Source organism: Triticum aestivum, chromosome 3D, assembly GCF_018294505.1.
Source record: "Triticum aestivum cultivar Chinese Spring chromosome 3D, IWGSC CS RefSeq v2.1, whole genome shotgun sequence".
Lineage (NCBI taxonomy): Eukaryota > Viridiplantae > Streptophyta > Magnoliopsida > Poales > Poaceae > Triticum > Triticum aestivum.
In genome coordinates, this window is record NC_057802.1 from 166,097,973 (window position 1) to 166,170,061 (window position 72,089).

The 72,089-nt window shown below is 47.8% G+C and overlaps 1 pseudogene; it reads right to left on the reverse strand.

The window, feature by feature from the left end:
• Positions 1–34,005: 34,005 nt before the first annotated feature.
• Positions 34,006–39,389, reverse strand: LOC123076228 (cell division cycle-associated protein 7-like; annotated as a pseudogene).
• Positions 39,390–72,089: the final 32,700 nt, after the last annotated feature.

Consider the following 72,089-nt stretch of genomic DNA (forward strand, 5'->3'; position numbering starts at 1 on the left):
TCATGTCTTCTCAAAATAACATGGCCAAAGAAAGTTATCCCTACAAATCATATAGTCTGGCTATGCTCCATCTTCATCACACAAAGTATTTCATCATGCACAACCCCGATGACAAGCCAAGCAATTGTTTCATACTTTTAATGTTCTCAAGCCTTTCAACTCTCACGCAATACATGAGCGTGAGCCATGGATATAGCACTATAGGTGGAATAGAATATGATGGTGGAGGTTCTGTGGAGAAGACAAAATGGAAGAAAGTCTCACATCGACGCGGCTAATCAATGGGCTATGGAGATGCCCATCAATTGATGTCAATGCGAGGAGTAGGGATTGCCATGCAACGAATGCACTAGAGTTACAAGTGTATGAAAGCTCAAACTGAAAAGTAAGTGGGTGTGCATCCAACTTGCTTGCTCATGAAGACCTCGGGCATTTCAGGAAGCCCATCATCGGAATATACAAGCCAAGTTCTATAATGAAAATTCCCACTAGTATATGAAAGTGATAACTCAAGAGACTCTCTATATGAAGAACATGGTGATACTCTGAAGCACAAGTGTGGTAAAAGGATAGTAGCATTGCCCCTTCTCTCTTTTTCTCTTTTTTTTTGTTTTTTGGGCCCTCTCTTTTTTTGGCCTCTTTTTTGTCTGGAGTATCATCCCGACTTGTGGGGGAATCATAGTCTCCATCATCCTTTCCTCACTGAGACAATGCTCTAATAATGATGATCAGCACACTTTTATTTACTTACAACTCAATATTACAACTCGATATCTAGAACAATATGACTCTATATGAATGCCTCTGGCAGTGTACCAGGATGTGCAATGATCTAGCATAGCAAAGATATCAAAAAATGGACAAGCCTTGAAAATATGATGCTAGCTATCTTACGATCATGCAAAGAAATATGACAATGAATGTTCAAGTCATGTATATGATGATGATGGAAGTTGCATGGCAATATATCTCGGAATGGCTATGGAAATGCCATGATAGGAAGGTATGGTGGCTGTTTTGAGGAAGATATAAGGAGGCTTATGTGTGACAGAGCGTATCATATCACGGGGTTTGGATGCACCGGCGAAGTTTGCACCGACTCTCGAGGTGAGAAAGGGCAATGCACAGTACCGAAGAGGCTAGCAGTGATGGAAGGGTCAGAATGCGTATACTCCATGGACTCAACATTAGTCATAAAGAACTCACATACTTATTGCAAAAATTTATTAGCTATCGAAACAAAGTACTACACGCATGCTCCTAGGGGGATAGATTGGTAGGAAAAGACCATCACTCATCCCCGGCCGCCACTCATAAGGAAGACAATATCAAGAAATAAATCATGCTCCGACTTCATCACATAACGATTCACCATACGTGCATGCTACGGGAATCACAAACTTCAACACAAGTATTTCTACCAGCCCACAATTACTCACAAGCATGACTCTAATATCACCATCTTTATATCGCAAAACTATTGCAAGGAATCAAACATATCATATTCAGTGATCTACAGGTTTAATGTAGGATTTTATGACTAACCATGTGAATGACCAATTCCCGTTGACTCTCTAAATAGATATAAGTGAAGCAAGAGAGTTTAATTCTTTCTAAAAAAGATATGCCCACACTCTAACAAATATAAGTGAAGCAAAAGAGCATTCTACAAATGGAGGTTTTCTATGTGTAGAGAAACATGCAATCCAAACTTCAAATGATATAAGTGAAGCACATGAAGCATTCTATAAAGCCAAACTTAAAAGATATAAGTGAAGTGCATGAAGCATTCTATAAATCAACCAAGGACTATCTTATACCAGCATGGTGCATTATTAAAATAAAAATAAAAGGCACACGACACTCCAAGATTTACGCAAATCATGTGACGAATAAAAATATAGCTCCAAGTAAAGTTACCGATGATCGTTAGAAGAAAGAGGGGATGCCTTCCGGGGCATCCCCAAGCTTAGTTGCTTGGGAGTCCTTGAATATTACCTTGGGGTGCCTCGGGCATCCCCAAGCTTAGGCTCTTGCCAATCCTTATTCCTTCATCCATCATGATCTCACCCAAAACTTGAAACATCAATCACACAAAACTTAACAAAACCCTCATGAGATCCTTTAGTATAATAAAACAAATCACCACATTAAGTACTGTTGCAAACCCATTCATTTATTTTTCATTTTAGCTACTGTAATATAACTTTTCCATTGCTTATACCATTGATTGATAACCCACAAGTATAGGGGATCAATTGTAGCCTCTTTTGATAAGTAAGAGTGTCGAACCCAATGAGGAGCTAAAGGTAGAGCAAATATTCCCTCAACTTCTATCGACCACCGATACAACTCTACGCACGCTTAACGTTCGCTTTACCTAGAACAAGTATGAAACTAGAAGTACTTTGTAGGTGTTTTTGGATAGGCTTGCAAGATAGTAAAGAGCACGTAAATAAAAAGTAGGGGCTGTTTAGATAAAGACACAACTAAATTAGTTTTAGTAAAGAGCTTTTTGTCACGAGAAAGTTATTTGTCCTTAGGCAATCGATAACTAGACTGGTAATCATTATTGCAATTTTATTTGAGGGAGAGGCATAAGCTAACATACTTTCTCTACTTGGATCATATGCACTTATGATTGGAACTCTAGCGAGCATCCGCAACTACTAAAGATCATTAAGGTAAAACCCAACCATAGCATTAAAGTATCAAGTCCTCTTTATCCCATACGCAAACAACCTACTTACTCGGGTCTATGCTTCTGTCCCTCACGCCACCCACCATAAGCAAATCATGAACATATTGCAAACCCTACAGCAGGAATCCCTCACGCTTGCGCAACATGGAGAACACCATAGGACAGCACCAATAGTAAAACATGCAACTCAAACCAATCTTGATCATCAAATAACCAATAGGACAAAACGGATCTACTCAAACATCATAGGATAGCCATACATCATTGGGAAATATTATATAGCGTTGAGCACCATGTTTAAGTAGAGATTACAGTGGGTAAGAGAGAGGTTACACCGCTGCATAGAGGGGGGGAAGAGTTGGTGATGATGGCGGTGAAGTTGTTGGTGAAGATTGCGGTGATGATGATGGCCACGGCGGCGTTCCAGCGCCACCAGAAGAGAAGGGGAGAGGGGGCCCCTTCGTCTTCTTCTTCCTTGACCTCCTCCCTAGATGGGAGAAGGGTTTCCCCTCTGGTCCTTGGCCTACATGGCGTGGGAGGGGCGAGAGCCCCTCCGAGATTGGATCTGTCTCTCTGTCTCTCTCTGTTTCTGCGTTCTCCTCTGCTGCCCTTTCACCGTTTCGTATATATATGGAGATCCGTAACTCCGATTGGGCTGAAACCTTCGCCGTGATTTTTTTTTTACCAAAAATTAGCTTTCTTGCGGCCGAAGAAGGGCATCAACCGCCTTACGGGTGGCCCACGAGGGTCAGGGGCACGCCCAGGGGGGCAGGCGCGCCCCCCTGCCTCGTGTTCACCTCGGGCACCGTTTCGCGTTGATCTTCCTCCCAGATTTTCCAAATATTCGAAAAATAAGCTCTGTCCGTTTTTATCCCGTTTGGATTCCGTTTGATATGGATATTCTGCGAAACATAAAACATGCAACAAACAGGAACTGGCACTGGGCACTGGATCAATATGTTAGTCCCAAAAATAGTATAAAAAGTTGCCAAAAAGTATATGAAAGTTGAATAATATTGGCATGGAACAATCAAAAAATTTAGATACGACGGAGACATATCAGCATCCCCATGCTTAATTCCTGCTCGTCCTCGAGTAGGTAAATGATAAAAAAGATAATTTTTGATGTGGACTGCTACCTAGCATAATCTTGATCATATGTCTAATCATGGCATGAATATTAAGACACGAGTGATTCAAAGCAATAGTCTATCCTTTGACATAAAAACAATAATACTTCAAGCATACCAACCAAGCAATTATGTCTTATTGAAATAACATAGCCAAAGAAAGCTCATCCCTACAAAATCATATAGTCTGGCTATGCTCCATCTTCACCACACAAAATATTCACATCATGCACAACCCCGATGACAAGCCAAGCAATTGTTTCATACTTTTGACGTTTCTCAAACCTTTTCAACTTTCACGCAATACATGAGCGTGAGCCATGGACATAGCACTATAGGTGGAATAGAATATGATGATGGGGGTTATGTGGAGAAGACAAAAAAGGAGAAAGTCTCACATCGACGCGGCTATCAACGGGCTATGGAGATGCCCATCAATTGATGTCAATGTGAGGAGTAGGGATTGCCATGCAACGGATGCACTAGAGCTATAAGTGTATGAAAGCTCAAACTGAAACTAAGTGGGTGTGCATCCAACTTGCTTGCTCATGAAGACCTAGGGCATTTGAGGAAGCCCATCGTTGGAATATACAAGCCAAGTTCTATAATGAAAATTCCCACTAGTATATGAAAGTGATAACTCAAGAGACTCTCTATATGAAGAACATGGTGCTACTTTGAAGCACAAGTGTGGTAAAAGGATAGTAACATTGCCCCTTCTCTCTTTTTCTCTCATTTTTTTCTTTTTTTGGCCTTCTCTTTTTTTGGCCTTTCTCTCTTTTTTTATTTTTTTTCATCCGGAGTCTCATCCCGACTTGTGGGGTAATCATAGTCTCCATCATCCTTTCCTCACTGGGGCAATGCTCTAATTATGATGATCATCACACTTTTATTTACTTACAACTCAATATTACAACTCGATATCTAGAACAAAGATATGACTCTATATGAATGCCTCCGACGGTGTACCGGGATGTGCAATGATCTAGCGTAGCAATGACATCAAAAAAGGACAAGCCATGAAAACATCATGCTAGCTATCTTACGATCATGCAAAGCAATATGACAATAAATGCTCAAGTCATGTATATGATGATGATGGAAGTTGCATGGCAATATATCTCGGAATGGCTATGGAAATGCCATAATAGGTAGGTATGGTGGCTGTTTTGAGGAAGATATAAGGAGGTTTATGTGTGATAGAGCGTATCATATCACGGGGTTTGGATGCACCGGTGAAGTTTGCACCAACTCTCGAGGTGAGAAAGGGCAATGCACGGTACCGAAGAGGCTAGTAATGATGGAAGGGTGAGAGTGCGTATAATCCATGGACTCAACATTAGTCATAAAGAACTCACGTACTTATTGCAAAAGTCTATTAGCTATCGAAACAAAGTACTACGCGCCTACTCCTAGGGGGATAGATTGGTAGGAAAGGACCATCGCTTGTCCCCGACCGCCACTCATAAGGAAGACAATCAATAAACACCTCATGCTCCAACTTCGTTACATAACGGTTCACCATACGTGCATGCCACGTGACTTGCAAACCTCAATACAAGTATTTCTCAATTTCGCAATTACTCAACTAGAACGACTCTAATATCACCACCTTTATATCGCAAAACTATTGCAAGGAATCAAACATATCATATTCACTGATCTACCAGTTTTATGTAGGGTTTTATGACTAACCATGTGAATGGCCAGTTCCTGTCATGTGTGTAAATAGATATAAGTGAAGCATGAGAGTTTAATTCTTTCTACAAAAGATATGCCCACGCTCTAACAAATATAAGTGAAGCAAAAGAGCATTCTACAAATGGCGGTTGTCTAAGTGAAGAGAAACAGGCAATCCAAACTTCAAATGATATAAGTGAAGCACATGAAGCATTCTATAAAGCCATACTCAAAAGATATAAGTGAAGTGCAAAGAGCATTCTATAAATCAACCAAGGACTATCTCATACCAGCATGGTGCATAAAAGAAAAATGAAAACTAAATTGTCGGTGTACAAAAAGAGGGCGCGTTTTTGTACCCCTATACCTATGCACGGGCAGTCGGAGCCGCGCCTACGGTCACGCTAAGCAGAACAGGGGAGGTGAGCCAAGGTAAGACCGAAGCCCAAGATGATCAGAGCAATGCCAAGACCAAGACCACAAAGAGCAGAGGGACGAAGCAGGTTCCCTTGGCAAGACCCTTGCCGGGAGCAGCCTCAGCAGCCCTGGCAAGATCCTTGCCGGGGCAGCTCGCCCCACACCAATAAAGCGAGCCACCCCTGAGCCCACGGTCCCCAACGCCATCCTCCACGTGGGGCCAGGGCTCGGGAAGGCACCTCTGTGGTGGAATGCAGATCTTTGTGCAGACATATTCAAGATCAGATAAGGATTAGAAGACGATGATCCTCGGCAGGATCCTTGCCGAGGAAGGCCACCAGACCCCCGGCAAGGCCCTTGCCGGGGACGACAGCGCGCCACGGCAAGACCCTTGCCGGGCCACCCGGCAAGGCCCTCACCAAGGATGCCAGCAGGGCCACCGCCAGGCCCACGTCAACCAAGCTTCCACCGCTGTTCACATGCAGCTGCCAGCCCAACCAGCTGGGCGGGCACCTGCGTGGCAACATGCAGCTCCCAGGCCAACTCATCAAGCGCCTGCGTGGCGGCATGCAAATCTTCATGTAGGCTCCACCGCGCCACCTCAGCTGCCTGCCTGCCTACATGGCACCGCACGCATCACTGGCCGAGGCGCGTGTCGAAGCGAGGAGGAGCGGCGATGGACGGGACGGGCCTCGCCCCTGTCCCCGATAAAGCAAGAGGACACCTAAGCTACGCATTAAATGCGTCTTGTCCTATAAACGAGTGATAAGCTTAAGGTACTGTACGCCTTTCCACCTCCTGTGTGCCACTGTGGCTGCCCCTTCCGACTATAAAAGGAGGGCCATGGCATACTGGAGAAGGATTCGGCTCTTTCAAACCACGCACTGACCACAACTTGTTCGAGAGCTCAAGAACTCTCTGAAATACACCCAACAAAGCAGGACTAGGGTTTTACGCATCCTCGCGGCCCGAACCTGGGTAAACGATCCTTGTGCTGGCTACTGATCCTGCTCTTCTTGCAACCCTGCACCCCGGCAACCGTAGTAGGGATTCTTGTGATCCCATAGGTGTCATTCCACACCGACATCTTTGGCGCACCAGGTAGGGGGCGCAATTGTGAGAATCTGGTCTAGTAGTTAGCTTGGCAGTTCTTCGTCGCCATGGCTCCTAAGAAGAATACGGCCACGGCGATCGGCTCGTTGGGAGCCGAACGGCCCGTGCCGGTGCGGACAAGCAGTGGACCGGTCGCGGATAGGACCCGGGCCGCGGTCCGTGAGCACCAGCATCGCCCAGGCAGTCAGAGCCTGGCGAGCGGCGTTGTTTGCGCGCCAGACGACCGGCCGCACGCCGCCAGATCCAAAGACGGAGCCGCCCCCCCCGCAGGCGGCGCGAGGCCCTCCAGGGGTGTCGTTGTGCCACCTCCGGACGGCGCAGCGACCTCCAAGACGCTCACACCGGCGACCACCGCGTGCTCTTCCCATGGTGTGCGCGCCGAGCAGTGTCACCACGTTGGTGACCCTGGGCACCGCCGTGGGAAGAGCCCTGTGCGTCGTCCGCAAGATGAAGGGGTTCAGCACGCTCGCCGAAGCGCTGGCGAAAATGGCACGCAGCCGCTGGGTCGTAACGGAGCTCCTTCTAACGTAGTTAGAAGTCGAAGCGCGCCGCGATCCACGCAGCTGTCGCCACCGCCCACGCCAGCGGAAGCTTTGGCGCGCGCGCAGCTGCTCCTCGACTTCCCTCCTGCTGCGGAGAAGCTCGACGAGTGGAGGGCCACCATCTGGAGCCTCGTCGCCATCGCAAACAAAGACGATCCGTGACCGGCGGGGCCCTCGGGTCGGCGCTCCACCGAGCCACCACATGCTGGCGCTAGGAGGACCGGGGGAGCTGCGGCCACGGTGCACTCCCCTCCTCCTCGCCAGGCGCCGCGGGCGTCGGCCCGTCGCGACGACGCCTGTGATAACATCTCCATAGCATCGTCCGACCCGCGGACTCTCCGCGACCAGCGCCAGGTCCTCCGGGAGCGAGCTCACGAAGACGCTCGAACCACCGTCGAGCGCTGGCGCGAAACGCGCCGCCAGTCGGACAAGCAGGCGGGACCCGCTATGGACCACCTGGCACCGAGGTGCTCCGGCGGCCTACCTTACGAGGTGGGCTGCCCGGCCTTTACCAGTGAGCTGCGGCAGTTCCAGTGGCCATCCCACCGCACGTTCAAGCCCGACGTCAGCGAGAAGTACACTGGCAAGACCCATCCGTCCGAGTTCCTCAGCATCTACACCATCGCGATGTAGGCTGCTGGAGCTCGCAACGACAAGGTGCTCGCCAACTATTTCCCGCTGGCGCTCAAGCCCAATGTGATGTCTTGGTTGATGCACTTGCCGGTGGATTCCATTTCTTCTTGGTCGGATCTGTGCCATGAGTTCGTTGGCGCCTTCACAGGAGGCTACCAAGCTCATGGCCAGGCCAGTGATCTGCATATCATACCCCAGAAGGAAGGGGAGACCCTGCGCAAGTACATCCAGAGATTCAGCCGGGTGCAATACAACATCCCCGACGTTCATCCCGCCGTTGTGATTAGCGCGTTCCACCAGAACGTGCGCAATCGCAAGATGCGCGAGGAGCTGGCGATGACCAAGGTTAAGGATGTGGACGAGCTCTACGTTCTGGCCGATAGGTGCGCCCGGGCTGAAGAGGGAAGGAAGTACCCCGGTGAAGACGCCGGCGCGGAAACCGACTCTACCGATGAAGATGCCGCCACCCCGACGAAGAAGGGCCGGCGCCGCAACAGGAAACGCAAAGGCAAGGCCATGCTTGCCGTTGAGGGATCTGACGATACCAGTGCCACCAAGAAGGTCAGGGCAGACGCCCCCGGCAAGCAGATTGCTGGGTGCGCCGCCTGACGGGCCTTGGTGGCTACCGACAAGCCAGGAAGCTCCGGCAAGCAATACTGTAGGATCCACCGCACCAAGGGCCACGACCTCCAAAACTGCCGACAAGTCGAGCTACTTGCTGAGAAGCAAAAAGCTGAGTACGAGAGGCGGGACAAGGAGAAGGACCAGGACGGTGCTGAGGGATCCAGCAAGAAGCGTGGCGGCCAAGGAGGCCGCCCCGGCAAGGACAACCAGCAAGAGAGGCCCGCCCGGGGCCGCGACAAGAAACAAGAAGACGATGATCACGACGAGGATGATGAGTCTGGTGGGCAAGGGTTCCAGAAGGCTACGGAGGCCATGTGCGTCGATGGCGGTGCCTCGTTGCATACCTCTCACCGCCAGCTCAAGCAATGGGCGCGTGAGATTACAGCAGCAGAGCCGTCGTTCGACGCTCAGAAGCCGCTGAAGTGGTCCAGCACGCCCCTCATCTTTGACGCCGAGGACCACCCTGACCGCACTACCGTGGTCGGGTGTTTGCCATTGTTGGTCTCACCAATGATACGCAACCTCAGGGTGAACAAGATGTTGGTTGACGGCGGGGCCGGCCTGAACCTGATCTCGCCTGTCGTGATCAAAAGGTTGCAAATCCCTGATGGAGACCGCGAGGAAACGGGCACGTTCCAAGGGGTCAATCCGGGGAGGAGCCAGCCGAAGGGAAAGCTTACACTGCCCGTGACATTTGGAGAAGAGTTCAACTACAGGACGGAGAGGATCGTCTTCGACGTGGCCGAGATCCCCTTGCCCCGCAACAGGATCCTCGGCCGCCCGGCACTAGCCAAGTTCATGGCGGCGTCACACTACGCCTACAAGATGCTAAAGATGCCCGAGCCGTTGACCATCATCTCCGTCCCCTCCGACAAGAAGGACGGGCTGATCTGCGCCGACCAACTCTACCAGGAAGCAGTTGCAGCAGCTACCGTCAAGGCACCTGCTCCTGCCGCTGAAGGCCCAGGAGGGAAGAAGAAGCCTGGCAAGACCTCTCGCACCCACTCCGGCAAGCGCACCTCCTCGGAGTGTTGTGCTACCGTCGAGGACGTGCCAGAGAGCTCTACCGACAAGAGCAAGAGATCCAGAGCCGAGCCGCCGCAGACCAAGAAGGTGCCCGTCAGGGTGGATGGCACGGGAGGGGCCTTCACCATAGGCTCCACCCTCGACAGCAAATAGGAAGGCGCGCTCGTCACCTTCCTGCGGGCGAATGTCGACGTGTTTGCATGGCAAGCATCCGAAATCCCCGCTGTTCCCAAGGAGGTGATTGAGCACCACCTAGCTGTCTGCCCCCACGCGCGGCCCGTCAAATAGAAGGTCAGAAACAGGCTCTGGAGAGGCAGGAGTTCATCACAGAGGAGATCAGGAAATTAGAAGTGGCAGGTTTGGTGAGAGGAGTGCTCCACCCGACGTGGTTGGCCAATCCGGTAGTGGTGCGCAAGGCGAATGGGAAGTGGAGGCTGTGTATTGATTACACAGATATTAATAAGGCTTATTCTAAGGACCCCTTCCCGTTGCCGCGCATCGACCAGATTGTTGACTCCACAGCCGGGTGTGATCTGTTATCATTCCTCGACGCCTACTGAGGCGACCACCAGATCTTCATGACAAGAGAGGATGAAGAGAAGACAACATTCATCACTCCATGTGGTACGTATTGCTTTTTACGGATGCCTTTCGGGTTGAAGAGTGCCGGCTCAACGTTCGCAAGAGCAGTCCAAATTGGTTTTGAACCTCAGCTCCATAGAAATATGGAGGCATACATGGATGACATAGTGGTCAAAACCAAGGACGGGCCAACTCTTGTGCAAGATCTGGAAGAGACATTTGCCAACCTGCGCAAGATCAACCTCAAGCTGAACCCTGAGAAGTGTGTCCTCGGCGTTCCATCCGGCAAGCTTCTGGGTTCTTTGTGTCACAGCGCGGGATCGAGGCAAAACCAGACAAGATCAAGGGTATTGAGCAGATTAAGGTGCCCAAGCGGATCAAAGATGTGTGTCGGTTCACAGGTTGCGTCGCCGCCATGAGCCGGTTCATCTCCAAGTCCGCTGAGCGCGCCCTTCCTTTCTTCAAAGTCTTGAAGAAGGTGGGCCCAATGGAGTGGACCCTAGAAGCCGAGGCAACATTGCATGAGCTGAAGAAATACCTTTCCTCCACACCAATACTGGTTGCGCCTAAACCAAAAGAGCCGTTGCTGCTATATCTGGCGACGACGAATCAAGTGGTCAGCGCCGCACTGGTGGCACAGAGGGAGGTCGACGAGGAGGCAGTGACGGCGGCAGAACCAGCGGATGGCAAGCCAAAGATTCCCCCGGCAGGGCCTGGTGCCGTCAAGGCGCGACCCCCAGCAGAGTCTGATGCCACCAAGGCAGTGCCCGTGCAGTCGAGTGAAGTGGTGCAGAACAAGAAAATGATGCAGCACCCGGTTTACTTTGTCAGCTCCCTCTTGCAGGGGGCTAGGTCGAGGTATTCCGGTGTGCAAAAAATGCTCTTCGGCCTCCTCATGGCCTCGAGGAAGCTGCGTCATTACTTCCAAGCCCACGAAATCACTGTCGTCACCCGCCTCCCGTTGCAACGGATACTGCATAACCCAGATGCAACCGAAAGGATTGTGGAATGGGCCTTGGAGTTGTCAAGCTTTGGTTTAAGATTTGAAAGTACCTCGACAATTTAGAGCAGAGTCTTGGCGGAGTTCATTGCAGAATGGACCTCGACGCCTGACGAAGAAATCCAGGAGACCACTCTCCCCGGCAAGGAAGCAGACCGCGACTGGATCATGTACTTTGATGGGGCTTTCTCGCTGCAAGGCGCCGGCGTCGGTGTGCTAATCGTTGCGCCCACCGGAGAGCACCTCAAGTACGTGATCCAGATGCACTTCCCCAGGGAGATGTCCACCAACAACACTGCTGAGTACGAGGGATTGCTTGCCGGCCTCAGGATCGCGGCAGACCTTGGGGTTAAGAAGCTCATCGTCAGGGGTGACTCGCAGCTTGTTGTTAGGCAGGTCAACAAGGATTACCAGAGCCCATTGATGGAGGCCTACGTAGATGAGGTGAGGAAGCTGGAGGAGCGCTTTGACGGTATTCAAGCGGAGCACGTCCCCCAAATGGAGAACGACATCGCCGATTACCTGGCAAAGCGTGCTGCATTCAAGCTACCTGTGGAACCAGGTACCTTTTTGCTCCGGTTAACTCAACCATCCGTCGAGCCATCAGCAGGGCAGAGCAAGCGGAGGAAGTCAGATCCCGGCAAGTACTTTCCCACCGAGCCCCCTGGGGCCGCCGGCAAGGGTGCTGCCATGTACGCTGAACCTGCCCAAGAGCAACTGGCTCCGGCAAGGTGTCAAGCCCTAGCCGTAGAGACAGCCGCTCCCATGGCGGAAGAAATACCTTTGGTCCTTGCCATCGAGCCCCAGGCTCCGGCATGGGCGCAGCATACCGTCCATTTCCTCCAAACATGGGAGCTTCCCGAGGAGGAGGAAGAAGCGGAAAAAGTAGCCCGTTGGTCTGCCATGTACCAGTTCGTCGATGATGTCCTGTACAGGGGAAGGCCAAACGGCGTGAAATTGAAGTGCATCCCCCGGGAGGAAGGACTGGAGCTGTTGGCGGAGATACACGGAGGCATATGTGGCTCCCACATAGGGTCGAGGGCCCTTGCCGGGAAGGCATTCCGGCAAGGTTTCTTCTAGCCCACCACTCTCCAGGATGCAACGGCACTAGTAACCAAGTGTGAAGCGTGTCAGTTCCATTCAAAGAAGCTTGATCAACCAGCTCAAGCCCTTCAAACAATCCCTCTCTCCTGGCCATTCTCGGTCTGGGGGCTCGATATACTGGGCCCTTCCCCCCCGCTGTCGGGGGCTTTGAGTACTTGTACGTTGCAATCGACAAGTTCACAAAGTGGCCGGAGGTGGAAGCAGTGAGAAAGGTGACTGCTCAGTCAGCTGTCAAGTTTTTCAAGGGACTGGTCTGCCGTTTTGGTGTGCCAAATAGAGTCATCACCGACAACGGCATGCAGTTCACGAGCCACACCTTCATGCAATACATTCAAGACCTCGGTAGCAAGGTCTGTTTTGCTTCCGTGGCACACCCACGGAGCAACGGCCAAGCGGAGAGGGCGAATGCTGAAGTGTTGCGAGGCCTAAGGACAAAGACTTTTGACAAGCTGCGCAAGAGCGAAAGGCGCTGGATTGATGAATTGCCGGCGGTTCTTTGGTCGATCAGGACAACGCCAAATCGAGCCACCAGCCAGACACCTTTTGCCCTGGTCTACGGGGCAGAAGCAGTTCTCCCCACGGAACTCATATACGGGTCACCTCGACTGCTCTCTTATGATGAGCTTGAGCAAGAGCAGTTGCGCCAAGATGACGCGACGCTCCTTGAGGAAGATCGTCTTCGGGCGGCTGTGAGAGCAGCGTGCTACCAGCAAGCCTTGCGCCGCTACCATAGCCGCAAGGTTCATGCCCAAAGCTTTGAGGAAGGCGACCTTGTTCTTCGGCGCGTGCAGTCGGCCAAGAATACCAACAAGTTGACGCCGAAGTGGGAAGGCCCTTATCGGGTAATACGAGTCACTAGGCCCGGCGCAGTCCGCCTGGAGACCGAAGATGCTATCCCAGTGAGCAACTCCTGGAACATCGAGCATCTTCGCAAGTTTTACCCATAAGGCGCGGCTTGCCGGGCCTCCCAGCAAGCCACCTTTTGTACAAGCTTTGCCGGCAAGGCATGTGACCCTTTGTACAAAGCCAGGCGTAGACCCTGAGCATAAATAAATGAAGCGCTGGCGCCCTAAGTTATAGCATGCATGCTAGGTCGAGTCTCTTCCTTGGTTAGGGTTGATAGTGCTTAGCGGTGACTAACCCCTAGCCTAGAGGTCGAGTGCGCGTCTATCTGTTCCTTTTCTGTCCTCCTTTGGTTCGCAGGGCACATGAGCACTTCTGCTGAGCTACTTGGAAAGAAGGAAACGGACCGGCGCCCCGACCCCGGCAAACCAGAGTTGCCGGGGGCTGCAAGCATAAGGATCCAACCGCAGCAAGATGAGATTGCCGGGGGCTGCGGATCCAGATAAGTCTTTTATCGTCTGTCATGCATTTTGGAACCGAACTGGGGTATGTGAAACCTCGTTTTTATCTCTAGGCTGCCATGCTCCCCTTTTTCCTATACCTAAGGATTATTTTCTGGGTCCAGATTTGGTTGTAGCCGCGGCGGCAAGGAGGTAGAATGAGGAGCCTAAAGCCCACTTCATCCCTGCCTCCGCCAAGAGCGCGAGAACAGTCGAGTCGAGTGGGGGGACGGCAAGGCCTGTTGCCGGGCGAAAAACGTTTATCTTAAACAATAACAAGGATTCGCTCCTTGTCGCGGGATTTACCCACGAACGATAAACCCGGCAAGCATCCCTTTTTTCATTGAAAACATCCCATACAGGTACAGTTCATACGGAATGAAAAACATGAGCAAAGGGGATTACAAGTTTTAAATTTAACGAAGGCCCGTAAGCTTACAAACTAAAAAAGAGATAAGATGCCCGTAATCCCTTTCTTGTCCCTCTCCTCAGGAGGCAGGTCAAGGAGGCGAAAGGGCAAAAGGGGCGCCTAGGCGAGCTACGAGCAGCAGAAAGCACCAAGAGAACATCTCGGTGGCCGCCCACGGGTAGGCCGGTGATGACGGTGCCGGGAAAGGAGCTGGAAGATGAGGCGGCAGGACCGGCAATACGCGATGAAGGCGTCGGTGCCCGCGTACTCCGAGTTGACGGCCTTGCCGCCCACCCTCTTCCTCTTTCGCAGCCTCCCGATGCCAGCCGCCCAAGGAGACGGCCCCGAGAAGTTCAAGGAGCTGGCCCCACCCCCGGCAAACCACTGCCGGAGGAGCGGCCAGGTGCAGATGTTGCTGCTGCCGCACCGGCCCAGGCGCGGGGCGTCCGACGCCTAGACGGACTCATCCCCGTCATCTGCCCCGCTGTCCTCCTCATCACTTTCGCTCGAGGAAGGGCTTCCATTGTCAGAATCCCCATCGGAGGAGCTCTCTACGCATCACTTCAGGCGAGTTCCGAACTCTCCGAAGACCTTGACGGAGAGCAGGCTGTCTTCCATTAATTTGAAGTAGAGGACGAGCCCTGCCGTCAGGCTGTGGATGCGAGCGAACGTCTTCCACCCACGACGGAGGTACATGACCCGAGGAGCCAGGAAGTCGACGTCGACCCACGTGCCCCCATTCCCACAACCCCTCATGTGCAATATGAGGGATTGGGGCCGGTCACGCTCCATCTCCCGAGCGAACGGGGCAGGAAGACGGAGACGACGACGCGGAGGCCGGCGCAGCCTGATGAAGAACTCGCGGGGCTGGTCTCCGACATGGCCTTCGATCGGGAAAGGCACCATTGGCGGGGGCGAAGCCGGCGCCCCGCCCCGTCCTCCTCTTCCCCGAGCACTGCGACCTCTGCCCCGGCCTCGCCCCCTCCCCCTTCCCCTCGTGGCCGGTTCCACCACCACGGGCTCAGGGGAAGGAGGGACGCATTGTCGAGTGGCAACCCTCGCCGCCACCGTCGAGGGACCGGGGTTCCCCTTCTCCATGACGAGTGAGAGGAAGAAGCAGAAGCAGGAGGAGATAGAAGATAAAAGAATGCGGGATGCCATCCCCCTTTCCCTCTCTTTATAAAGGAGCAGGGTCGGGGCTCGGCCGCCCCGCTCGGCCAATCCAGCGACCGGAGGCATAGGGAATCAGAACCGACCCGCTGCCCCAACCAGCGATGGCCCGGTTTCCCGCCTCCACCACTTGCCACCCCAGACGCATGAAGGACGCGTGGCGAACATGTAGAACCGAGGGGACGGGTGAAGCGACCTCTCCTCACCCCGTGATTAGGGGGGTGGACGCCTTGAAGACCGTGGCCCGGCCCCATTCAGTAAATGAGCCGCGCCTCCACGCCTCCCTCTTTTTACGGGGAAGGCGCGAGCTGCCCATTTACTGCGACGTGACGCATGCGTGCAGGAACCGCCTGTTGGAAATATGCCCTAGAGGCAATAATAAATGGTTATTATTATATTTCTTTGTTCATGATAATTGTCTATTGTTCATGCTATAATTGTATTATCCGGAAATCGTAATACATGTGTGAATACATAGACCACAACGTGTCCCTAGTAAGCCTCTAGTTGACTAGCTCGTTGATCAACAGATAGTCACGGTTTCCTGACTATGGACATTGGATGTCATTGATAACGGGATCACATCATTAGGAGAATGATGTGATGGACAAGACCCAATCCTAAGCATAGCATAAAAGATCGTGTAGTTTCATTTGCTAGAGCTTTTCCAATGTCAGGTATCTATTCCTTAGACCATGAGATCATGCAACTCCCGGATACCGTAGGAGTGCTTTGGGTGTGCCAAACGTCACAATGTAACTGGGTGACTATAAAGGTACACTGCGGGTATCTCCGAAAGTGTCTGTTGGGTTGGCACGGATCGAGACTGGGATTTGTCACTCCGTGTGACGGAGAGGTATCTCTGGGCCCACTCGGTAATGCATCATCATAATGAGCTCAATGTGACTAAGGCGTTAGTCACGGGATCATGCATTGCGGTACGAGTAAAGAGACTTGCCGGTAACGAGATTGAACAAGGTATTGGGATACCGACGATCGAATCTCGGGCAAGTAACATACCGATTGACAAAGGGAATTGTATACGGGATTGATTGAATCCTCGACATCGTGGTTCATCCGATGAGATCATCGTGGAACATGTGGGAGCCAACATGGGTATCCAGATCCCGCTGTTGGTTATTGACCGGAGAGGCGTCTCGGTCATGTCTGCATGTCTCCCGAACCCGTAGGGTCTACACACTTAAGGTTCGGTGATGCTAGGGTTGTAGAGATATGAGTATGCGGAAACCCGAAAGTTTTTCGGAGTCCCGGATGAGATCCCGGACGTCACGAGGAGTTCCGGAATGGTCCGGAGGTGAAGAATTATATATAGGAAGTCAAGTTTCGGCCACCGGGAAAGTTTCGGGGGTCACCGGTATTGTACCGGGACCACCGGAAGGGTCCCGGGGGTCCACCGGGTGGGGCCACCTATCCCGGAGGGCCCCATGGGCTGAAGTGGGAAGGCAACCAGCCCTTAGTGGGCTGGGGCGCCTCCCATGGGCCTCCCCCCTGCACCTAGGGTTGGAAACCCTAGGGTGGGGGGCGCCCCACTTGCCTTGGGGGGCAAGTCTCCCCCCTGGCCGCCGCCCCCCCTCCAGATGGGTTCTAGGCCAGCCCCCCCTCCCAGGGGGCCTATATAAAGGGGGGGGGGGGGAGGGAGGGCAGCAACATTACAGCCTTGGGCGCCTCCCTCCTCCCCTGCTACACCTCTCTCTCTCGCAGAAGCTCGGCGAAGCCCTGCCGACATCCCGCTACATCCACCACCACGCCGTCGTGCTGCTGGATCTCCATCATCCTCTCCTTCCCCCTTGCTGGATCAAGAAGGAGGAGACGTCGCTGCACCGTACGTGTGTTGAACGCGGAGGTGCCGTCCGTTCGGCACTCGGTCATCGGTGATTTGGATCACGGCGAGTACGACTCCATCAACCACGTTCATTGGAACGCTTCCGCTCGCGATCTACAAGGGTATGTAGATGCACTCCTTTCCCCTCGTTGCTAGTATACTCCATAGATGGATCTTGGTGAGCGTAGGAAAATTTTAAATTATGCTACGATCCCCAACAGTGGTATCACAGCCAGGCCTATGCGTAGTTACTATGCACGAGTAGAACACAAAGCAGTTGTGGGCGTTGATGTTGCCAATTCTTCTTGCCGCTACTAGTCGTATCTTGTTTCGGCGGTATTGTGGGATGAAGCGGCCCGGACCGACCTTACACGTACGCTTACGTGAGACAGGTTCCACCGACTGACATGCACTAGTTGCATAAGGTGGCTAGCGGGTGTCTGTCTCTCCTACTTTAGTCGGAACGGATTCGATGAAAAGGGTCCTTATGAAGGGTAAATAGAAATTGGCAAATCACGTTGTGGTTTTACGTAGATAAGAAACGTTCTTGCTAGAAACCTATACAAGCCACGTAAAAAAACTTGCAACATCAATTATAGGACGTCTAACTTGTTTTTGCAGCAAGTGCTATGTGATGTGATATGGCCAGAAGATGTGATGAATGATATATGTGATGTACGAGATTGATCATATTCTTGTAATAGGAATCACGACTTGCATGTCGATGAGTATGACAACTGGCAGGAGCCATAGGAGTTGTCTTTATTATTTTGTATGACCTGCGTGTCATTGAATAACGCCATGTAAATTACTTTACTTTGTTGCTAAACGTGTTAGCCATAGAAGTAGAAGTAATCGTTGGCGTGACGACTTCATGAAGACACAATGATGGAGATCATGATGATGGAGATCATGGTGTCATGCCGGTGACGAAGATGATCATGGTGCCCCGAAGATGGAGATCAAAGGAGCAAAATGATATTGGACATATCATGTCACTATTTGATTGCATGTGATGTTTATCATGTTTTTGCATCTTATTTGCTTAGAACGACGGTAGTAAGTAAGATGATCCCTTATGATAATTTCAAGAAAGTGTTCCCCCTAACTGTGCACCGTTGCGAAGGTTCGTTGTTTCGAAGCACCACGTGATGATCGGGTGTGATAGATTCTAACGTTCGCATACAACGGTTGTTGACGAGCCTAGTACAGACATGGCCTCGGAACACACGCAATACACTTAGGTTGACTTGACGAGCCTAGCCATGTACAGACATGGCCTTAGAACACGGAGGACCGAAAGGTCGAGCATGAGTCGTATAGAAGATACGATCAACATGGAGATGTTCACCGATCTTGACTAGTCCGTCTCACGTGATGATCGGACACGGCCTAGTTAACTCGGATCATGTTTCACTTAGATGACTAGAGGGATGTCTATCTGAGTGGGAGTTCATTGAGTAATTTGATTAGATGAACTTAATTATCTTGAACTTAGTCTAAAATCTTTACACTATGTCTTGTAGATCAAATGGCCCACGTTGTCCTCAATTTCAACGCGTTCCTAGAGAAAACCAAGCTGAAAGATGATGGCAGCAACTATACGGACTGGGTCCGGAACCTGAGGATCATCCTCATAGCAGCCAAGAAAGATTATGTCTTAGAAGCACCGCTAGGTGAAGCACCAATCCCAGAGAACCAAGACGTTATGAACGCTTGGCAGCAGCGTGCTGATGATTACTCCCTCGTTCAGTGCGGCATGCTTTACAGCTTAGAACCGGGTCTCCAAAAGCATTTTGAGAAACATGGAGCATATGAGATGTTCGAGGAGCTGAAAATGGTTTTCCAAGCTCATGCCCGGGTCGAGAGTTATGAAGTCTCCGACAAGTTCTTCAGTTGTAAAATGGAGGAGAATAGTTCTGTTAGTGAGCACATACTCAGAATGTCTGGGTTACACAACCGCTTATCCCAGCTGGGAGTTAATCTCCCGGATGACGCGGTCATTGACAGAATCCTCCAGTCGCTTCCACCAAGCTACAAGAGCTTTGTGATGAACTTCAATATGCAGGGGATGGAAAAGACCATTCCTGAGGTATATTCAATGCTGAAATCAGCGGAGGTGGAGATCAGAAAAGAACATCAAGTGTTGATGGTGAATAAAACCACTAAGTTCAAGAAGGGCAATGGTAAGAAGAACTTCAAGAAGGACGGCAAAGGAGTTGCCGCGCCCGGTAAGCCAGTTACTGGGAAGAAGTCGGAGAATGGACCCAAGCCTGAGACTGAGTGCTTTTATTGCAAGGGAAGTGGTCACTGGAAGCGGAACTGCCCCAAATACTTAGCAGGCCGGCAACACCAAAGGTATATGTGATATACATGTAATTGATGTGTACCTTACCAGTACTCGTAGTAGCTCCTGGGTATTTGATACCGGTGTGGTTGCTCATATTTGTAACTCAAAACAGGAACTACGGAATAAACGGAGACTGGCGAAGGACGAGGTGACGATGCGCGTCGGGAATGGTTCCAAGGTCGATGTGATCGCCGTCGGCACGCTACCTCTGCATCTACCTACGGGATTAGTTTTAAAGCTCAATAATTTTTATTTAGTGCCAGCTTTGAGCATGAACATTGTATCTGGATCTCGTTTAATTCGAGATGGCTACTCATTTAAATCCGAGAATAATGGTTGTTCTATTTATATGAGAGATATGTTTTATGGTCATGCCCCGCTGGTTAATGGTTTATTCTTGATGAATCTCGAACATGATGTTACACATATTCATAGTGTGAATACCAAAAGATGTAAAGTTGATAATGATAGTCCCACATACTTGTGGCACTGCCGCCTTGGTCACATTGGTGTCAAGCGCATGAAGAAGCTCCATGCAGATGGACTTTTGGAGTCTCTTGATTACGAATCATTTGACACGTGCGAACCATGCCTCATGGGTAGATGACCAAGACTCCGTTCTCCGGAACAATGGAGCGAGCAACCAACTTGTTGGAAATCATACATACCGATGTGTGCGGTCCAATGAGTGTTGAGGCTCACGGAGGATATCGTTATGTTCTCACTCTCACTGATGATTTAAGTAGATATGGGTATGTCTACCTAATGAAACACAAGTCTGAAACCTTTGAAAAGTTCAAGGAATTTCAGAGTGAGGTTGAGAATCAACGTGACAGGAAAATAAAATTCTTACAATCAGATCGTGGTGGAGAATATTTAAGTCACGAATTTGGTACACACTTAAGGAAATGTGGAATAGTTTCACAACTCACGCCGCCTGGAACACCTCAGAGAAATGGTGTGTCCGAACGTCGTAATCGCACTCTATTGGATATGGTGCGATCTATGATGTCTCTTACCGATTTACCGCTCTCATTTTGGGGCTATGCTTTAGAGACTGCCGCATTCACTTTAAATAGGGCTCCGTCGAAATCCGTTGAGACGACACCGTATGAATTATGGTTTGGGAAGAAACCTAAGCTGTCGTTTTTGAAAGTTTGGGGATGCGATGCTTATGTCAAGAAACTTCAACCTGAAAAGCTCGAACCCAAGTCGGAAAAATGTGTTTTCATAGGATACCCTAAGGAAACCATTGGGTATACCTTCTACCTCAGATCCGAAGGCAAGATCTTCGTTGCCAAGAACGGGTCCTTTCTGGAGAAGGAGTTTCTCTCGAAAGAATTGAGTGGGAGGAAAGTGGAACTTGATGAGGTGATAGTCACCCCTTCCAAACCGGAAAGTAGCGCAGCGCGGGAAAATGTTCCTGTGGTGCCTACACCGACTGGGGAGGAAGTTAATGATGATGATCATGAAGCTTCGGATCAAGTTACTACTGAACTTCGTAGGTCCACAAGGACACGTTCCGCACCAGAGTGGTACGGCAACCCTGTCCTGGAAATCATGTTGTTAGACAACGGTGAACCTTCGAACTATGAAGAAGCGATGGCGGGCCCGGATTCCGACAAATGGCTAGAAGCCATGAAATCCGAGATAGGATCCATGTATGAAAACGAAGTGTGGACTTTGACTGACTTGCCCGATGATCGGCGAGCCATAGAAAACAAATGGATCTTTAAGAAGAAGACGGACGCAGATGGTAATGTGACCATCTACAAAGCTCGACTTGTCGCTAAGGGTTATCGACAAGTTCAAGGGGTTGACTACGATGAGACTTTCTCACCCGTAGCGAATCTGAAGTCCGTCCGAATCATGTTAGCAACTGCCGCATACTATGATTATGAGATATGGCAGATGGACGTCAAAACAGCATTCCTTAACGGCTTCCTTAAGGAAGAGTTGTATATGATGCAGCCGGAAGGTTTTGTCGATCCTAAGAATGCTAACAAAGTATGCAAGCTCCAGCGCTCAATCTATGGGCTGGTGCAAGCATCTCGGAGTTGGAACATTCGCTTTGATGAGATGATCAAAGCGTTTGGGTTTACACAGACTTATGGAGAAGCCTGTGTTTACAAGAAAGTGGGTGGGAGCTCTGTAGCATTTCTCATATTATATGTGGATGACATACTATTGATGGGAAATGATATAGAATTCTTGGAAAGTATAAAGGCCTATTTGAATAAGTGTTTTTCAATGAAGGACCTTGGAGAAGCTGCTTATATATTAGGCATCAAGATCTATAGAGATAGATCAAGACGCCTCATTGGTCTTTCACAGAGTACATACCTTGACAAGATATTGAAGAAGTTCAATATGGATCAGTCCAAGAAGGGGTTCTTGCCTGTATTGCAAGGTGTGCAGTTGAGCACGGCTCAATGCCCGACCACGGCAGAAGATAGAGAAAAGATGAGTGTCATCCCCTATGCCTCGGCCATAGGGTCTATTATGTATGCCATGCTGTGTACCTGACCTGATGTAAACCTTGCCGTAAGTTTGGTAGGAAGGTACCAAAGTAATCCCGGCATGGAACACTGGACAGCGGTCAAGAATATCCTGAAGTACCTGAAGAGGACTAAGGATATGTTTCTCGTTTATGGAGGTGACGAAGAGCTCGTCGTAAAGGGTTACGTCGACGCTAGCTTCGACACAGATCTGGATGACTCGAAGTCACAAACCGGATACGTGTATATTTTGAATGGAGGAGCAGTAAGCTGGTGCAGTTGCAAGCAAAGCGTCGTGGCGGGATCTACATGTGAAGAGGAGTACATGGCAGCCTCGGAGGCAGCACAGGAAGCTGGATGAAGGAGTTCATTACCGACCTAGGGGTGATTCCCAGTGCGTCGGGCCCGATGACTCTCTTCTGTGACAACACTGGAGCTATTGCCCTTGCGAAGGAGCCCAGGTTTCACAGGAAGACCAGGCATATCAAGCGTCGCTTCAACTCCATTCGTGAAAGTGTTCAAAATGGAGACATAGATATTTGTAAAGTACATACGGACCTGAATGTAGCAGATCCGTTGACTAAACCTCTCCCTAGAGCAAAACATGATCAACACCAGGACGCAATGGGTGTTCGATTCATCACAATGTAACTAGATTATTGACTCTAGTGCAAGTGGGAGACTGTTGGAAATATGCCCTAGAGGCAATAATAAATGGTTATTATTATATTTCTTTGTTCATGATAATTGTCTATTGTTCATGCTATAATTGTATTATCCGGAAATCGTAATACATGTGTGAATACATAGACCACAACGTGTCCCTAGTAAGCCTCTAATTGACTAGCTCGTTGATCAACAGATAGTCACGGTTTCCTGACTATGGACATTGGATGTCATTGATAACGGGATCACATCATTAGGAGAATGATGTGATGGACAAGACCCAATCCTAAGCATAGCATAAAAGATCGTGTAGTTTCGTTTGCTAGAGCTTTTCCAATGTCAGGTATCTATTCCTTAGACCATGAGATCATGCAACTCCCGGATACCGTAGGAGTGCTTTGGGTGTGCCAAACGTCACAATGTAACTGGGTGACTATAAAGGTACACTGCGGGTATCTCCGAAAGTGTCTGTTGGGTTGGCACGGATCGAGACTGGGATTTGTCACTCCGTGTGACGGAGAGGTATCTCTGGGCCCACTCGGTAATGCATCATCATAATGAGCTCAATGTGACTAAGGCGTTAGTCACGGGATCATGCATTGCGGTACGAGTAAAGAGACTTGCCGGTAACGAGATTGAACAAGGTATTGGGATACCGACGATCGAATCTCGGGCAAGTAACATACCGATTGACAAAGGGAATTGTATACGGGATTGATTGAATCCTCGACATCGTGGTTCATCCGATGAGATCATCGTGGAACATGTGGGAGCCAACATGGGTATCCAGATCCCGCTGTTGGTTATTGACCGGAGAGGCGTCTCGGTCATGTCTGCATGTCTCCCGAACCCGTAGGGTCTACACACTTAAGGTTCGGTGATGCTAGGGTTGTAGAGATATGAGTATGCGGAAACCCGAAAGTTTTTAGGAGTCCCGGATGAGATCCCGGACGTCACGAGGAGTTCCGGAATGGTCCGGAGGTGAAGAATTATATATAGGAAGTCAAGTTTCGGCCACCGGGAAAGTTTCGGGGGTCACCGGTATTGTACCGGGACCACCGGAAGGGTCCCGGGGGTCCACCGGGTGGGGCCACCTATCCCGGAGGGCCCCATGGGCTGAAGTGGGAAGGCAACCAGCCCTTAGTGGGCTGGGGCGCCCCCCATGGGCCTCCCCCCTGCACCTAGGGTTGGAAACCCTAGGGTGGGGGGCGCCCCACTTGCCTTGGGGGGCAAGTCTCCCCCCTGGCCGCCGCCCCCCCTCCAGATGGGTTCTAGGCCGGCCCCCCCTCCCAGGGGGCCTATATAAAGGGGGGGAGGGAGGGCAGCAACATTACAGCCTTGGGCGCCTCCCTCCTCCCCTGCTACACCTCTCTCTCTCGCAGAAGCTCGGCGAAGCCCTGCCGACATCCCGCTACATCCACCACCACGCCGTCGTGCTGCTGGATCTCCATCATCCTCTCCTTCCCCCTTGCTGGATCAAGAAGGAGGAGACGTCGCTGCACCGTACGTGTGTTGAACGCGGAGGTGCCGTCCGTTCGGCACTCGGTCATCGGTGATTTGGATCACGGCGAGTACGACTCCATCAACCACGTTCATTGGAACGCTTCCGCTCGCGATCTACAAGGGTATGTAGATGCACTCCTTTCCCCTCGTTGCTAGTATACTCCATAGATGGATCTTGGTGAGCGTAGGAAAATTTTAAATTATGCTACGATCCCCAACACCGCCCCACGCATGCCGCCCACGTCACGCACACCCCTCCACGCCGCGCCACGCGCGCGGGTCGTGGGAAGCGAAGCGCGCGAAGAATCTTACCGCGGTAAGAACCGCCCCGCCTGCCCGCGCACCGTTTTGGGCCTGACCCAACAACATGTCGCGCTTATGTGTGGCCCAGGCCCGGGGGCTCCTGTCGGTGTACAAAAAGAGGGGTGCGTTTTTGTACCCCTCTACCTGTGCACGGGCAATCGGAGCTGCGCCTACGGTCACGCTAAGCAGAACAGGGGAGGTGAGCCAAGGTAAGACCGAAGCCCAAGATGATCAGAGCAATGCCAAGACCAAGACCACAAAGAGCAAAGGGACGAAGCAGGTTCCCCCGGCAAGACCCTTGCCGGGGGCAGCCTCAGCAGCCCCGGCAAGATCCTTGCCGGGGCAGCTCGCCCCACACCAACAGAGCGAGCCACCCTTGAGCCCACGGTCCCCAACGCCATCCTCCACGTGGGGCCAGGACTCGGGAAGGCACCTCTGTGGTGGCATGCAAATCTTTGTGAAGACATATTCAAGATCAGATAAGGATTAGAAGACGACGATCCTCGGCAGGATCCTTGCCGAGGAAGGCCACCAGACCCCCGGCAAGGCCCTTGCCGGGGACGACAGCGCGCCACGGCAAGACCCTTGTCGGGCCACCCGGCAAGGCCCTCACCAAGGACGCCAGCAGGGCCACCGCCAGGCCCATGTCAACCAAGCTTCCACCGCCATTCACATGCAGCTGCCAGCCCAACCAGCTGGGCGGGCACCTGCGTGGCAACATGCAGCTCCCAGGCCAACTCATCAAGTGCTTGCGTGGCGGCATGCAGATCTTCATGAAGGCTCCACCGCGCCACCTCAGCTGCCTGCCTGCCTACATGGCACCGCACGCATCACTGGCCGAGGCGCGTGTCTAAGCGAGGAGGAGCGGCGACGGACGGGACGGGCCTCGCCCCCATCCCCAATAAAGCAAGAGGACACCTAAGCTACGCATTAAATGCGTCTTGTCCTGTAATACGAGCGATAAGCTCAGGGTACTATACGCCTTTCCACCTCCTGTGTGCCACTGTGGCTGCCCCTTCCGACTATAAACGGAGGGCCATGGCATACTGGAGAAGGATTCGGCTCTTTCAAACCACGCACTGACCACAGCTTGTTCGAGAGCTCAAGAACTCTCTGAAATACACCCACCAAAGCAGGACTAGGGTTTTACGCATCCTCGCGGCCCGAACCTGGGTAAACGATCCTTGTGCTGGCTACTGATCCTGCTCTTCTTGCAACCCTGCGCCCCGGCAACCGTAGTAGGGATTCTTGTGATCCCATGGGTGTCGTTCCACACCGACATAAATGCAAAAGACGCTCCAAGATTTGCACATATCGCATGAACGAAACGAATCCAAAAACATACCGATATTTGTTGAAGAAAGAGGGGATGCCTTCCGGGGCATCCCCAAGCTTAGACGCTTGAGTCTCGTTGAATATTTACTTGGGTTGCCTCGGGCATCCCCAAGCTTGAGCTCTTGCCTCTCTTCCTTCTTCTCACATCGAGACCTCCTCGATCATCAAACACTTCATCCACACAAAACTTCAACAGAAAACTCGGTAAGATCCGCTAGTATAATAAAGTAAATCACTACTCTAAGTACTGTTGCAAACCAATTCATATATTTTTTTTGCATTGTGTCTACTGTAATATAGCTTTTCCATGGCTTAATCCACTGATATAAATCGATAGTTTCATCAAAACAAGCAAACTATGCATCAAAAACAGAATCTGTCTAAAACAGAACAGTCTGTAATAATCTGAACATTAACCATACTTCTTATACTTAAAAAATTCTGCAATCATTAGGAAAAATAAACAATTTGTATAGAAAGGCAGTGCAAAAAGAATCAGAAGCATTTGACGTTCCAGTAAAAAATTAAAATTCGCGCACTACAGCCAAAGTTTCTGTTCTGCACCGCACAAACCAACAAGCATTGTAAACATCCTAAAGGCAAACCTTGGCACATTATTTTTATAATACAATGGAATTGTACAAGGGGATAATTATTTTTGTTGAAAAGTTTCTGTAATCAAGATTCACAAAGTTGCCGTGAGCATGAACAAATTTCAAGGAGCTCTCCCACTTCAACAATGCTTGTCTTTCTCACTTTCACTTTCCTTTTTTAAAAGTTTTGGGTTCCCCTCTTTATTTTTGTTGTTTTTAAACTATATGAAAGCACTCAACAGAAATAAATGACTCTCTAAAACTTCCGGGTTGTCTCCCTGGCAGCGCTTTCTTTAAAGCCATTAAGCTAGGCATATAGTGCTCAAGTAGTGAATCCACCCGGATCCCAAGGTATATCAAAGCCAATTTTAATTAGCAATGATTTGTAATTTAGTAGTGAGCACAAAGTAACATATATCATGTAATGACGAAGTCTATCTCTCTTCCTATGCATCGGCATGTCATAAAAGAACAATTCATGCACACATAGTAAAGGCCAATGCATAGTATAAACAGTTTCTTGCAATTTTATCGTGTGGGAAACATAGAGAGGTGGAGATGTAGTTCCTCTCTCATAATAATTGCAAGTAGGAGCAGCAAGCACATGCATATTATATCTATCAAAATCATCATGTGCAACGGTAAAAGGCAACCCATCAATGTAATCCTTAATAAGTGCAAACTTCTCCGATATAGTGTAGTTTGGAGAATTCAAAAAGATAATAGGACTATCATGTGTGGGTGCAATAGCAACAATTTCATGTTTAACATAAGGAACTATAGCAAGTTCATCTCCATAAGCATAATTCATATTGGCATCTTGGCCACAAGCATAGCAAGCATCATCAAAAAGGGATATTTCAAGAGAATCAACGGGATCATAACAATCATCATAGCAATCATCCTTCGGTAAGCACGAAGGGAAATTAAACAATGTATGAGTTGAAGAGTTACTCTCATTAGAAGGTGGGCACGGGTAGCTAATCCGCTCTTCCTCCTTTTGTTCTTCGCTTTCCTCCTCATCTTTTTCATCCAATGAGCTCACAGTTTCATCAATTTCTTCTTCCATAGATTCCTGCAAAATATTAGTCTCTTCTTGGACAGCGGAGACTTTCTTAATAAGTGCATTAATATCGGAATTGTATTCATAATTCTCATAGCAATATTTGAGGATAGCTAAATTTTTAGGTCTATAAACAGCATCATAAAGATTTTCGATCTCTTTGAACATAGATTCAATTTCATAAGCACCCATAAAAGCAACAAATTCTTCTATTTGTTCCACATCATAGTAATCATATATACCTCTAGCATAAGAAGCCAAGGTTTCATTATCATTAAATTCGCATGAAAAGGGAAGGTGTGGAGACTTCATCCTAGAGCAACAAGTATAATCATATCTCAAGCATAGTTGCCTAGCATACCAATATAACATATAAATTTGATCCCATAATAGTTTCCCTTTTTGTGTCAAGCGATAATCCCTAAAGTATTCACGTTGATCCAACGTTACTCCCATTACATAATTGAATGGGGTTTTCTCAGGATTATCAAAGTAGTACATAATATCTGTCACATAACAAGCATCGAGGGTTTTAGGAGGTTCCCCATCTCCATGAGCAGAAAGTACACCTAATTTTTTTGGTATTTCGTGTTCCATATCCATAACTAAAGATAAAGAACAACTAAGAACAGCAAATAAAAATTACTTAGTTATAAAGCAAACAAGCACACACGAGAATATTCACCCCACACTATTGCTCCACAGCTTTTTGTCACGAGAAAGTTGTTTGTCCTTAGGCAATCGATAACTAGTCTGGTAATCATTATTGCAATTTTATTTGAGGGAGAGGCATAAGCTAACATACTTTCTCTACTTGGATCATATGCACTTATGATTGGAACTCTAGCAAGCATCCGCAACTACTAAAGATCATTAAGGTAAAACCCAACCATAGCATTAAAGTATCAAGTCCTCTTTATCCCATACGCAAACAACCTACTTACTCGGGTCTGTGCTTCTGTCACTCACGCCACCCACCATAAGCAAATCATGAACATATTGCAAACCCTACAGCGGGAATCCCTCACGCTTGCGCGACACGGAGAGCACCATAGGACAGCACCAATAATAAAACATGCAACTCAAACCAATCTTGATCATCAAATAACCAATAGGACAAAACAGATCTACTCAAACATCATAGGATAGCCATACATCATTGGGAAATAATATATAGCGTTGAGCACCATGTTTAAGTAGAGATTACAGCGGGTAAGAGAGAGGTTACACCGCTGCATAGATGGGGGAAGAGTTGGTGATGATGGCGGTGAAGTTGTTGGTGAAGATTGCGGTGATGATGATGGCCACGGCGGCGTTCCAGCGCCACCGGAAGAGAAGGGGAGAGGGGGCCCCTTCGTCTTCTTCTTCCTTGACCTCCTCCCTAGATGGGAGAAGGGTTTCCCCTCTGGTCCTTGGCCTCCATGGCGTGGGAGGGGCGAGAGCCCCTCCGAGATTGGATCTATCTCTCTGTCTCTCTCTGTTTCTGCGTTCTCCTCTACTGCCCTTTCACTGTTTCGTATATATATGGAGATCCGTAACTCCGATTGGGCTGAAACATTCGCCGTGATTTTTTTACCAAAAATTAGCTTTCTTGCGGCCGAAGAAGGGCATCAACCGCCTTACAGGTGGCCCACGAGGGTCAGGGGCGCGGCCAGGGGGGCAGGCGCGCCCCCCTGCCTCGTGTTCACCTCGGGCACCGTTTCGCGTTGATCTTCCTCCCAGATTTTCCAAATATTCCAAAAATAAGCTCCGTCCATTTTTATCCCATTTGGATTCCGTTTGATATGGATATTCTGCGAAACATAAAACATGCAACAAACAGGAACTGGCACTGGGCACTGGATCAATATGTTAGTCCCAAAAATAGTATAAAAAGTTGCCAAAAAGTATATGAAAGTTGAATAATATTGGCATGGAACAATCAAAAATTATAGATACGACGGAGACGTATCATTGATAGAATCGATAGTTTCATCAAAACAAGCAAAACAATGCATCAAAAACAGAATCTGTCAAAAACAGGACAATCTGTAGTAACGTGAACATTCACCAAACTTATGTAACTCTAAAAATTCTGAAAAATTAGGACAAATTAAAAAATTTGTATAGAAGTACTTTGCAAAAAGTTTTAGAAGAATTTGACTTTCCAGTAAAAAATATAAAATCATGCACTACAGCCAAAGTTTCTGTTTTTGCACCGCACATACCAAACAAGCAATCTAATCATCCTAAAGGCAAATCTTGGCACATTATTTTTATAATACAATGGATTTATACAAGGGGATAATAATTATTTTTTGAAAAGTTTCTGTAATTCAAGATTTGCAAAGTTTCCATGGGCATGAACAAAGTTCAAGGAGCTCCCCCACTTCAACGGTGCTCGTCCTTCTTACTTTCACTTTTGTTTTTGAAAACTTTTAGGTTCCCCACTTTATTTGTTTGTTTTTAAACTTTATAAAAGCACACAACAGAAATAAATGACTCTCTAAAACTTCCGGATTGTCTCCCTGGCAGCGCTTTCTTTAAAGCCATTAAGCTAGGCATAAAGTGCTCAAGTAATTGATCCACCCGGATCCCAAGGTATATCAAAGCCAATTTTAATTAACAATGATTTGTAATTTAGCAATGAACACAAAGTAATATATATCATGCCACAACGAAGTCTAACTCTCATCCTATGCATCGGCATGTCATAAAAGAACAATTCATGCACATCAAGTAAAGGCCAACGCATAGTATAAACAGTTTCTTGCAATTTTATCGTATTGGAAACATAGAGAGGCGGAGATGTAGTTCCTCTCTCATAATAATTGCAAGTAGGAGCAGCAAGCACATGCATATTATATTTATCAAATTCATCATGTGCAATAGTAGAACACAACCCATCAATATAATCCTTAATAAGCGCAAACTTCCCCGATATAGTGTAGTTGGGAGAATTCAAAAAGATAATAGGACTATCATGCGTGGGTGCAATAGCAACAATTTCATTCTTAACATAAGGAACTATAGGAAGTTCATCTCCATAAGCATAATTCATATTGGCATCATGGCCACAAGCATAGCAAGCATCAATTTCATGAAAAAGGGATATTTCAAACGAATCCAAGGGATCATAGCAATCATCATAGCATTCATCCTTTGGTAAGCAAGAAGGGAAATTGAACAATGTATGGGATAAAGAGTTACTCTGATTAGAAGGTGGGCACGGGTGATCAATCCGCTCTTCCTCCTTTTGTTCTTCGCTCTTCTCCTCATCTTTTTCATCCAATGAGATCACAGTGTCATCAATTTCTTCTTCCATAGTTTCCTGCAAAATATTAGTCTCTTCTTGGACAGCGGAGACTTTCTCAATAAACACATCAATATCGGCATTATATTCATAATTCTCATAGCAATATTTAAGTATAGCAAAATTTTTAGGTCTGTAAACAGCATCATCAAGATTTTCACACTTTTCAAACAAAGATTCAATTTCATAAGCACCCTTAAAAGCAATGAATTCTTCTATTCGTTCCACATCATAGTAATCATATATACCATTAGCATAACAAGCCAAGGTTTTATTATCATTAAATTCACATGAAAAGGGAAGGTGTGGAGCCTTCATCTTAGAGCAGCAAGTATAATCATATCTCAAGCATAGTTCCCGAGCATACCAATGCAACATATGAATTTGATCCCATAACAGTTTCCCTTTTTGAGTCAAGCGATGATCCCTAAAGTATTCACGTTGATCCAACGTGTCTCCCGTTATATAATTGAATGGGGCTTTCTTAGGATTATCAAAGTAGTGCATAATATCTTTCACATAATGGCCATCGAGGGTTTTAGGAGAGGTTCCCCATCTCGATGAGTAGCAAGTACACCTAATTGTTTTGGTATTTCGTGTTCCATATCCATAACTAAAGATAGAGAACAACTTAGAACAGCAAATAAAATCTACTTAGTGATAAAGCAAACAAGCACACACGAGAATATTCACCCCACGCTATTGCTCCCCAGCAATGGTGCCAGAAAAAGGTCTTGATAACCCACAAGTATAGGGGATCAATTGTAGCCTTTCTCGATAAATAAGAGTGTTGAACCCAACGAGGAGCTAAAGGTAGGATTTGTATTCCCTTCAAGTTCTATCAACCACCGATACAACTCTACGCACACTTAACGTTCGCTTTGCCTAGAACAAGTATGAAACTAGAAGTACTTTGTAGGTGTGATAGGATAGGTTTGCAAGATAATAAAGAACACGTAAATAAAAGATATGGGCTGTTTAGATAAAGAAACAACTAAGTTAGTCTTAGTGGAGATCTTTTTTTCACAAGAAATTTATTTGTCCCTAGGCAATCGATAATTAGACCGGTAATCATTATTGCAATTTTATATGAGGGAGAGGCATAAGCTAACATACTTTCTCTTCTTGGATCATATGCACTTATGATTGGAACTCTAGCAAACATCCGTAACTACTAAAGATCATTAAGGTAAAACCCAACCATAGCATTAAAGTATCAAGTCCTCTTTATTCCTGTCGAATTCGGGGCTCCGCGGACCCAAGATAGATTCAAACTCTAGGGTGCGTGCGAAGAACTCAACCTCCCCAGTCTGCCAAACTAAAGAAGAATGGGACAAGGCAGTTTACCCAGGTTCGGGCCACCTTGCGGTGTAATACCATACTCCTGCTTTCTGGTGGATTAGCCTCGAGGTGGGCTGAGGATGAACTGGTACAAAGGGAGAACAACCTCAGGAGGTGTGTTCTTGTGTTTGTGTGAGCTGGTGAGGGTGTGGATGGCATGAATGTTGCGTCCTCCTCTATGGTGGTGGCTAGGCTATACTTATAGTGGCCTTGGTCCTCTTCCCCCAAAATGAAGGCGGGAATGGATCCCACAATGGCCAAATTCGAAGGGATACAATTAGTACATCTTATCCTGACCAAAGGTGGTCTTCGCCTGCAAAGCTTCTGGCTGTGACGCCTTGGTGGGCTCGGCAATGACCTCCGTCTTGGTGTCCTAGTGGTCTTGGTCTTGTAGCACGAAAATGGAAACCTTTGGCTGATCCCTCGGGACTCCCCGCCTGCGCTTGCCTCTTTAGCACCGAAGGGGGAACCTGTTGTACTGCGCCCGCTGGTGCCCGCCTGGCCTTGGTCGTCATGGCTTGTGTCATCTTTCTCAACCTCACGAGGCGAGCACCTGCATAGGAAACTCCGCTCCTCGGGAGCCAGCCTAGTGGAGACTACTCCCTCTGCAGGTCTTGGCATCGTCCGCCTTGCGAGGCTTGGACCCTCGCGAGGGTCTTGTGTTGTTGATGCTGAAGGTGGGCCGTACCAGGCCGTTGATGGAGCCACGCCGTGGGCCGCAGGCAGGCAAGTCTGGGTACCCCGGTTCCCAGAATGCCGACAGTAGCCCCCGGGCCCAAGACGCGCTCGGACTTGGCTTCGAGGCGAAGCCAAAGGGCAAGGGCGAAGCGCCGTGGGCCCCAACCGCCTGCGGACCCGGTCGACGCGTGGCGCTTGATGGGACGTGGGTGTCTCTGCTTCCCCACGCTGCCTCGGCAATCGTTCGAATTGACAAGAGCCTGCTGCATGCAAAAAGATCATCATTACTGCAGATCATGGAGGCCGGCGGTTGGCCTCCCTCTGGCTATAAATGGGGGGAGGGGCGGAGCCCCCCTGCTCATCTCCATCTTCTCGCTGCTCGCTCTTCCTTCTTCTTCCTTGTCTTGCCGTCTTGCCGAAGCGTCCATGGCGCCAATAAGGAGGTTTTTCGCGGCGGAGAAGGGAAAAGCTCCTCGGGAGGAGCTCGGGCCACTCCCGTCGAAGAAAAGGCTCGGCCTCTCCCACGAGGCCGGCGAAGAGCGCGAGGTGACGCGGCCTTGGCACGAGCGGCCTCCGTCGGGCTTCCCGCTCCCCGTGTATCACTACTAGGGAAAAGGCTACTAGTAGCATGGGTAAATTGGTTAGTATAGCACGGGTACCCACGCTACTACTATCGCGCTACAGCTAAATGTTAGTAGTAGCGCGGGTAAACCCACGCTACTACTAACATTTTAGTAGTAGCATGGGTGCCACCCGCGCTACTACTAACTAAATAGTAGTAGCGCGTCTATATTACCACACGCTACTAGTATCCTAAATACTAGTAGAGCTCATTTTTTCCCCACGCTACTACTAACTAATTAGGAATTAAAAAATAAAATCCACCAATTCCATTTTATGCATACAATTCTGACTACTGAAACAAGCCCAGATTTGTAATAAACCAGCAGCATTGCACATCATTACAAATCCAAGATTTATAGTAAAACGGGAGCATTAGATATCATTTACAAGTCTATTTTGGCCAATTCTGTGTCATATTGTGCGAATCCGTGATAACCTCTAGCTATGATCTCTGCACAAACCTTCCCACTCTGTCGCTATCTTCTACCTGTGAATGAAAACAAACATTACTTATCAGAGAAGTAAATGTGAAAGCTGATTGCATATATAATGAATTAATTGTTCATAGTATTCTGAAACATGCACATAGCCATTGGGACGTATACTTCATGACAAAATACATTTTGATGTGCTAGAAATTTACCAATTTTTGTGTAGATCACATCAAACCGTAATTCATGATGAAACTTTACAAACGTCTAGTATACATTCCTATATACATGTGTCATGTTTCTAGAATTTTTTGAAACTTTAAACTTGTTTTTTTTGAAAAAGAACGGAATTTAGGCTCCATAGAGCAAGAGCTCCATTAGCAATTTTTGACAGTACTTCATGGTTCTCTCTTTTATTAGCCAACCCACACTTGTATTTTGTTGAAGCTAACCCACACTTCTCTCATGGTTTCCTATAGTCGTGTATAACTACGTCACCAACTTAAGATCCCCAATAGGGCACCACCAGGCATAACCTACCAGGCCAACAGACCAGTGAATATACTATGGCCAAAACAGCCATGCATAAACTTGGAAGATATACTGCAATGGATCAAGGTCTCAATGCCTAAAGTTCTCTCTTTTAGGAGATTTTACAGTAAAGAATACAAGCTGCCTCTAAACAGAAGGAGTCGGCAGGAATATTTAGTATCAGAGTGCTATCTAGAGCACCTATGTTAATGTCGTCCATACAGTTGATTTAACTCTTACTAGTTCATACTAAATTTACATAATTCGGGACATTTAAAAAAATGTGAAGAAAATAGCATCTTCAGTTCCGCAGAAGGCAGTTAGTAGTTCATACTACTAATTTTACATAAACTAAATGTCATGTTTGTTTGTTCATGTGATTAGCAGTAACAAAATGCATATGAATCACATACCACTTACATAGGTGAACATTTGAACTAATTTAAGTACACAGTAGAGTCACATACCACTGATTTTTGTAGGAGATATGCCCTAGAGGCAATAATAAATGATATTATTTATCTCCGAGTTCATAATTATGTTTATGTTCCATGCTATAACTGCAATGATTCTCGAGTCTGCAATATCCACGAGGCTCGGAGGAAGACTCATATGCACGTGTGGAATAATAAACGGTAAGAAGTATTCCTAGTCTGGCCTCTAAGACTAGCTCAAGTGTTGCATGATGATTCTGTTTTCCTGGTCATGGGCATGTCTATGCCAGCAACTTTGAGGGCACAATGTTAAGAGAACATTTGTGTTGAATCAACCCGGATTGATGTTATGCTATGAGATTCATTCGTCACAAGTTTATTGGTACATAACACAGAGATGGTTAACGTTTGCATGATTCCTTAATCCATGAGAGTATCGAGTTTCTTCATGCTTGCTTCATGAACTTTGGAGTTTGTTAAACGTCATCCGTAAATGGGTGGCTATTACGGCGGCTTACGGGTTCATGGACAAGTGTGTCAAATAACTTGATAGCTCAAGATTGGGATTTGCTGCTCCGACGATGGAGAGATATCTCTGGGCCCTCTCGGTGTTACGGTATCCATCATCGTCTGGCCAGACACTTTGTGATTTGATCACGGGGATGCCGGAACACGATAACGAGAAAAGAGAACAATACCGGTAACGAGGTAACTAGCATAGTGGACAAGTTGTTGATCCACGGGAATGCCAACATGTCTCACCTCGGGTATTTGTAACATATCGCGAAGCAACAGGAATAGCACACGGCAACTGGAGGTTCACTCGAGTATTTATTCGTGTGGGTATAGGGGTCAATATGGGTGTCCACGGCTCCGATGTTGATCATTGATCGGAAGGGGTTCCGGGTCATGTCTATACTTCACCGAAACTATAGGGTCACACGCTTAAGGGTCATCTATCTGCTGAATACTAGACAGGGAGTCTGAGAGAAAATCACCGAAAAAGTTTCGGACACCGAAAAGTTTCGGACAGCGGAATCGTACCGCAGAGAGAGGTCATCGGATAAGTTTCGATGATACCGAAAAGTTGTTTCGGGATACACCATTAAGTCAAATTGGTTTCGGCACATGCCTGATAATTCTTGGAGGATGCCAGAATCATTCTGGAAGCTTTTTGGAATTTTCTGAGATAAAAACCGGAAATGTTCCGGAGCTGCCGGAGCCACTTTAGATGCGTTTCGCAGATGAAAATCACTAAAACCGGAATTGTTTCGGAATGCGTTGAAAATCATTTTAGTGGGTACTGGAAATGTTCTTAGCCCACATAAATATTTTTAGTTCGATCAGACGCTGAAAAATGTCGTCGTGAATAGTGAAAATCAGCTTTATGGTTACTTTATGGAAAGCCACCTTTTGGGGCTTTGCTCCAAAAGATCTTCGGGATGACATGGATGGATAGGAGCCATTTTTTGGGCCCCTCATGGGGGTGTGGCCGGCCACATGGGGTATCCCCCCTTGGGGACCCTCTTGTTCCTTGGTTTCACTCCTAGGTCCTTGTGGAAGGACTTCATTCATGTGCATTTTGGGTTTTTTGTGAAACTACCCTACCCCCTTGGGATTTCCTATAAATAGAGGTGGAGGGGCAGCCCTCCACACTCATCCCTTGCTCTCATACACATGCCATGCATTATCTGGCTTCTTCTCTCCCTCCCACGAAAAGAGTTTCGTAGAGCCGTAAGGCTGTCTGGGTTCCGGCAGGAACTAGTTCTGGACGGCGAAGCCCTGCCGGATAGATGACACCGTATGTGTGCAACTCTGTAGAGAGATCGTAGTTTCGGTCTTAGTTCGTGAGTGCCTCCCGAAGGGCTGTCCGTGTGACCGTTCGAGTTTCGAAGGTCCTCCCGAAGGGCTGTCCGAGTGACCGTTCGAGTTTCGAAGGTCCTCCCGAAGGGCTGTCCGCGACACCGTCCGGGGGGCTGTTCGACCGCCTCCCGGAGGGCTGTCTAAGGAGCAGATGAGGGTATACATCCTCGCGGTTGGGAGGTTGTAAATCCTAGCTGCGGGGATCTGCACCGCCGATCGTCATCGACTCTACTTCCCGCTGCGCTACGAGTCGGTAACGAAAAAGATCAAACCATGTATGCAGTCTCCATAGTGGTCCTGGGCTGGTGCGTAGGTCGGAATTTTTTTGTTTTCTGCTGCGTTCCCCTACAATTTTGTTCTCGGATACACCGGCAAGTCATTGCCTCAATTGCTTGGGATTGGTGACTGCTACAACAAGACTCAATCTAAAAAGCTCAGAGCCATGTTAAGAACTGCAAGAGAAGGTGCATGCTACTCAAAGGTAATAACCACGATTGTCATGTAGTGCTGGAAATCACCATAAATTGTCATTCTTCCGTCCACTGAAATGGTATATGTTTCATGAACTCAAATGTGTGCTCCTTGAACTATTCTAATGTTTCTACGAGTTGGAAGATCCGGTATTTCTTTTCCAACTGTTGTACTATGGCCCTCTTTTGTTCCTAACAAAGGTGCCAGTAAAACAGAATCAACAACAAAGAACAATAATTACATTATACAACAGAGAATCACCAAACAAAGAAATATACCTTCTTGATCTTCATAGAGAGTGAGGTCAGCGTCTGCGTTGTGGTCACCATGTCTGAGCCCTGTTTTAGCAGCTCATGGACATATGAGTGCCTTGTCGCCTTAGCGACGTGGGCTAGTGTCGGAGAAAACGACATCTATGAGACCACGGGGATCCCTTCTACGGTTTGGCAAAGAACAGGGGCTAAGCAAAGAGTAGATCTAGTGATCAACACCACGGGTCCTTACCCAGGTTCGGGCCGCTGTGATCCGTAAAACCCTAGTCCTGCTTGAATTTGTATTGATTGTTCTTGAGCTTCGGCTCGTTGCTATGCATGCAAGCTGGGCCGAGAGGTCCAAAAAGCCGAATCCCCCTCCATTACGCCGTGGGCCTCCTTTTATATGACCAAGGGGCTGCCGCAGTGGCATGCAGGAGGTGTAAAGTAACTACAGTGTATGCAGGAGCTGTAAACCGCTATAGTACACATGCTTATCTTGGTCATCTAAGGACAAACGCATTGAATGCGCCGCTTACGTGCCCTCTAGCTTTATTGGGGACGGGGACAGTGCCTGTCCCGTCCCTTGCCGCCCCGCCCTATCTTGACACGCATCCATGCCAATGGGGCATGGAGTGCCAAGTTGGCTGGCCATCTGCTGCGCTGGAGAGCTGGTAGGGTCTTCACGAAGATCTGCATGCCTCCACACAGGCGCCTGCCAGGCTGACAGGTCAGCCCCCGCACTGGAGTGGTGACTGGGCAGCCGAGTCTGTCCACGGTCTTGCCGATGTCCTCTGCAAGGATCTTGCCGGGGCCATGTGGGCGTCCTCGACAAGGATCTTGTCGGCGTCTCGTCTTCTGGCCTTCACAAAGATCTGCACGCCACTACGCGCGCGACCTTGGATTCTGGCCTTAACATTGTCGATGGTGTCAGAGCTCTCAACCACAAGGGTGGTGCTCTGGTTGGTGCTCTGTAAGTCATCCCAGCAAGGATCTTGCCGGGGTCTCGGAAGCGGCCCTTGCCGGGGACCCAGCTTGTCGTCTGTTCTCTGACTTGGCTGTTTTTCTTCGTCTTGTATCCGTCCTCGATCGCCCTTTTTGCGCTTTCCCATGCATGTGGTCATGACTGCCCATGCACAAGTATGGGGTGCTAAAGGCCCAAACTTTAGTACACCGACAACCAGTATCCCCATCGGCTGTCTCCCCTTTCTTCTTTCTATCAAAGAAAACCAAGCTAAGAAATACAGTACCACAAGCTAGAAGAAATCCATTGATTTAACCCTTGCATCAGCTTGCCTCTCGCGTGTAACCTCCAGAAGCTGAAGTTGCAGATGCCCCTGTATTTGGGGTAGGTCCAATGCGCCTTCTTCGCTGCCTGCTTCATGTTCTCGCCATGCGTAAACAAGCCAAAGAGGAAAAACCAGATCAGACCAAGACGGATATGCTAATTGATTGAAATCGTGGAAGAAATACATTTTACCTGTTGATCAGGCACGTGTGGTAGAAGTGGATTGAGCAGGGCCCCTTCTCCCGGGGCTGCTTGCAGGCCACCACAAAGTCTGTTGTTTTCTAACGACACTCCAAGCGGGCAACCAAAAACAACAATGATAGATTAATCAAATCCTCCCGCGAACAGATTGACCCACGAGGCACTTGCAGATCCGGAATGGCGCTCACCTGGTGGCAGGTCTTGCCGTTCTCCGCGTCATAGATCTAGCCGCCGATGGTGCGGATTCCGGGGCACGCGTTGCATTTCCTCGGAGCCGCTTTCTTGGCCTCCTCTGTCTGCTCCACCGGCACGGGCACGCTCTTCGCGCCACCACCAGCGCCTTTCTTCCTCCCCATGAAGAGGCGCTCGAGGAAATGGGGGGAAGAGGCCACCGTGCCTGAAACCCTAGCCGTGGGGGAGGGCTACTAATGCGAGGCAAGACGGCCGGCATATGTGGCGGCAACGAGGAGAGAGGGTGAGCGCGGGGGGGGGGGTGAGAGATTTTTTAGCTGTAGCGCGGCCTACCAAGCCCAGGCTAGAAGGGTTAATCGGCGGATTTTCATCGACCGACGGTAGTAGCGCGGGTTGTACCTTAAGCTCTACAACTATTTTATTAGTAGTAGCGTGTGTCGTATACCCCGCGCTACTACTACGTCTTGTCCGCGGGACACGGTTGGAGATATTTACTAGTATCATGTTTTTTGGGTCACGCGCTACTAGTAATATTTAATGGTAGCACGGGTCAATATAGGGCGCTACTAGTAATTAGCAGTAGCGTGGGTTAATATAGCACGCTACTAGTAAGCGTCTGCATATAAGCTTTTTCCTAGTAGTGTATGCTCGCGCGTAGAGCCCTGTGCACGGGGGAGAAGCCCAGCGCCGCGAGAGTCGGGGTCGCGGAGGAGGACAGACGGTGGCTGTATGGCCGCCCAGCTCATGCACCCATGCGGAAGGCACAACGCGCGAGTTTGTGGTGTGGGCGGCAATGCCCCCGCGCACATGGATCTGGCTCCCGTAGTTCTTCATAGGGGATATACCGCCAGGGGGCCCGCCGAGCTGTGGCTGCAACACACAGGGTGCTGCAGCCAAGCTACGGAAGCGGAGGTCAAGGTCGTCCTCCCGGGCGATGTCTTCATGACTCAAGGATGGGGCGAGATCGCCCGTGCCTGCTGTTCGGAAGGGGCCCTCGCCATCCACTTTGAATACGACGGAGCCTCCACGCTTTTCTTCAAGGTCTTCGGCGAAGACGGCCGGCGCCTAGAGTGTTGCCCCGAAATAGGCGATCCACGCGGTGCGGCCACGGGCGTTGAACTTGCCCTTGGTCTTGCCAATAGCTCTTCCACCAGCAGCAGCGACTCCTCATAATCTAGTGATTCTACGGAGTCCAGTGATGATGACAACTACGAGCCGCTGAGCACTCGCCGTGCCCGGAGCAGGGCAGCATCATCCACCCGGCGTCGTCAGTGACGCCGTGTGGCCGGGGTTCTCCAAGGTCCTCTTCTTTTGTTTCCTGCGCGGAATCGCGACGAGCCCCGCGGGGGTGTGTAAGAAACTCTAATGCTTTTGCCTCGATGTTATTATTCCTAGTTTAGTGCTGAGATTGCGTATCCCGCCTTGGCACGGTGTTTCCTTTCGCTCTCGCGGTAGCTTAGTGCTCTACGCTGACAGGACCCAGTCCCCAGGTGGCTTCAGCCATTGCTAGTATGCCAGGTCGCGATGCCGTGGTCAAGGCCAAGAGGTGAGCGGCCCGAGGTCTGGTAAGAGCTCCTGAGGCGCGATGCTCGGGAGGTCCCCTTTAGCATGCAAGCAGCTCCCTGAAGGTCAAAAGGGGAAACGGCCTTGCCCGAGCGAGTTCACGAGAGTCAAAGTACTGAATCGTGAGGTTTACGCTAGCGCATAGGTGGTGACTTATCTTGGTGAGTCCGTGATGGTCCCTTTGCTGCGAAGATAGTTGTGGTGCGATGCCCAACCGCGTCCTGGTGGCGGTGTTCTCACGCGGGGCTCACGCCGACCCCCTTCTTCCCCGCTCATCTAGTGCTCTACATCCTCGGGTCCCGGCCCTCGAGCGAGGCTCTGCCGCCTCTAGTATGCTAGGTCATGATGCCATGGTCAAGGCCAGGGGGTGAGGGCTCGAGATCCAGTAGGCGTTCCTGAGGCTCGATGCTCAGGGGCACCCCCTTTAACATGTAAGCGATTTGCGTGAAAAAAAAGAGTGGCTAGCGGGGCCACCCATAGTCCCGACTCTGGAGGTCCCTGCTAGTAAGTCCGGGGAGGAGAACATAAAACATAACCGCGCTTGCTATCTTGTCGCTAATCTTTCCGCAAGAAGATGAAGGCACTGAGGATCTGGTGAGGTGACGTGCGCGGGGCAGGTCGTGAGGCAGAGCTCGATCTCTCAGATTTATCAGCACTGCAGGGACGGACCCGAGAAAAGGCACCGTGCTAGCATGTGTAGCCCCCGTTACGGGATGAACAAGAGGCGGGTTAGCAACACGCGGAGGCCGCGAAGGGTGACAAAGCACCGAATATACAGGTGATAATCATAAAGCGACTCATGAAAGAGTAAGGCCAGTTATGATAGATGCCAAAAAAATGATACATGCCGCAGGGACGGACCCACATGGCTTGGGGATAATGTAGCCCGAGGGGCGCCCCCAACTGAACAAACCAAAAAGTGTCACCTGGCACCATTGTTGAAGAAGTGTTGAAGTAGTAGAAGACGCGTGCTGCAGAAGTCGCTCCTCACGAGTCACCCAGGTCCTGAACCTCGTGAGGCTTTGGAGACCCGGGGAGGTCGCGAGGATCACACGCCACCTCTGATAGGATCGCCTAGTGCCTGGCCTCATGAGCTGCCAGGACGCCCCACATGTGGCGCTGGTGCGTGGCAGCCCTGTTTAGCAAACCGAAAGGCATGCGAACGTAGCTGTGAGGGGGCCCTCGCACCGGCCAACATGGGACGGCCAGAAGAGCTCCTGAGACGCGGCTCTGTTGAGCCCTGGGATGTTGACGCAGACGCGCAGATCGCCACCCTTGTTAGGGGAGGGAGCCGTGCTAGGTGGTGCAGGGCGACACTCGCCTCGCATGGCTCTTGCCTCCTGAAGCTCCTTGGTTGCCTTGGTGATGAACTCCTGAGCGCATGGCGCCTCGTGCCCTCCTCGCAGAAACGCGCGTTGAAGCATGCCTCCACATGGTGCCCGAGCGCCTCCCTCGTGACGCTGGCCAGGTCAGAGGCCCTCCAGAGGAGAGCCCCCGAGCCTAGCCTGAGAGGGGCGCCGGGCGCACCTTCCTATGGGAGAGGGGAAGGCGCCCCGTCAGTGGGCGCAGGTCCTGAAACATGGCCGTCGGACGCCTCATCCTCCTGAGGTCCTAGGCGGAGCAGCTGCTTCTTCTTCTTGGGAACGGCCTCAGGAGGGTAGACAGCGCCCTCGTCATCTGGGTTCTCGACCGCCGCAGCCTGGTAGGCGCGCTCGAGGGAGCACACCGCGTCCTTTTCGTCGCAGGCAACCGTGATGATGCCTCCGCTCCCTGGCATCTTGACGACATTGTAGCCATGATGAGTCGTAGCCATGAACTTGGCCAATGCCGGGTACCCAAGAATGGAGTTATACAGGCGGCTGATGCGGGCGATCACTGGTGCGCGTCGGTCCTAAACAAACGGTTTTTTACCCCTTACTGCGACGGCATTTGGAACCGTCGCCAAGTGAGTGTGTGCGATAGGGTGTCCTTCCCACACGACCCAGAAATCGTCGGGGATAGGCCCTCCTGGGACCCAGGCTGGGGCCGTGTGCTATTGGGCGAGGCATCGAAACCCAATCATTTCCGTAGGTATGTACATCCCACACGGTGAATCCCAGAAATCATTTCCGTAGGTATGTACATCCCACACGGTGAATCCCAGAAATCATTTCCGTAGGTATGTACATCCCACACGGTGAATCCCATAAATCATTTCCGTAGGTATGTACATCCCACACGGTAATCCGAGAAAATCATTTCCGTAGGTATGTATATCCCACATGGTGAATCCCAGAAAAACATTTCTGTTCGTATGTATATCACACAAAGTTAATCCAAGGAATACGTTTCCGTTCTTATGTACATCCCACACATTCAATCCAGGGAAAGCGTTTCCGTTAGGACGTAAATCCCACACAGTTTTATGTGTAGGATCGTGTGTGAAAGGTGTAACTATCACACATGGTCTTCCTTGGTTAACTGTTTGCTTTTATCAACTATATCACACACGATTTGATGAAGAAAACTGTGTGGCATTGGGCTATCCATCGCAACCGCTTTTACTGCTAGAACCGTTTGCAAAGGTCCATGACACATTTAGCAGGTTTATTAGTTTACAATTAATAATTCCAGTATTAAGCAAATTCACATTTCATATCGAACAGCTGTTTGCCAATTTCATATCAGGCACATAAATATATTATAACATCACAGTACGGTAGATACATGAAAACAACTCAGTACAACATATAGCTAGTTCAACTTCATAAGAACAATATATTCATTTCCCTAATCGAGATCATCCAGGCTCGTCTTATCCACCTCTGCTTTTAGTTCAGTAAGAACCCGTTTTGCACAGGCCAACTGGGAAAGTGCCTCCTCCTTCACCAACACCATCTTAGCAAAGTCTTTAAAAAAATCTGAGCTCATTCTCCACCTTCAACTTTTTATCCCGCATCTTGAAATATGCTTCAGCGTTGACAAGACTTTCTCTAAGCCTAGCTGTGTTCACTTCCTCATACATGCTCCAGAGCTTCCTTATGCACATCTTCGAAGACTCTCGCCACTCTTGATCAACCCACTCCAAGTAAGAACACTTCCGTTCATCCTATAATATTTAAAACTAGATCAGTAACAATTGTAGGGGAAATGGGTTTATAGCAACATAGAAAATCACCGATGCTTATTTTGAAAAACTGAAGAAACATGTTAATTATGACATATCTTCTCAAAAAGATCAATGTGCAAATGAAATAATTGGTACTGAGACAACAAACAAATTCTGGAACATCAGAAGCTATAATTAACTACAATGACGCTAAAGTTCTTACTCATGTACAATAAATAACAAATTGAACATTTTATGAGGAAGGTAAATATAACTGCAACAACATAGCGACAGTGTTTGGATGACAGCAAATTGATACTAACAGGTGTGTACATGCACAAAATTTTTAATATAGAACTAATAGCACTAAGGCCGTCCACTATGTATGCCAAAACTGGTGTAAAGACAATTGTTGCTACATCTCGCACCGGTGCCTAGAACTGGCGAGCCGATGCAGCGGAAAAAAAATTCAGGGACCCGGACTCCGGAGCACGTAGTTGCTCCGATGCCCAGTTCCTTCGTGCCATAAAGATTTAGTATTTTACTACTTGGCTGCTCGGATGTGTGGACCAAAGTTGGCTAATTTTCTAATGGCACTGCTGATGAGATGGCAACAATTTAAGATACTTGGTACAAACTGTGACACTGTCTTAGGATGCGTTTGGTTGAAGGTGTGGTATGAATGGGTTGGGACTGTGACAGTGTCTGAATCACATCTAACGAATGATTTGTAACAACGGAAGAGGGTCTAACCTTCTCTGCACATGCCAGAAACTTCCACCCAGTGTCCACAGAATCAAACACAAGTAGCTTCATGCATGGAGATCGATGGTGACAACGAGCAGATAGATCTTCAGCCACCCCGCTCCAGTAAAAATCCTTCATTCCAAGTCATAGCCCGAGAGAGAAAAGAGAGGCATACCCGGGTGGTGAAGTAGTAGTCGCCGGAGGAGGAACCGCTGGAGATGTCTTTGAAGAAGACCATGGCAACCCCGGCGGTATGATGCGAGACGGCGAGAACGAGGAAGCGGCTATAGCTTAGCAAGGAAGGAAGGAAGGAGGAAACAGGGGAAATGTGACTTGTGGTCGGGGAGAAAAGGGGGTGGGGAAGGGGGAAGGGGCGGGGGAAGGGGCGGGGGTAGATATTTTGGCGGTAGGCCAAAATTTTGGAAATGTGGAGGGAAACTTTGCGCGCGGTGCCGCCGGACCATTCACTTTGAACGATTGTGTGCATCGCAAACGATTCTTCTGCTTTACGTGCATGGGATGAGTTTGATAATTCAAATTTTGGTCTCAAGGCGTAGGCACATTCACTTCGAATGCGCGCAGTGCCGCTGGACCATTCACTTTGGATGATTGTGTGCATCGCAAACGATTCTTCTGCTTTACGCGCATGGGATGAGTTTGATAATTAAAATTTTGGTGGAAATTTCCCCGGGTACGTCATTGCATAATTTAACATCGCTTGCTACTTTGGGCACACAAAAGAGTGTACAACAGACAGACCACACTTACTGAATCGAGCAATTTTAGTAATTACACAGAGCCAGTTTACCTAAACACTGCTCTAACAAAAGACCAGCATTAAAAACAAAGCCTAAGTACGCATAATTAAAAATCCGCCGCCGCGCCGGCCTATGCATCGCCGGTGTGAGATGAGACGTCGATGACTTGTCCTGGCGACATGCCGCCGTTGGTGGACTCCGCGTACCCCCTGTTGAAGTCGACCGCGTCCTCGTCCTCGTCCTCGTCATCGGCGCCGTCCTCAAGGTTGTAGTACTCGTAGTAGTGGTTGTGCCATAGCTCGCGTTGGTACTCCACCGCCGATTCCTCGATGAACAGACTCTTCTCTACCTCGACCTCGGCCACGCGCAACTCCTCCTCCCAGTGCTCCTCGATCTCCGCCGCCTCTTGCATCTCCAGCTCCTGCTCGGCGACCTCATGAGGAAGCAGGTGCTCCATGGCCACCGCCGCCTTTTCAGACGTGGGTTGCATGCTGGAGTCCGAGGTGGCCTGGAATATCTTGGTCTGTGCATCCTCGATCTTGGCGTGGATGGCCTCGACCCGGGCCAGGGCGACATCAGTGGCACAGACGGCAGCTCGAGCGCTCTCGGTGTTTGCAGCCACCGTCGTAGCAATAGCTGCAGCCGTCTCGGCTGCTGCAACTGCCCTGTCGGCTGCCGCAGACGCCCTCTCGGCGGAAGCGGCCGCGCTCAATGCGGATGCGGCCGCACTCTCGGCGTAGTCGGCCGCGCTCTCGGCGCAGGCGACGGCCCTCGGGGGGACGCGGCCATCGTACGGGCTTTCACGAAGCGTTTCCATGGCCTCATCTTTGCAAGAAGGGGGTGCGGGAATGGGGATCAGGATTCGTAGATTCGGGGGTTGTCGTCACTAGAGCAGACGAGCCAGCGAAGCTTAAGGAGGGAGACTTAAATAGACCCAGATATTTTCATTGCAAACGGTCCTAGAAAACAACTGTGTGTGATGTTGTAGATATTTTTTATTAGCTGTGAAAGATGATTTTGGAATAAAGTGCCAACGTATGGTGTTTTAAATGAACGAGAAATTTTGTAGTAGTAATACAACTGTCATCTCAAATTTTGGAAAATTTCAGGGGTCATTTGACCTTCTAATACATTTAAGTGATTTTCTAGCCATTTAATGACCGTAATTGAAATTTAAACTACATGTACATGCAACAGCTAACCATAACAGTTTGAAAACTCATATTTCGTGTACTTGTGTGCGATTTAATTCCATGTGCAGTAAATTGGAAGGAATTTTCAAACATATTGGTCTAACGGCTATGACACAATTAAGCATGGAGTGACATGGCATTTTAATTCCAAAAAAAAAATCAGAAACACATGAAACCTTGGTTGATGTAATGTCATGCCACCAAGATGATGTGGTAAAAAAATTGGCATGTTTGACCAAAGTTTGGACACACACCCCTCACAAACCGAAGCAACTCACTAGAAGGCTCGTGGTTCCGAGAGGGAACAATGCATGTTTGATGACGAACGGGAGATAGCTTCCTCTTACGGCCTTCAAATTTTTTTCTACATCTAACGTGCACTACTACAACAATAATGTGAATTTTTTTGAAAATTCTAGGGGTCATTTGACCTTTAAAAGACATTTAAGTGATTTTCTAACCATTTAATGACCGTAATTCAAATTTGAACTACATCTACATGCAACGCCTAACCAAAATGGATCGAAAAATCATATTTTTGTGTACTTGTGTGTGAGTTAATTCCATGTGCAGTAAATTTGAATGAATTTTCAAACATATTGGTGTCAAGGCATGCGCAAATGCATGGAGTGCATGCCATGGCATTTTAATTCCAAAAAATTAAAAAATGATCAGAAAAACATGAAACTTTGCTTGATTTAATGTCATCCCACCAAGATGTTGTGGTTAAAAAATTGGCCTGTTTGACGAAAGTTTGGACACACACCCTCACAAACCAGAGCAACTCACTAGAAGGTTCGTGGTTCCGAGAGGGAACAATGCATGTTTGCTGACGGACGGAAGATAGCTTCCTCTTACGGCCTTCAAATTTTTTCCTACGTTTAACGTGCACTAATACAATTGTCATGTGAAAATTGGAAATTTTCAGGGGTCATTTGACCTTTTAAAGACATTTAAGTGATTTCAACCATTTAATGACCGTATTTCAAATTTGAACTACATCTACATGCAACGCCTAACAAAAACGGTTTGAAAAATCATATTTTTGTGTACTTGTGTGTGAGTTAAAAAAACATCAGACGATGTAAATATCTGGTGTTCAAAAAAGAAAATGTAAAGATCTGGCAAGACAACCGGCCCCCACATGATTGACACTCTATCTCGCGGCTCGAGGTTTGGTAAGTGATTGGCGGGGATCATTAATCACACACGGTTCTGTATTGGAAACCGTCAGCTATTATGTTCACACACGGATTTGCTGCGGGAATTGTGTGTAATTCAAACTACAGTACTCGTAAATTATGGCGACCGACGTGTGTACTGCCCCCGTCGATCTAGATTCCGGCCGCCAATAAATACTACCTTGCTCACGTCGTCCCGCCTGCATTCTCATCTACATCCTCCCCTCGCCGCCGGTCTGCCCATGCGCCGACGAGGAGTCACCGCCCCCCGAGGACTCCTACGCGCCGCCTGACGAGGTTGCGGCGGACCCCCCAACTTTGGATTGGTTTTGGGGCCAGTATAATCTTTGTCTGTGGAAGTCACTGCCGCAGGCTGAGAAAGCCAGGCAAGTGGCGTTCGAGAAGGATATGGCGGAGGAGGAAGCCAGGTACCAGGCGGCCTGTGAAGCCCGTGATGCCGCCTGGAAAAAGGAGGCGGTGGAGCTTTGGGGGCAGGCGCGTCATCGTGCCAAGGAGGTGTACGAAGACGGGTACTTCGCGAGGAAGGTCATAGGCGCTGGGCGCCTCGTTGCTGCATGGAGGTGGGCCGATAAGCTCCAGCGTGCCACCGACGAGGAGCACCGATGGGCGCCCAACGAAATGGCAAGATCGGTCGCGCGCGTCCGCCAGCAAGAGGCAGATCGGTACGTCAAGCGCTGCAAGGCAGAGGAGTTGGAGTACTGCCTCTGCAATGGGAAGACGCCGCGCACCGGGGAGCTGCTGGCGAGGGGCTGCCGGATTACTGGCCCCAAGAGGGATTATTAGTTTTAGTATTGTTCGTTTTCAATTTTATGCATTGTACCTAGTAGTTAAGTATCATCATGTATATGTGATGATATTTTTTTATATATATTCTATGATGATCTAATAAACAATTAATATATATTATGAATTCCATTTTCTATCTATTTTTGTATACTAATTTGAATCTAGCTGCTATCATCCACATATATAGAATGGAAAGCGTATATACACACATTGAAACAGAGCAATAAACAGAGCAATACTATGGTTGCTGTGAATACAAAGCTATCCACGTCGAAACAACTTTTCAAAATAAAATGCGTCCATGAGACCATGACTAGCAGCCCTTGCCTAGGGTAGCTCTTGGCTCTGCCTGAACTCGTGCAGGCGTTTGTCCAAGCGGTCGACACGCTCGTGGTACATCTGGAGCACGATCTCGAGCTCCAAGTTGGCTTTTCATCGGAGATCACCAGCTCGAGGATGCGATTGCCATGTTCCTCTACTGTGCCCAGGTGGACACCTGGGCCAAGGAGGCGGTCGAGCCTACGGACCAGCGCGTTGGCATCCAGCGAGCCGCGGACAAGGTGAACGGCGGCACCCATGCGAACGGCACGGCGGGCGTCCGGTGCAAGTATGGCGTGGCCGACATCTGGTGCAAGTACGGCGCTGAGGGCCTCTGCCCACTCCTGGCGAGGAATGGGGGTACTGACGTGACGTGTACCCAGGTGCGACGCCGTGTCGACAGGAGGCAAGCACTGATGGATCCGCTCTTGCTGTGCGGCGTGCCGCACCTCTCGCTCTGCGGCGCTCCAACGGTCTCGCCGTGCGGCGAGCCGCAGCCTATCGGCGCGGATGCGCCTAGCTTGCTCTGCGGCGCGCCATCATGTTGTGCGGCGAGCTGCAGCCTGTCGGCACTGACATGCCTATCTTGATCCGCGGCGCTCAAGCGCCATGCGCCAAAGGTCTGCTCAACCCTAGCGATGACGTGCATCATAGCGTCGTCCATCGCGTTGCCGGGGAGCGCCTCGGCCTCGACGGGCCGTGGCGCCTGCTCGTTTTCCTCGTCGACGAGGTTGATGGCAGAGGCGATGCTTTGGTGGGTTGGCATGCTTGGAAAAGGTGGATGTGCTACAGGCTGCGCTTGTCGCCTCCGTGCGTCGCGCGCCCCATATGCGCAATATAGCAGGGTGGCGGGAAACAGGTGAGGAAATGGCGGGAAACGGTGGCGTGTTCATAAAACACCATCAATTAATGGAAACTTAGCATCGAGCTAGCACAAGAAGTAGATGATGATCAGATGAACACGGACCACACTAGGGATCCCGTCGGTGATGAATTCATCAATCCCAAGCATTTGAATACTAGCAAGCGTTTGCCCACAACACACACGGCCTATTCCATCACAAATAGGTCGGATGGATCAACTGTATGCCATGTATCGCACATTGTCAAAAAGTAATGCGGTAGACCTTCTTTAACATGTGTTAGAAAAAAAAACTAGGACCTCGAGGTTAAATTAGCTGAGGGAATGGGGCATTTCGGTCATTTGACCGAAATGACCCATCCCATCACCTAATTTAACATCAACACAACTTCCCATCCAGTCACCCATCCGATGGCTGCTCCAGCCTGAGCACACTTAACTTGATAGTTTTCTTACATGAGCTACTGGTGGAACAGCTAGTCCTTGCTGATAGGAATGCCTCTTCGCACCCTTATGGCGTATCCGGATGACCGCCCGTCCCACAATGGCCAATAGATGTTGTATAGACAGAGCATATCACATACGTCTTATTAGAAGCAATCGTGTGTGTTATTATCGGTCTTCGCACACATTTCCGATTACAGACCTATTTGCCGCGTTTCACATACATCTTGTTATATTGAACTGTTTCTATTCTCTTGCCTACTCACAAACAGTTTATCCGGGTGAACCGTATGTTGTACATCGCACACACCTTTGATCTGGCTGACCGTTTCTTTTGTGTTGCCTAATCACAAACAGTTCATCCGAGTGAACCGTATGCTGTGTATCGCACACGCCTCCATCTGGCTACCCGTTTCTTTTGTTTGTCCTCGTCGCAAATAGTTCATTGAACTGAACCGTATGCCCTTCATCGCACACGCAACTAAAACCTGAACCGTGTTTGATGCATCCGTCATCGCAAATGTTTTACACATTTCTGACGGTTTTCATACAGCACCGTTTGCAATTATGGCATCGCACACAGTTTCTCGAAGGGCCTCTGATCGTAGTGTCGCGTTAGCAGCATCCTACAGTAGTGGATGTTGAAGTCAATGAGCTCGGTGTGTAGTTGTCGCGGGTGCCGAAGGTGCCGAAGGTCACGAGGAGGCGGATCTGCCCCGGGGGCAGGTGGAGCCGTCAACAGCCCTGGAGAAAGGCTTGGTGGGGCGAAGCCGGCTGTGGGGCACATGAAGTAGGCCGAATGCTTCCACGGAGAGGACATTGAGGCCGGCGTCGCCATTGATGAGAGTCCTGGTGACCGCTACGTTATAGATTGTCGGGGTGCAGAGCATCGGGAGCGCGCCGGCGCCGGCCGTGGTCGCGGGGTGGTCCCTTGAGTCGAAGGTGAGGTCGGCCTTAGGCGGCACCCAGCCCGGAGGAGCTACCCACTACACGTGGACGGCGCCCATCTAGCGAAGAACTGCTTGACGTGGCGGTCCAAGGCCAGCGCCCGTGAGCCGCCAAGGAGGGCCTTGACGTGTGCGATGAAGAGGCCGCGCGGCTCCTCCCAGGAGGCCACTGAAGACTCCGACAAGCCCAGGAGCCAGGCACGCGGCACACTCGTAAGGGCCATGGACAGCCAGTTCTCCATGGCCTTGTCGCCGCCGCCGGCCGCCCAAATAGCCTCCATATATGCCTGGAGAAATCCCGCCAGATCCGTCGTGCCGTCGTATCGAAGCAGTAGTTCCGTCCTGAACTTGGGCGGCCACTGCACTCGCTGCAAGGCGGGGGTGAAAGCCCGAAGGCCCATGGCACCTCCGAACACACTCGGCGGCCCGGTCGATGGAGCGGCGCCCGCCATGAGAGCCGAATGGTGTAGGCGGGGTACAACAGGCAAAGAGGTGAATCCTCAACGCACCCCTACCTGGCGCGCAAAATGTCAGATTCGGGGCTCCGCAGACCCAAGATAGATTCGAACTCTGGGGTGCATGCGAAGAACTCAACCTCCCCAGTCTTCCAACTCATCGATCTCACGGCCTAGCTCGATGAACTGAAGAAGAACGGGACAAGGAAGTTTACACAGGTTCGGGCCACCTTGCGGTGTAATACCCTACTCCTGCTTTGTGGTGGATTAGCCTCGAGGTGGCCTAGGATGAACTGGTACAAAGGGAGAACAATCTCAAGAGGTGTGTTCTTGTGTTTGTGTGAGCTGGTGAGGGGGTGGATGGCCTGAATGCTCCGTCCTCCTCTATGGTGGTGGCTAGGCTATACTTATAGTGGCCTTGGTCCTCTTCCCCCAAAATGAAGGTGGGAAGGGATCCCACAACAGCCAAATTCGAAGGGAGACAACTAGTACATCTTATCCTGACGAAAGGTGGTCTTCGCCTGCAAAGCTTCTGGTTGTGACGCCGTGGTGGGCTCGGCGATGACCTCCGTCCTGCTATCCTAGCTCTTGGTCTTGTAGCACGGAAATGGAAACCTTTGGCTGATCCCTCGGGACTCCGCGCCTGCGCTTGCCTCTTTAGCACCAAAGGGGAAACCTGCTGTACTGCGCCCGCTGGTGCCCGCCTAGCCTTGGCCGTCATGGCTTGCGTCATCTCAACCACACGAGGCGAGAACCTACATAGGAAACTCCACCCCTCAGGAGCCAGCCTAGTGGAGACCACTCCCTCTGGAGGTCTTTGCGTCGTCCGCCTCACGAGGCTTGGCCCCTCACGAGGGTCTTGTGTTGTTGATGCTAAAGATGGGTCGTACCAGGCCGTCGATGGAGCCACGCCGTGGGCCGCAGGGAAGCAAGTCTGGGTACCCCGGTTCCCAGAACGCCGACAATTCCCGTACGCCATAACCCACTTATCTGTGTTTGTGTTTCTATCACTCACGCAACGCAGACAATAAGCAAACCATGAACATATTGCAAACCCTATAGTGGGGATCCCTCACGCTTGCGTGACACAAAGAGCACCATAGGACACCACCGATAATAAAACATGCAACTCAAACCAATCACGATCATCAATCAACCCATAGGACAAAACGGATCTACTCAAACATCATAGGGTAGCCATACCTCATTGGGAAATAATATATAGAGTTCAGCACCATGTTGAAGTACAGATTACAGTGGGAAGAAGGCATGTTACACCGCTGCATAGAGGGGGAGAGAGTTGGTGATGAAGGCGGCGAAGTTGTTGGTGTAGATCGTCGTCACGATGATGGCCCCAGCGGCGTTCCGGCGCCACCGAGCGAGAGGGGGAGAGAGCCCCCCTCCTTCTTCTTATTCCTTGACCTTCCCCCTAGATGGGAGAAGGTTTTCCCCTCTGGTCCATGGCCTCCATGGCAGCGGAGGGGCGGGAGCCCCTCCGTGATTGGATCTCTCTCTCTCTCTCTCTCTCTCTCTCCCTCTCTCTCTTTCTGTGCTCCCAGATTCTGGCCTTTCACCGTTTCTTAATTCCCGAAGATCCGTAACTCCGATTGGGCTGAAATTTTAACACAATTTTTATCTGGATATTATCTTTCTTGGGCCAGAAGAAGGGCACCAACTGCCTTAGGAAGTGGCTAGAAGGGCCCAGGGCGCGCCCTACCCCCTGGGCGCGCCCTCTGCCTTGTGGACTCCTCGGGCATCGTCTCGCATTGATTCTTTTTCCCAAAAATCACATATATTCCAAAATAACCTCCGTAAGTTTTTGTCGCGTTTGGACTTCGTTTGATATGGATTTTCTGTGAAACAAAAAACATGCAACAAATAGGAACTGGCACTGGGCACTGGATCAATATTTTAGAAAATAGTATAAAAGTTGCCAAAAGTATATGAAAGTTGTATAATATTGGCATGGAACAATAAAAAAATATAGATACGACGGAGACGTATCAACCACAAAACTCGTTACGAGGTTCTTGAAAACCTCGTGCAGGCCAGCCCCTGCAGACCGGAAGTCCTGCAGTGTTGCGCCTATCAAGGCACGGTGCTCTTCCTTAAGGGAGGAGACCTTTAGGGTCTGCTCCATCTCTTCAGTCCACCCTGTGCTGCCCCGTCCTTGGGCAGTAGGCGGGGGTGGCGGGATGACCTCGGACCCAGGCACCGGTGTGCCGGCCTGAGTGGTCTACACCTATGATGGCGGAGCTGAAGTAGATATCTGTTGGGCCGATGACTGGCCCAGCCCCTCTTCAATGACATCGGGGTGCTTCTGCCCCAGGCATTGTTTGGCTGAGGTGTTGACCTTGGCCATGATGGCCACCTCTCTGCCCCCCGCTGGTTGGCTTGGGGAGCCAGAGTGGATTTCGCCTCCCCCAACCCGTCATGAGCTAGGGGAGGAGCGGCGGGCCCTGGAGTCCCGCTGTCAGACGGCAGCCCAATTGAGGAGCCACTGGGAAGCACCCTTGGCGGATTGTGTAAATCAGACGCTTTATGATCTTACATTGCTGAGAAGGACTTGTGAAAAATACGGAATGAGAAAGACGATGACTTAACCTTGAGGCGCCGGTTTCTTCCTCCCCACGGCAAGGGGGTCTTCCTCTGATTCATTGGAGAGCTCGGCTCTCTCCGGTGACTTGCAGACGGCCCTAGCCGAGGTCCTTCTTGGCCTCTTCAAGCCCTTGGGCTGCATGCCGGCTTCGACGTCCTCTAACGTCGCCCTCTTCCCTTTCAGGGGAGGGTTCTCTTCTTCCTCATCCTCCTCTGCATCACCGTCATGGGTAGAGGAGGCGTGGGTTTCCTTGGACCGGGTGACCATGGTCTCCCAATCCCGAGCACTCGCCTTGCCCTTTAGGGACTTCATCCCTTTGGGGGCCACCACGTGCAGCTCCTCGACTAGGAGCGCCATGAGCAGAGGGGTCCTTGGCTCCTCCGGTAGTGGGGCTGGGCAGGGCACTGTCTGCACCCAGGCCAACCACTTCTGCAGAACACCGAGCATAGCGATTCGTTAGAATCTGGCTCTTATTACGGGAGAAATAAATTCAGAATTGTGTGTTAGAGCACTCACCGGGGGGGCCTTCATAGCCATGCTCGAAGCCGAGGTCCTTTCCTTCCTCGGGGATCTTATCCTTGGCCAGCTTTAGGAGTTGCGTCCACATGGCTGCCAAGGTGGAGCGAAAGAAGGCGCTGAGGGGGCCCATGTCCTCGGGCTTCTGCGCCCACTTCAGGGTAGCCCGAAACTGGAGTGGGAGAATGCGGCGGTTCAGCATGACGTTGATGACGTCGGTGAGCTGGAGGTTCTTTGTGGTGGACCACCATTTGATCTTTTTGATCATGGTCTCTACCTCCGCGGGGTTCCCCTAGGTGACGCCCTTCTCCTTCAAGGACCTAGGCTTCTTCGGAGGCCCGGCCGAAAAGATAGGGACCTTGGCCTGGCTAGGGGCGAGCGGTTCGGTGATGTAGTTCGGTGATGTAGAACCACTCTCGCTGCCACTCCTTCACTGTTTTCGATGAAGGTGCCCTTGAACCATTCGACCCCTTGGTTATTGTTGATCATGGCCCCTCCACACTCCGCGAGGTCGGAGCCACTGGACTTTCATAATGTTGGGGAACGTAGTAATTTCAAAAAAATTCCTACGCACACGCAAGATCATGGTGATGCATAGCAACGAGAGGGGAGAGTGTTGTCCACGTACCCTCGTAGACCGAAAGCGGAAGCGTTAGCACAACGCGGTTGATGTAGTCGTACGTCTTCACGATCCGACCGATCAAGTACCGAACGCACGGCACCTCCGAGTTCAGCACACGTTCAGCCCGATGATGTCCCACGAACTCCGATCCAGCCGAGTGTTGAGGGAGAGTTTCGTCAGCACGACGGCGTGGTGACGATGATGATGTTCTACCGACGCAGGGCTTCGCCTAAGCACCGCTACAGTATTATCGAGGTGGACTATGGTGGAGGGGGGCACAGCACACGGCTAAAAGATTAAGAGATCAATTGTTGTGTCTCTGGGGTGCCCCCTGCCCCCGTATATAAAGGAGCAAGGGGGAGGCGGACGGCCAAGGAGGAGGGCGCGCCAAGGGGGGAGTCCTACTCCCACCGGGAGTAGGACTCCTCCTTTCCTTGTTGGAGTAGGAGAGAAGGAAAGAGGGGGAGAGGGAGAAGGAAAAGGGGACTGCACCCCTTGTCCAATTCGGACCAGAGGGGGGTGCGCGCCTCCTTCCTTTTGGCCTCTCTTCTCTATTCCCGTATGGCCCAATAAGGCCCAATACTTCTTCCCGACGAATTTCCGTAACTCTCTGGTACTCCGACAAATACCCGAATCACTCGGAACCTTTCCGAAGTCCGAATATAGTCGTCCAATATATCGATCTTTACATCTCAGCCATTTCGAGACTCCTTGTCATGTCCCCGATCTCATCCGGGACTCCGAACTACCTTTGGTACATCAAAACGCATAAACTCATAATATAACCGTCATCGAACTTTAAGCGTGCGGACCCTACGGGTTCGAGAACTATGTAGACATGACCGAGACACGTCTCCGTTCAATAACCAATAGCGGAACCTGGATGCTCATATTGGCTCCCACATATTCTACGAAGATCTTTATCGGTCAGACCGCATAACAACATACGTTGTTCCCTTTGTCATCGGTATGTTACTTGCCCGAGATTCGATCGTCGGTATCTCAATACCTAGTTCAATCTCGTTACCGGCAAGTCTCTTTACTCGTTCCGTAATACATCATCCCACAACAAACTCATTAGTTGCAATGCTTGCAAGGCTTAAGTGATGTGCATTACCGAGAGGGCCCAGAGATACCTCTCCGACAATCGGAGTGACAAATCCTAATCTCGAAATACGCCAACCCAACAAGTACCTTCGGAGACACCTGTAGAGTACCTTTATAATCACCCATTTACGTTGTGACGTCTGGTAGCACACAAAGTGTTCCTCCGGTAAACGGGAGTTGCATAATCTCATAGTCATAGGAACATGTATAAGTCATGAAGAAAGCAATAGCAACATACTAAGCGATCGACTTCTAAGCTAACGGAATGGGTCAAGTCAATCACATCATTCTCCTAATGATGTGATCCCGTTAATCAAATGACAACTCATTTCTATGGCTAGGAAACATAACCATCTTTGATCAATGAGCTAGTCAAGTAGACGCATACTAGTGACACTATGTTTGTCTATGTATTCACACATGTATTATGTTTCCGGTTAATACAATTCTAGCATGAATAATAAACATTTATCATGATATAAGGAAATAAATAATAACTTTATTATTGCCTCTAGGGCATATTTCCTTTAGTCTCCCACTTGCACTAGAGTCAATAATCTAGATCACATCGCCATGTGATTTAACATCAATAGTTCACATCACCATGTGATTAACACCCATAGTTCACATCGTCATGTGACCAACACCCAAAGGGTTTACTAGAGTCAATAATCTAGTTCACATCGCTATGTGATTAACACCCAAAGAGTACTAAGGTGTGATCATGTTTTGCTTGTGAGATAATTTTAGTCAACGGGTCTGTCACATTCAGATCCGTAAGTATTTTGCAAATTTATATGTCTACAATGCTCTGCACGGAGCTACTCTAGCTAATTGCTCCCACTTTCAATATGTATCTAGACCGAGACTTAGAGTCATCTAGATTAGTGTAAAAACTTGCATCGACGTAACCCTTTACGACGAACCTTTTGTCTCTTCCATAATCGAGAAACATATCCTTATTCCACTAAGGATAATTTTGACCGCTGTCCAGTGATCTACTCCTAGATCACTATTGTACTCCCTTGCCAAAATCAGTGTAGGGTATACAATAGATCTGGTACACAGCATGGCATACTTTATAGAACCTATGGCCAAGGCATAGGGAATGACTTTCATTCTCTTTCTATCTTCTGCCATGGTCGGGCTTTGAGTCTTACTCAATTTCACACCTTGTAACACAGGCAAGAACTCTTTCTTTGACTGTTCCATTTTGAACTACTTCAAAATCTTGTCAAGGTATGTACTCATTGAAAAACTTATCAAGCGTCTTGATCTATCTCTATAGATCTTGATGCTCAATATGTAAGCAGCTTCACCGAGGTCTTTCTTTAAAAAAACTCCTTTCAAACACTCCTTTATGCTTTGCAAAATAATTCTACATTATTTCCGATCAACAATATGTCATTCACATATACTTATCAGAAATGATGTAGTGCTCCCACTCACTTTCTTGTAAATACAGGCTTCACCGCAAGTCTGTATAAAACTATATCCTTTGATCAACTTATCAAAGCATATATTCCAACTCCGAGATGCTTGCACCAGTCCATAGATGGATCGCTGGAGCTTGCATATTTTGTTAGCACCTTTAGGATTGACAAAACCTTCTGGTTGCATCATATACAACTCTTCTTTAATAAATCCATTAAGGAATACAGTTTGGTTATCCATTTGCCAGATTTCATAAAATGCGGCAATTGCTAACATGATTCGGATAGACTTAAGCATAGATACGAGTGAGAAACTCTCATCGTAGTCAACACCTTGAACTTGTCAAAAACCTTTTTGCGACAATTCTAGCTTTGTAGATAGTAACACTACTATCAGCGTCCATCTTCCTCTTGAAGATCCATTTATTTTCTATGGCTTGCCGATCATCGGGCAAGTCAACCAAAGTCCACACTTTGTTCTCATACATGGATCCCATCTCAGATTTCATGGCCTCAAGCCATTTTGCAGAATCTGGGCTCACCATCGCTTCCTCATAGTTCGTAGGTTCGTCATGGTCAAGTAACATGACCTCCAGAACAGGATTACCTTACCACTCTGGTGCGGATCTCACTCTGGTTGACCTACGAGGTTCGGTAATAACTTGATCCGAAGCTTCATGATCATCATCATTAAATTCCTCACTAATTGGTGTAAGCATCACTGGAACTGATTTCAGTGATGAACTACTTTCCAATTTGGGAGAAGGTACAGTTACCTCATCAAGTTCTACTTTCCTCCCACTCACTTCTTTCGAGAGAAACTCCTTCTCTAGAAAGGATCCATTCTTAGCAACAAATATCTTGCCTTCGGATCTGTGATAGAAGGTGTACCCAATTGTCTCCTTTGGGTATCCCATGAAGACACATTTCTCCGATTTGGGTTTGAGCTTATCAGGATGAAACTTTTTCTTATAAGCATCGCAACCCCAAACTTTAAGAAACGACAACTTTGGTTTCTTGCCAAACCACAGTTCACACGGTGTCGTCTCAAACGGATTTAGATGGTGCCCTTTTTTACGTGAATGCAGCTGTCTCTAATGCATAACCCCAAAACTATAGTGGTAAATCGGTAAGAAACATCATAGATTGCACTATATCCAATAAAGTACGGTTATGACGTTCGGACACACCATTATGCTGTGGTGTTCCAGGTGGCACGAATTTGTGAAACTATTCCACATTGTTTTAATTGAAGACCAAACTCGTAACTCAAATATTTGTCTCCGCGATCAGATCGTAGAAACCTTATTTTCTTGTCACGATGATTTTTCACTTCACTCTGAAATTCTTTGAACTTTTCAAATGCTTCAGACTTATGTTTCATCAAGTAGATATACCCATATCTGCTCAAATCATCTGTGAAGGTCAGAAAATAACGATACCCGCCGCGAGCCTCAACACTCATCGGATCGCATACATTAGTATGTATTATTTCCAATAAGTTAGTTGCTCACTCCATTGTTCCAGAGAACGGAGTCTTAGTCATCTTGCCCATAAGGCATGGTTCGCAAGCATCAAGTGATTCATAATCAAGTGATTCCAAAGCCCATCAGCATGGAGTTTCTTCATGCGCTTTACACCAATATGACCTGAACAGCAGTGCCACAAATAAGTTGCACTATCATTATTAACTTTGCATCTTTTGGCTTCAATATTATGAATATGTGTATCACTACGATCGAGATCCAACGAACCATTTTATTGGGTGTGTAACCATATAAGGTTTTATTCATGTAAACAGAACAACAATTATTCTCTAACTTAAATGAATAACCGTATTGCAATAAACATGATCAAATCATATTCATGCTCAACGCAAACACCAAATAACACTTATTTAGGTTCAACACTAATCCCGAAAGTATAGGGAGTGTGCGATGATGATCATATCAATCTTGGAACCACTTCCAATACACATAGTCACTTCATCCTTAACTAGTTTCTGTTCATTATGCAACTCCCGTTTCGAGTTACTACTCTTTAGCAACTGAACTAGTATCAAATACCGAGGGGTTGCTACGAACACTAGTAAAATACACATCAATAATCTGTATATCACATATACCTTTGTTCACTTTGCCATCCTTCTTATCCACCAAATACTTGGGGAAGTTCCGCTTCCAGTGACCAGTCCCTTTGCAATAGAAGCACTTAGTCTCAGGCTTAGGTCCAGACTTGGGCTTCTTCACTTGAGCAGCAACTTGCTTGCCGTTCTTCTTGAAGTTCCCCTTCTATCCCTTTTCCCTTTTCTTGAAACTAGTGGTCTTGTTAACCATCAACACTTGATGCTCTTTCTTGATTTCTACCTTCGTCGATTTCAGCATCGCGCAGAGCTCGGGAATTACTTTTGTCATCCCTTGCATACTATAGTTCATCACGAAGTTCTACTAACTTGGTGATGGTGACTAGAGAATTCTGCCAATCACTATCTTATCTGGAAGATTAACTCCCACTTGATTCAAGCGATTGTAGTACCCAGACAATCTGAGCACATGCTTACTGCTTGAGCTGTTCTCCTCCATCTTTTAGCTATAGAACTTGTTGGAGACTTCATATCTCTCAACTCGGGTATTTGCTTGAAACTTCAACTCCTGGAACATCTGATATGGTCCATGACGTTCAAAACGTCTTTGAAGTCCCGGTTCTAAGCCGTTAAGCATGGTGCACTAAACTATCAAGTAGTCATCATATTGAGCTAGCCAAACGTTCATAACGTCTGCATCTGCTCCTGCAATAGGTCTGTCACCTAGCGGTGCATCAAGGACATAATTCTCCTGTGCAGCAATGAGGATAATCCTCAGATCACGGATCCAATCAGCTTCTTTGCTACTAACATCTTTCAACATAATTTTTCTCTAGGAACATATCAAAAATAAACACAGGGAAGCAACAACGCGAGCTATTGATCTACAACATAATTTGCAAAATACTATCAAGACTAAGTTCATGATAAATTTAAGTTCAATTAATCATATTACTTAAGAACACCCACTTTGATAGACATCCCTCTAATCCTCTAAGTGATCACGTGATCCATATCAACTAAACCATGTCCGATCATCACGTGAGATGGAGTAGTTTCAACGGTGAACATCACTATGTTGATCATATCTACTATATGATTCACGCTCGACCTTTCGGTCTCCGTGTTTTGAGGCCATATCTGTTATATGCTAGGCTCGTCAAGTTTAACCTGAGTATTCCGCGTGTGCATCTGTTTTGCACCCGTTGTATTTGAACGTAGAACCTATCACACCCGATCATCACGTGGTGTCTCAGCACGAAGAACTTTCGCAACGGTGCATACTCAGGGAGAACACTTATACTTTGATAATTAAGTGAGGGATCATCTTATAATGCTACCGTCAATCAGAGCAAGATAAGATGCATAAATGATAAACATCACATGCAATCAATATAAGTGATATGATATGGCCATCATCATCTTGTGCTTGTGATCTCCATCTCCGAAGCACCGTCATGATCACCATTGTCACCGGCGCGACACCTTGATCTCCATCGTAGCATCGTTGTCGTCTCGCCAATCTTATGCTTCTACGACTATCGCTACCGCTTAGTCATAAAGTAAAGCATTACAGGGCGATTGCATTGCATACAATAAAGCGACAACCATATGGCTCCTGCCAGTTGCCGATAACTCGGTTACAAAACATGATCATCTCATACAATAAAATTTAGCATCATGTCTTGACCATATCACATCACAACATGCCCTGCAAAAACAAGTTAGACGTCCTCTACTTTGTTGTTGCAAGTTCTACGTGGCTGCTACTGGGCTTATCAAGAACCGTTCTTACCTACGCATCAAAACCACAACGATAGTTTGTCAAGTTGGTGCTGTTTTAACCTTCGCAAGGACCGGGCGTAGCCACACTCGGTTCAACTAAAGTTGGAGAAACTGACACCCGCCAGCCACCTATGTGCAAAGCATGTCGGTAGAACCAGTCTCGCGTAAGCGTACGCGTAATGTCGGTCCGGGCCGCTTCATCCAACAATATCGCCGAACCAAAGTATGACATGCTGGTAAGCAGTATGACTTGTATCGCCCACAACTCACTTGTGTTCTACTCGTGCATATGACATCTACGCATAAAACCAGGCTCGGATGCCACTGTTGGGGAACGTAGTAATTTCAGAAAAATTCCTACGCACACGCAAGATCATGGTGATGCATAGCAACGAGAGGGGAGAGTGTTGTCCACGTACCCTCGTAGACCGAAATCGGAAGCGTTAGCACAACGCGGTTGATGTAGTCGTACGTCTTCACGATCCGACCGATCAAGTACCGAACGCACGGCACCTCCAAGTTCAGCACACATTCAGCCCGATGATGTCCCTCGAACTCCGATCCAGCCGAGTGTTGAGGGAGAGTTTCGTCAGCACGACGGCGTGGTGACGATGATGATGTTCTACCGACGCAGGGCTTCGCCTAAGCACCGCTACAATATTATCGAGGTGGACTATGGTGGAGGGGGGCACAGCACGGCTAAAAGATCAAGAGATCAATTGTTGTGTCTCTGGGGTGCCCCCCTGCCCCCGTATATAAAGGAGCAAGGGGGAGGCGGACGGCCAAGGAGGAGGGCGCGCCAAGGGGGGAGTCCTACTCCCACCGGGAGTAGGACTCCTCCTTTCCTTGTTGGAGTAGGAGAGAAGGAAAGAGGGGGAGAGGGAGAAGGAAAAGGGGACTGCACCCCTTGTCCAATTCGGACCAGAGGGGGGTTGCGCGCCTCCTTCCTTTTGGCCTCTCTCCTCTATTCCCGTATGGCCCAATAAGGCCCAATACTTCTCCCTGACGAATTCCCGTAACTCTCCGGTACTCCGATAAGTACCCGAATCACTCGGAACCTTTCCGAAGTCCGAATATAGTCGTCCAATATATCGATCTTTACGTCTCGGCCATTTCGAGACTCCTCGTCACGTCCCCGATCTCATCCGGGATTCCGAACTACCTTTGGTACATCAAAACACATAAACTCATAATATAACCGTCATCGAACTTTAAGCGTGCGGACCCTACGGGTTCGAGAACTATGTATACATGACCGAGACACGTCTCCAGTCAATAACCAATAGCGGACCTGGATGCTCATATTGGCCCCCACTTATTCTACGCAGATCTTTATCGGTCAGACCGCATAACAACATACGTTGTTCCCTTTGTCATCGGTATGTTACTTGCCCAAGATTCGATCGTCGGTATCTCAATACCTAGTTCAATCTCGTTACCGGCAAGTCTCTTTACTCGTTCCGTAATACATCATCCCGCAACAAACTCATTAGTTGCAATGCTTGCAAGGCTTAAGTGATGTACATTACCGAGAGAGCCCAGAGATACCTCTCCGACAGTTGGAGTGACAAATCCTAATCTCAAAATACGCCAACCCAACAAGTACCTTCGGAGACACCTGTAGAGTACCTTTATAATCACCCAGTTATGTTGTGACGTCTGGTAGCACACAAAGTGTTCCTCCGGTAAACGGGAGTTGCATAATCTCATAGTCATAGGAACATGTATAAGTCATGAAGAAAGCAATAGCAACATACTAAACGATCGAGTGCTAAGCTAACGGAATGGGTCAATTCAATCACATCATTCTCCTAATGATGTGATCCCGTTAATCAAATGACAACTCATGTCTATGGCTAGGAAACATAACCATCTTTGATCAACGGGCTAGTCAAGTAGAGGCATACTAGTGACACTATGTTTGTCTATGTATTCACACATGTATTATGTTTCCGGTTAATACAATTCTAGCATGAATAATAAACATTTATCATGATATAAGGAAATAAATAATAACTTTATTATTGCCTCTAGGGCATATTTCCTTCACATAACCCACAAGTATATGGGATCGTTTGTATCATTTTTCGATAAATAAGAGTGTCGAACCCAATGAGGAGCTAAAGGTAGAACAAATATTCCCTCAAGTTCTATCAACCACAGATACAACTCGATGCACACTTAATGTTCGCTTTAGTTAGAACAAGAATAAAACTAGAAGTACTTTGTGAGAACAAAACTACAAATAGATTGCAAGATAATAAATTTAGTAGTTTAGTAGAAAGCTTATTGTAACACAAGAGAAAGATTTGTCCCTATGCAATCGATAACTAGATCGGTAATCATTATTGCAATTTTATATGAGGGAGAGGCATGAGCTAACATACTTTCCGTACTTGGATCATATGCACTTATGATTGGAACTCTAGCAAGAATCCGCAACTACCAAATACCATTAAGGTAAAACCCAACCATAGCATTAAGTATCAAGTCCACTTTATCCCATACGCAACAACCCCCTTACTCGGACGTAAGCTTCTGTCACTCTAGACACCCACCATAAGCGAATCATGAATGTATTGCGACACCCTACAGCGGGGATCCCTCACGCTTGCACGACATGGAGGGCACAATAGGACAACACTACAATAAAATATACAACTTAAACCAATCATGATCATCAATCAACCCATAGGACAAAACAGATCTACTCAAACATCATAGGATAACAACATATCATTGGATAATAATATATAGTGTTGAGAACCATGTTTAAGTAGATAATTACAGAGGGAATAGAGAGGTTACACTGCTGCATAGAGGTGGAGAGAGTTGGTGGTGACGGCGGCGAATTTGTTGGTGTAGATCGTCGTCACGATAATTTCCCCGACGGTGTTCCGATGCCACCGGGAGAGAGGGGGAGAGAGCCCCTCCTTCTTCTTCTTCCTTGGCCTCCCCCTAGATGGGAGGAGAGTTCCCCCTCTGGTCCATGGCCTCCATGGCGGCGGAGGAATAGGAGCCCCTCCTAGATTGTATTTCTCTCTCTGTTCTCTTATGTTTCGCGTTCCCGTTTTCTGGTCCTTCACCATTTCTTAAATTCGGAGATACGTAACTCCAATGGCGCTTAAATTTTAACACGATTTTTCCGGTTATAAGCTTCCTTGCGGCCGAAGAAGAGCCCCAACCGACTTACGGGGTGCCCACTAGGCACCACCGCGCGCCAAGGGGGGCAGGTTGCGCCCTGGTGGGTAGTGGAGGCCGTGGGCCTCCGTTTGCATTGATTCCACCTCCCAAAAATCATATATATTCCAAAATAATTTTCTGTAAATTTTTATCGCGTTTGGACTTCGTTTGATATGGATATTCTGCGAAACAAAAAACATGCAATAAACAGGAATTGGCACTGGGCACTAGATCAATATGTTAGTTCCAAACAATAATTTAAAATGTTGCCAAAAGTATATAAAAGTTGTATAATATTGGCATGGAATAATAAAAAATTATAGATACGACGGAGACATATCAGCATCCTCAAGCTTAATTCCTCCTCGTCCTCGAGTAGGTCAATGATAAAAAAAGATAATTTTTGATGTGGAATGCTACCTAGCATAATGTTGATCATATAATCTAATCATAGCATGAATATTAAGACACGAGTGATTCAAAGAAATAGTCTATAATTTGACATAAAGACATTAATACTCAGGCATCCCAACAAACAATCTTGCCTTTCAAAATATCAATGCTAAAGATCGTTATCCATACAAAATCGTATAGTTGTAACACCCGGATAATTAAGCTACTGTAATCCCCTGTTAATGATGCCAGGTCATCGCTTTTACTGTTGCTAGAAATCACGTTCATTCAATATCAGTTCAAATTCAAATTTAAAAACAAAGTAAAAATTTATAGTTTTCAAAATGTCGAAACTAAAAAATGCAAACCATGACAAATAATCCAGAGGTAATAATGGTGAAGAAACCAGATTTTTTATTAAAATTTTAAATACTCTAAAATAAATAAAACAACAGCGAAAAAAATTATTTAAATACATTATATAGTTAGTAAAATATTAAACTAATTTATTTGGGCACTAAACTTTCTGTGGCAGTGGACTAAATTGAAATACTAATTTAGGTGCTAAGTATATATTTTGCAAAACTAAAATAAAAATAGAAAACAAAAGATTAAATAAATGCAAAAGAAAATAAACAAAAAATAAAAAAGACGCCCCCCCGGGCTGGGCCTCGGCCCAGCTAAACCAGTCGGCTGGCCCACGTGGCCTAGCTACCCCTCCCCTTGTCCTTTTCCTCTGCTACAAGGGGGAGAGGATCGTGGGCACGCCCGATGCTCGCCACGGCCGCGGCCGTTGGCGTGGGGGCCATCGGCCGGCCTTCCCTCGCCTATTTAACCCCGGCGGCCTCCTCTCCCCGTCGATCCCTAGCGACTTCCCCCTTCCCCCTCGTGCCGCTTTCATCTACCCCGCGCAAGGCCGTTGTCGACATGCCTCGCCTCGCCTGCGCGCCCACCATCGTGCCCGTGCCCTAGGACCGTTCCCATCCACTCCGTCGTGCTCCGTTGCTTCCCCAACACCCAGGAACTCATGTTGTGTGCCCCTGCATCGCCCTCGACGCCGACCACTTCTTCCTCGGGTCACCGACGAATCTCGGGATTCCGGCGAGCCTGCAGCTACTAAGCCGTAACCGGGCCCTCTTGCGCCTCCCCGGTGAGCTCTGATGTCGCTTGAAGCTACGTCGGTATTTCCCCAAAGAGGAAGGGATGATGCAGCATAGCGGCGGTAGGTATTTCCCTCAGATATGAAACCAAGGTTATCAAACTAGTAGGAGAACCAAGCAACACAACGTAAACAGGCCCTGCACACAGATAACAAATCCTCGCAACCCGACGTGTAAAAGGGGTTGTCAATCCCTTTCGGGTACGGCGCCTCAAGATAGGCAAATGGACGTGAGATAAAATTGTAGTATATTCATAGATCAAATGACAAATAAAATAAATAATAGTAAAACACAGCAAGGTATTTTTGGTTTAATAGATCTGAAAATAAATGCAAAAGAAAAGTAGATCGCAAAGGCAAATATATGAGAAAGAGACCCGGGGGCCGTAGGTTTCACTAGTGGCTTCTCTCGAGAAAAATAACAAACGGTGGGTAAACAAATTACTGTTGGGCAATTGATAGAACTTCAAATAATCATGACGATATCCAGGCAATGATGATTACATAGGCGTCACGTCCAAGATTAGTAGACTGACTCCTGCCTGCATCTACTACTATTACTCCACACATCGATCGCTCTCCAACATGCATCTAGTGTATTAAGTTCATGGAGAAACGGAGTAATGCAATAAGAACGATGACATGATGTAGACAAGATCTGTTTATCTATGGCGGTAGATATAGATCCCATCTTTTTATCCTTAGTAGCTACGATACATACGTGTCGGTTCCCCTTCTGTCAGTGGGATCAAGCACCGTAAGATCGAACCCACTACAAAGCACCTCTTCCAATTGCAAGATAAATAGATCAAGTTGGCCAAACAAAACCCGAATATCGGACAAGAAATACGAGGCTATAAGAGATCATGCATAAAAGAGATCAAAGAAACCCAAATACTTTCATGGATATAAAAAGATATAACTGGTCATAAACTCAAAGTTCAGCAGATCCCAATAAACACACCGCAAAAAGAGTTACATCATATGGATCTCCAAGAGACCATTGTATTGAGAATTCAGCGAGAGAGAGGATGCCATCTAGCTAGTAACTACAGACCCGAAGGTCTACAAAGAACTACTCACGCATCATCGGAGAGGCACCAATGGAGGTGGTGAACCCATCCGAGATGGTGTCTAGATTGGATCTGGTGGTTCTAGACTCTGCGGCGGCTGGATCAATATTTCGTCGACTCCCCTAGGGTTTTCGGAATATTGGGGTATTTATATAGGAAAGAGGAGGTCCGGGGGAACCTGAGGTGGGCACAACCCACCAGGGCGCACCTGGGCCTCTTGGCGTGCCCTGGTGGGTTATGCTCTCCTCGAAGCACCCCCCAGGCGCAGCCAGGGCCCATTATGTGTCTTCTGGTCCAAAAAAATCTCCGTGAAGTTTCGTTGCATTTGGACTCCGTCTGATATTGATTTCCTGCGATGTAAAAAACATGCAGAAAACAACAACCGGCACTTGGCACTATGTCAATAGGTTAGTACCAAAAAATGATATAAAATGACTATAAAATGATTATAAAACATCCAAGATTGATAATATAACATCATGGAACGATCAAAAATTATAAATACATTGGAGACATATCGGCATCCCCAAGCTTAACTCCTACTCATCCTCGAGTTGGTAAGTGATAAAAACAGAATTTTTGATGTGGAATCCTGCCTAACATGTCATATCATATTATGTTCTCTATAGCATGGACATTTGGACTTTTATGTGATTCAAAGCAATAGTCTAGTTTTGACATGATAATTTAAATACTCAAGCATATCAATAAGAAACCATGTCTTTCAAAATATTAACGCTAAAATAAGTTATCCCTAGCCCATCATGCTCAACCATTGATCCATTCATGAAACACACTCGCATATTAGCTACACCCAATACTCAAGTATGATCATATTGCCTCTTAGTTGGTGCTTTTATAAGAGAGGATGGAGACTCAAATTCAAAATAAAAATTGCATAAAGTAAAAGAAAGGCCCTTCGAAGAGGGAAGTAGGGATCTGTAGAGGTGCCAGAGCTCAAAGCGAAAAACTTAGAGATAAAAACATTTTGGGAGGTGTATCCTTCCCACCAACGAAAACGACTTAGAGTTCCCAACACATTCCATGCTAGATATATCATAGGCGGTTCCCAAACAGAAAATAAAGTTTATTCCTTTTTCAACCATATTTTCACTTTCCATGGCTAGCCGTATCCACGGTTGCCCTCCATACCAACACTTTCCAAGGAATTTATTATTTGACAACATAAAGTAAATTCATTTTTCATTTTGGGATTGGGCATCCCTAAAACCTTTGCCTTACTCTCGTGCAATGACAAGTGAATAACACTCATCGTGAGAATAACACATCTAGCATGGAAAATATTAGCCACCCCTCACTGCTCCACGAGCGGAACAAACACACAAAAGAGAAGTTTATTTTGAAAATTAGAGATGGCACATACAAATTTGCTTAGAACGGCAAAAGAATACCACATATAGGTAGATATAGTGGACTCATGTGGCAAAACTGGTTTAAAGGATTTTGGATGCACAAGTAGAGATCATACTTAGTGCAAAATGAAGGCTAGCAAAAGATTGAGAAGCGACCAACCAAGAAACGGATAATCTCATAAGCAAGCATTAAGCATAATTTACACCGAATAATGCACCACAAGTAGGATATAATTTCATTGCATGACTATTTACTTTCATGCTTGCATAGAGAATCACAAACCTTAACACCAATATTCTTACTAAAGCATAATTACTCATCAACATAACTCACGTGTCACATCATCATATCTCAAAACTTTACTAAGAATCAAGTTTATTTTGTCCAATGATCTTCATGAAATTTTTATTATATCCTTCTTGGATACCTATCACTTTGGGACTAATTTTCATGTGTTGCTTTTCATAAGCTCAAACAAATATAAGTGAAGATCATGAGCATAAAATTTCTTTCTCTCAAAATAATTTAAGTGAAGCAAGAGAGAATTTCTTGAAATTTTTACTAACTCTCAAATAAATATAAGTGATGCAAGAGAGCATTTTTTAAAAATACTAAAGCACACCATGCTCAAAAAGATATAAGTGAAGCACTAGAGCAAGTCCATAGCTCATAAAAGATTTAAGTGAAGCATAGAGAGCAATTCTTACAAGTCATGACATAATTTTGGCTCTCTCAAATAGGTGTGTCCGGAAAGGGATCAAGACTTAAAACACAAAATTAAACAAGAGACATATCATACAAGACGCTCCAAGCAAAACACATAATATGCGACGAATAAAAATATAGCTTCGAGTAAAATACCGATGGTCGTTAGAAGAAAGAGGGGATGCCACCCGGGGGCATCCCCAAGCTTAGTTGTTTGCTCATTTTTGTATAATAGCTTGGGATGTCGGGGCATCCCCAAGCTTAGGCTCTTCTACTCCTTATTCCTTCATCCATCGTAAGATAACCCAAAACTTGAAAACTTCAATCACACAAAACTCAACAAAACCTTCGTGAGATCCGTTAGTGTAAGGAAAATAAATCACTACTATAAGTACTTTCTCAAACCAATTCATATTTTATTTTTGCATTATATCTACTATATTCCAACTTTTCTATGGCAAAAACTCATCAAAGAAAACCATAGAGCCATCAAAATAAGCACACAATGCAAAGAAAACAGAATCTGTCAAAACAGAACAGTCTGTAGCAATCTGATTTGTTTGAATACTTCTGGAACTCCAAAAATTCTGAAAAATCAAGACGAACTGGATAATTTGTATATTAATCTACTGCAAAAAATGGCATTTTATCACGTTCTGGTGTTTTTTAACAATTGTTTTCGTGAGCGCATAAGTTTCTGTTTTTTCAGCAAGATCAAACAACTATCACCCAAGAAGATCCTAAAGGCTTTACTTGGCACAAACACTAATTAAAACACCAAAAACACAATCATAATAGTAGCATAATTGTGCAAATACTCAAGAACACAAAAGAAAAAGAAAAAATAAATTTTATTCATTGGGTTGCCTCCCAACAAGCGCTATAGTTTTACGCCCTTAGCTAGGCATAAAGCAAGGATCTAAGTTTTGTCATCCGAAGTTTTGGCAAATTTTGTGAGGGTTTTCTCAAACCCGGGAGGCTCTTTACGCTTCCACAAATTCTCCGGAAAAGAAACCATCTTTAGATCCAAAATATCCAATCGCTTGTTGCAAAGAGTAATCAAGGTATTCATGCGATCGATACTACCATTGAGGTGTTTGAGGGGTTCATTATATTTCTGTATTTCAACCATATGTTTATGTAAATCACCAAGTTTGTCCAACATTTGAACTCCCTCAGGGGTGAAAGAAAACCCCTTATTTTGAGGTGGAACTCCCAAAATTCCTTCTAAAATTTTATAGATAGCATTGGCATCAAGCTCAATAAAATTCCCTTTAGCAGCAAAGTCAAGGAGTTGTCTATTATGCAAAGCCAATCCTATGTAAATATTACGAAGCAAGATCTTAGCATCCCCATTTAAATTGCAAATACGATAAGATTCCATAAGCCTATACCAAGCATCTTTCAAATTTTCTCCTTGTTTTTGTTTGAAGTAAAGAACTTCAAAATCTGGTACAGGAGGAGTAGGAACGCTAGCCATCAAGACTAGAAAGCAAGAGAACGGCGAACGAAAAAAAAGGGTGAATAAAACGGCAAATTTTTGTGAAGTGGGGGAGAGGAAAACGAGAGGCAAATGGAAAATAATGTAAATTGCGAGGAGATGAGATTTGTGATTAGGAACCTGGTATGTGTTGAAGATCCTCCCCGGTAACGGCGCCAGAAATTCCTTTTGATGTCGCTTGAAGCTACGTCGGTATTTCCCCAAAGAGGAAGGGATGATGCAGCATAGCGGCCGTAGGTATTTCCCTCAGATATGAAACCAAGGTTATCGAACCAGTAGGAGAACCAAGCAACACAACGTAAACAGCCCCTGCACACAGATAACTAATCCTCACAACCCGACGTGTAAAAGGGGATGTCAATCCCTTTCGGGTATGGCGCCTCAAGATAGGCAAATGGACGTGAGATAAAATTGTAGTAGATTGATAGATCGAAAGCCAAATAAAATAGATGAGAGTAAAACGCAGCAAGGTATTTTGTATTTTTGGTTTAATACATCTAAAAATAAATGCAAAAGAAAAGTAGATCGCAAAGGCAAATATATGAGAAAGAGGCCCGGGGGCCGTAGGTTTCACTAGTGGCTTCTCTCGAGAAAATAGCAGACAGTGGGGAAACAAATTACTGTTGGGCAATTGATAGAACTTCAAATAATCATGACGATAACCAGGCAATGATCATTAGATAGGCATCACGTCCAAGATTAGTAGACCCACTCCTGCCTATCTACTACTATTACTCCACACATCGACCGCTATCCAGCATGCATCTAGTGTATTAAGTTCATGGAGAAATGGAGTAATGCAATAAGAACGATGACATGATGTAGACAAGATCTATCTATGTAGAGATAGACCCCATCGTTTTATCCTTAGTAGCCGATACATACGTGTCGGTTTCCCTTCTGTCACTGGGATCAAGCACCGTAAGATCGAACCCACTACAAAGCACCTCTTCCCATTGCAAGATAAA